The sequence below is a fragment of the Camellia sinensis genome, chromosome 10 (genome assembly GCF_055761805.1).
Source record: "Camellia sinensis isolate YWXY chromosome 10, ASM5576180v1, whole genome shotgun sequence".
Lineage (NCBI taxonomy): Eukaryota > Viridiplantae > Streptophyta > Magnoliopsida > Ericales > Theaceae > Camellia > Camellia sinensis.
The window spans coordinates 71,638,026-71,698,973 of NC_138970.1; the positions used below are offsets into that span (position 1 = coordinate 71,638,026).

General features: G+C 33.9%; 3 protein-coding genes across 7 annotated transcripts; 2 read left to right on the plus strand and 1 right to left on the minus strand.

The window, feature by feature from the left end:
* Positions 1–23,140: 23,140 nt before the first annotated feature.
* Positions 23,141–30,426, plus strand: LOC114269227 (serine/threonine-protein kinase PCRK1). Of its 3 annotated transcripts, none has more exons than XM_028210510.2 (5): positions 23,141–23,549; positions 24,182–24,554; positions 27,123–27,383; positions 27,660–27,782; positions 29,258–30,426. In XM_028210510.2, the coding sequence occupies exons 2-5, from the start codon at positions 24,210–24,212 to the stop codon at positions 29,786–29,788; spliced, it is 1,260 nt and encodes a 419-aa protein (XP_028066311.1). In that variant the 5' UTR covers positions 23,141–23,549; positions 24,182–24,209; the 3' UTR covers positions 29,789–30,426. The 3 variants fall into 3 exon arrangements, with proteins under 3 accessions (XP_028066311.1, XP_082747736.1, XP_028066310.1); XM_082891610.1 differs by having other exon boundaries at positions 23,164–23,407; XM_028210509.2 differs by lacking the exon at positions 23,141–23,549 and adding an exon at positions 23,760–23,982.
* Positions 30,427–34,351: 3,925 nt separating this feature from the next.
* On the plus strand, positions 34,352–54,891 carry LOC114269226 (OVARIAN TUMOR DOMAIN-containing deubiquitinating enzyme 12). Of its 3 annotated transcripts, none has more exons than XM_028210507.2 (11): positions 34,352–34,565; positions 37,420–38,048; positions 38,136–38,314; positions 40,350–40,423; positions 42,861–42,915; positions 48,007–48,081; positions 48,194–48,267; positions 48,364–48,412; positions 52,882–52,966; positions 54,206–54,262; positions 54,434–54,891. In XM_028210507.2, the coding sequence occupies exons 2-11, from the start codon at positions 37,727–37,729 to the stop codon at positions 54,496–54,498; spliced, it is 1,035 nt and encodes a 344-aa protein (XP_028066308.2). In that variant the 5' UTR covers positions 34,352–34,565; positions 37,420–37,726; the 3' UTR covers positions 54,499–54,891. The 3 variants fall into 3 exon arrangements, 2 of the variants coding, with proteins under 2 accessions (XP_028066308.2, XP_028066307.2); XM_028210506.2 differs by having other exon boundaries at positions 34,379–34,565; positions 37,433–38,048; XR_014342181.1 differs by having other exon boundaries at positions 34,446–34,565; positions 37,433–38,048; positions 48,364–48,568.
* A 3,338-nt stretch (positions 54,892–58,229) lies between these two features.
* On the minus strand, positions 58,230–59,216 carry LOC114269274 (transcription factor TCP11). Its single transcript, XM_028210561.2, has one exon. It carries the CDS (start codon positions 59,079–59,081, stop codon positions 58,461–58,463), a length of 621 nt encoding a protein of 206 aa, XP_028066362.2. The 5' UTR covers positions 59,082–59,216; the 3' UTR covers positions 58,230–58,460.
* Between the last annotated feature and the right edge of the window lie 1,732 nt (positions 59,217–60,948).

Here is a 60,948-nt window from a genome sequence, read left to right on the forward strand (position 1 = left end):
AACTTGAGCCCACTTCAGGTCTCCTCTCAGAATGATTGCCCTCCATTCTGTAATAGTTAGGTGGTCTGAACTCATGTAGAGGTCTCTTGCCCTTAGAGTGCATTCTAGTGATTGTTGGTCTTGCCAAGAATGGCTACTGTCTAGGACCAGTTGGATATGGCCTTTTGTTGTAGGCACTGGTTGGTTTAGGGCGCCTCTGCACATCCTTGCAATACCGCTTCCCATCAATCGGGAGCCCTTTCAACCATTTGTAGCTTAACCTACATCTGGGACACATTCTTTGCATGACAGTTGCCTCTAAAGAGTCATCATCCAATGCCTCCTTATAAGAGTTTTCCCTTTGGTCTACAAAGCTCTACCCATTCGCTGGTGAGCTCCTAGCATCTTTCTTGACAACAGTATGACTAGCAACATGCATCTACATATTAACCTCTTTCAATTCCTTCAGGGATAAGTTCTGGAAGTTTAGAACAATAACATTGGCTGTAACTTCTCCAATTTCTAGGAATGGATTAGTGTCAATCCCCATAGCTTTCTCTGCTTTAGCTGGGAATTTTAGACTCCCTTTTCGAATCTATTCTTGGATCTTGTCCCCAAAAATAATACAGTTTTAGTTGAGTGAGACCAAGAATTGTGCTATTTACAATATATTTTTCCTTCAAGTTCTTCTGGAGAAGGAATTTTGACTCCTTTTGGTAACTTTAGGAAATTGGCTGCAAGTAAATGATCAAAAATATCATCTGCCTTTGTTAAATCGAAAGAGTATTTCCTATGAAGGTCTTTCTTTTTAAACTGTCAATCTATTGTAGTATTTTTATGAATTAACGCCTCACAGATCACAGGCTATTTTCCTATGATCTCTGCTGCATCAATCTCATAATTAGGATCTCTATAATACGTCTTGTATGATGCATTACTTTGATCTTGTCCTTCCTCAAGTAATGATTCATACCTAGACACCTTATAGGTTAATTCCACTAAGTCTCGAAACTCAGTTGAGTCAAACTTCTTTCGAAGTCTAAACTCTAAACCATTTTGAGCCAATCTCACAAATTCAGGCTCTGGCAGAATGATCCTACATTTGTTTTGTGCTCTTTTGAATCTGGCAATAAATTGAACAGCCTTCTCATTAGGCCTTTGACTCAACCTTGCCAAATTTGCCATAGAAACTTCTGGTTCCGTTTGAAAGAATTGGGCATGAAATGCCTCCTCCATTTATTGCCAAGTTTGGATAGAGCCAAGTGTAAGGTTAATATACCATACAAAAGCTGCCTCAGTTAGAGAATTTGGAAAAAGTCTTAACTTCATGTAATCACTATTGGTAAATTCACCACACTAGACAACGAACCTAGCAATATGTTCTACCATTGACTGGTTTTCATTCCTATAAAAAAGAGCAAAGTATGGTATTCTAAACACTCTTAGGTATTTATGTACCCTATTTACCCATTCTGGATATGGTTTCCTATACACAGGAGTTTGAACCCCCCGAGTCATAGGTCCACATATTTCTCTAACAATATCAGCAATTTGGTCCCTAGGAACCATATTTTGTGCTTGTTGAACCACCACTGGAGGAACAAACACAGGATTTGGTGGACAACCTTGTGCCTGAGGTCCTTTTGGTCCATAGGGAGGTATATTTTGGACTGGCTGTCCCTGTGGTGCTGGCTGTTGTTGAGGGTATGTTTGACCTCTCTAAGCCTGTCCTGCGAAAGGTGCTGGAACAGGTGTTATGTCTCTTCCAGTCGCAGGAAACCCTTCCATCTCCCCGGGTACAAATTTGAACAAAGGATTAGTGAACCCTCTTGTGCCAAATATGGCTTCGAACATGGGATTTGGAAACATCCTTATGCCATTACCAATTTGTATGGTTTCACTGTTAAGTAATGAGGTATTTTGATTTGTCATAGATCTCGAAAGAGGCTCATACCAAGACTGAGGTGATAGTCTTTCATAATTTTGATTACTAGTTTGACCATTAGTACGTCCATTACTTTCCATAGGTTGTTTATCTCTAGCCAATCTTTGCTGAGGGACATTTGAAATTTCCTCTATATGCCTTGTGTTAGTTGGTTGATGGGTATTCATTCGATCCATGAAGGATATTGCCCATCTTTCTATTGTGTTCATTAACTGTTGTCCCATGGCTTCTACTAGGCCTCCCCATAGATTCTTTGGCCGAGTAGATGGAACAGTGGAGGATCCAACTCCATGGCCTCATCTAATATTTTGAACATGTGGTACTTGCTCCAAAGTGCTAGTTTGTTCGACCATAGGTTCTGATAAGACAGGTACTTCCACAGGATGTGTTATCATATTATCCTCTGAATTAGGTATTTGTACCTCTCCTTCTACACCTTCTTCCAAGCGTTCATTTTCCCCTTGTCTCCTACTTCTAGCCATTTCAATTTGTCTCACTGGGCATGCCAAAAAATATATGTTGGTTTTTTTGGCTTTCGAAGGCTAATATTGTAATTTTAAGCATGCCAGTAAGAATTAATCAGTCCTTACAGAAGATTAATTGCCAACCAATTATCAGACGATTGTGTTCCAGTTCTTTCAGCCTCAATGAAGAGGACTTTTACTGATGGCTTGTTTAGGAGAATTTAGTAAACAATAATTAAATGAAGAACAATTGTAGCATTTTATTAAGTAAAAATGAAAAACTTACAATGATCTAATCCAGTCTCATAGAGGTTTACAGCAACAAGCTACTTGAAACTACTCTTATGAATAAAGTGCAATACAAGAATTTGAAGTACAGAAATATAAAGAACAAGATATGTAAAAACTGGAAGGAAAATAAAGTAGATAAAATTGATTTATGGATCTGAGTCTAGGTCCTTCTTTCTGGGGCCTTGTCTGCTATTTATACTTCTCAATGATAACTGTCGAAACCTTCCTTCATGATCGCTGATCATGCTCTCTCACAGTTAGCTCCACTATACCATATTTGTAGTTAGGCTTCTGTCATGACCCAAACTCGCCCCTATGGGTTAAGGACATAACCAGCTAGTAATCAAGGGATTACCTACGGCCTCAAACCATTCCAGACATAACTCAACAGAGTAAAGAGGCCAAACAGAAGCAATTTCAAACTTTTGTCTGTAGAGCTGTGCATATATGGCACGTTGTAACAATCCATACATATACATGTTAATAACTCACATCAGAATATGTATTAACACAAAGTTCTATACATACAGGATCATTCAAGTCTAGGTCAGCCAATCAAAACTATATACAAACGTATCCAAAGTCCTTGCCAACGTGACAAAATAAAACAAGAGAGCAAAAAGGCGAAGACGAGTCTCGTGCGTGAGACGTAAGGGCTGACTCTGCAAAACCTTGGTTGTTCCACACAAACTTCACTGAGGCTGGGTTTAGACCTTCCTTGGCTCACCTACAGACACATGAATGAGCATAAGCGAAAGCCCAGTGAATAATATCAAATAAAGAAGTTACACAAGCGGTATTTAGAACAACGTGCTTCAAACGGCCTTGGGCCCAATTTGTATTTCTATCTAGCATATATATAAATATAGGTCAAGTGACTACGGTTCCAAGCACATCATACGGCCTTGGGCCCAATTCATTCGTGTCATACGGCCTCTAGCCCATTCATTCATATCATTCATGTCAAATTGGCCTTCGGCCTATTCATTCTTTCGTTCATGTCAAACTGGCCTTTGGCCCAATCATTCTATCTTTCATGTTAGACTGGCCTCTGGCCCATTCATTCTTTCATTCATGTCAAACTGGCCTCTGGCCCATTCATTCTATCTTTCATGTCAGACTGGCCTCTGGCCCATTCATTTTTTCATTCGTGTCAAACTGGCCTCTGGCCCATTCATTCTATCTTTCATGTCAGACTGGCCTCTGGCCCATTCATTTTTTCATTCATGTCAAACTGGCCTCTGGCCCATTCATTCTATCTTTTATGTCAGACTACCATCTGGCCCATTTATTTTTTCATTCATGTCAAACTGGCCTCTGGCCCATTCATTTGGCATAGCAAACATTTGTCCACCATTCAAATTAATGAACTTATAAGACTTACATAGGAGTAAGCAGTTGAACAAATAACATACTTCAGATATTTTTATGAAGATATTACTCACAGTGATCGGCTGGATGATTTACCCTGGAGTTCGACCCTACACATTTCATAACACAATGGGTCACAAACAATTCAATCCGTTCTTAATTCACATATTCCTCTTTAGGCTTCATTCTTATCCTTTTAACTCATTTACAATGCTTAATGCATGCCTAAGAGTACTTAGAAGTGAAAGGGAACGAAAAAAAAAACACAGAACGCATTTACAAAATTTTAGAAACAGCGGTCCCCGCTAGGTCTGCAAAAGTACAGGTTGCCGCGTTTCTACGCTCGAGCGCGAATTCGGACGCTCGAGCTGAAAGTCATTCTACATAGCTCCCCGCTCGAGCGTGAACTTCCCCGCTCGAGCGGCGCCTTCCCCGCTCGAGCGGACATCCCAAATTCTGGAAAATTCAGAATTGTTCTTGAGCTTCAAATTTGCATTCAAATCAACACATCTTGCATATTATGGCTCAAAATTCACATATACATGTACTAACATGATCCAACACCAAATTCATTACATTATGAAACTCAATTTCATGAATCAATCACATGCATGTCCCAATTTACACCAAACTTATTTCCAACATAACAATTTCATGCATTTAAAATCCATACTCTTATGAATTGTACATGCATGTGGAATACAACTTCTATTCTCAACTTAGATAATGAAGAGACGGTCAAAAATATGAGCTTCAACTAAAATCTCACATGGATTATACATTTTGTGCTCAAACATGCAAATTCAAAGCAATTTCTCACATGCATGTGCATATAGACTTCCAATTCAACAAAACCAACTCAATTTCATCATAATCAATTCAATTCATGTTCTTGATCATTATTCAACCTTGAATTCACAAAATCACAAGCTCAAACCCATGAATTTACTTACCTAGAAGCACAATCTTTCCAATTTATGGTAAATTCTTGAGTGTGCCTTCAAGATCACCAAGTTCCCTAACCAAATCTCTACCTTGAGCCTTCCCTCTCACTAAATTCGGCTCCCCCCTCTCTCTAGAGCATAATTTCAGATGTTGGGCTCAAAAGAAACAAAATGAGAGTGTATAATAGCCCCTTTAAAAGCTCCCTCTCAAATACATTTCTTTAATATTAAATAATTGGGCACCATTTTATTAATTTAATCTATTTAATTTGACCCGAATCAATTTTCAATTAAATTTCACCGTAGGCTCTAAAAATTACGTCAATCACGATGGCGTAGTCAATTTTAATTTCTGTGGCCAATAAAGACTTCAATTTAAATTCTAAAGCAGATAATCAAACAGATATTCCTACGCTGAACAGATAGAAATTCAAAACCACACATTTTTACATAAATGGCACACAAAATCATATCAAACACATAATCACATTCATAATAAGGACTAATTAGCATAATACAGAATAGGGTTATCACAGCTTCCTTCCGTTAGGCCACATCACCTTATATCCCTCGTGACTATTGTTGGCGATTTATATTACTTCCCTAAATTGCCCTTCTCATGCCACGTGTAGAATCATCATTGGCTTGTACAATTTATACAACCAGCACGTTCAAATGTGTGTATGTACTAAATATTGTCATTCAAAGCATGCATACATCACATTTGTTGCGGGCTATCTATTTGGCTATGTGTTTTGTAATCAACACGATTAACGAATTTGATTTACTCACCGTTCGCTTTATACAACCAGCACGTTCAAATGTGTGTATGTACTAAATATTGTCATTCAAAGCATGCATACATCACATTTGTTGCGGGCTATCTATTTGGCTATGTGTTTTGTAATCAACACGATTAACGAATTTGATTTACTCACCGTTCGCGCCACTTGCTCCAGGTAGTGCTCAAAGACAAAGCCCCCAATGAATGCCCGACGCCAAAACACATAAATCGGATTTGTTACATCTACGCCAACAAAATTGACGTGGGGGTTGTTAATATGCATATATATCTTTGTATTCGCAACATTTGGGGTAGATGTTTATATTGTTTAAACTTACACAATGTTGAAAAGATTATGTAATTCCCATTTTCGGTTTGATCTAAGTTTCACATTGATTGATAGTAATTGACACATAAAACCCAATAAGGTAAGCGCCCAACACAATCTGAAATCATTCCAATTTCAAATCCTCCAAAAAATACGTTGTAAATCTTACATTTTCAGCACAAAGAGAAACAATAGAAATCCACACTATTACCAAAGGGTGTAACCGTAACATCACATGTTAATAAATATGTCAAAACAATCTTGCCAAAATGACTGGGACTAAGTGAATAACCATTCCTTCATATGGGAAGTACAAAAATTATATGAAAATAAATTAAATTTTTATATATTCGCTAGTATTTAGTAATTTTTTAAAAGATTTTTTTCATAAATTGTATATGTTCTAAGTGAATCTAAAAATTGAAAAATATTGATTAAAATATTTAAAAAATTCATTACAAACAAAGTACATTTAGATTAGGTCATTGTAAAAAACAAAAAAATTGACTAGAATACCCACACCAAAAAAAAAAAAAAAAGAAGAAAAAGTTCACTAAAAATAACAAAATACAAAAAACAAAAAATTAAAAAATGAAAACTCAAAACCAAACAAATTTTAAATTTTCAAATTTCTATAATTTTAAAATATACAATCAAACAAAAATTTTAAATTTTTAACTCTTTTAAAAAAGATATCTTTCAAAATTAATTTTAAAAACTAAATGGAGGGTCTAAAATTGTGTATAAGTTTGACTTTTACATATTGAGGGGTGTTTGGGAATGATGGTTTGAGATTATAATAGTTAATAAATATTTTTAAAAAAAGTTAAAATGGTTGATAAGATAAAATATCACATCTTATATATTAATTAATTATTTTTTCTCACACAATCATTTATTTAACTACAAAAATAAATAAAGCACAAATTATCTCAAATAGAACTTTTTTTTCATTGGCTAAAATGAATAAAGTTATATGTACCAATTGGTATACGAATTAGTTAACATTTATTAAATAATAGAATAAATATATTATTTATATATTGAATAATGTAAAAATACATATAAAAAATAGAGCAAAATATGTTATTTATATATTTAAATAATATAAATGTAAATAATAGTGAAATTTATTTACATGTAAATAACAACTAATTATAGATAATACATTTATATAATAGTAGTGGAAGATATTATTATTTTGGTAAGATATTGATTTTTTTTAGTATGTTTATATATATATATATATATATAATTAAAGTTTCAATTGTAATTTTAATCTCATACACAAGTATGAATTTATAATTTTTTTTGGCTCGTTAAGGCTCCTAAAAAATTTCGAATTCAAATCAAGGCTAAGCCAACTCGACTTAAACTCAGTTCATCAAATTTGGAACGGACTCAAACTCAAATTCACATTCGTTAAAATCTTAATAAATAAATTCAAACATAATAAAATTAAGCTCCACTTACTTGTTCACATCTCTATCCGTATGTATAATTTATTGCCATCAGACCAAAAGAAAGTGATATTCATACTGTATCCTGAATTTTTAAATGATTCGTACAAGGTTACCCGAATAGTTATAATATATGAAAACATCAATTGGGGATTGTTTGGGAAGAGTCTTAAAAAAAATTAAAAAGTTAAAAGAAAATAAATTGCACTTTATCTTCCTTAAATTTCAATGTTTTCCGATTTTGGTTTTTAATATTTGAATTTTTTTCAATTTATTCTTAAAACAAATTACTGTTCAATTTTGAAAATGCCACTTTGACATCCATGTGGTGCCATGTGGACAATGATGTGGTATAAAAGTGGGTAAATTAAACTTTACCCCTTAAATTTTATAATTTTCTCACTTTAATTCTTAAAATATTTTTTCTTCACATGTTGGCCTTTAATGATTCTAATTTTTCTCAATTTACTCATAAAATAAAGTACCATCCAATTTTGGATGAAAAAATGACACTTTAGTAACCATGTTGCATAAAAATAAATTACATTAAAATTTAGTAGTTTTTCAGAACTTTTTTTTAATTAGAATCAAGTTTGACAAAAATAAATTCTAAAAATATATATTTTTGTGTTTTCAAAAAATATTTCCCTCTAAAAAGAAAACAAAATCATATGAAAATAATTTATGTTTTATATTTATTTATTTTCATTTTTTTTCACCAAAATAATTTTTAAATTGTTTTCAAAAAACAAATTATAAAAATTGAATCAAATAACTATAGTCATTATACAATGTGAGACATGAAAGACAAAGAGAGGCAATGAGAGTATAAGAGTAGTGGTAGAAGTTTGAGGGTAAATTTAAAGAGGAAAAAGAGATGGGGTGGAATTTGGGTTTAAATTTTGAATTTTGAGTTTTGAGTTTTAAAATTAATTAGATAGTGTACGAGGAGCAAATATTCGGTGATGCCCGTACTCCTTTCGTCCAAACTCGTTGTCTGTCCGATCGACCTGCGAATACAACGGCGGTGAGCTACCCGGCAGTGTGTGGCTGGAAAACCACTCCGACGGCCAAGTTAGCACACACTCAAGGATATAGAGAGAGAGAAGAGAGAGTTTAATGTTTAGGTTGTTCTCACCAAATGATGTTCCATCCCCCACATGGGGAGCGTAATCAAGCTTATATACTTTCTGCGCTTATATCTGCTCCCATTAGTCTCTTGACACGTGGAGCTGCTTTCCCATCTGTCAACTCAAATCCCGCAATCACCACTTAACCAAACTGCCAGATAACATTAACGGGATCTCGGCAGATCAGCAGAATCACCTCGATCTTCCACGTCCGTGCTGCGCAACGTGCCCGAGTGCTCCACTCGCTGAGCTCCATAACAGTCGAGCTCGGTAGCATTCCAACATAACCGAGTTTAAGATAAGCCGAGCCGGTGAACAGAAGACTTTACCACCGAGCTAACCATGCTCCCCCAAAACCTATGTAGCAGATGCTCATCTCGGCCTAGCAAGTTCAAATCCGAGTGAGCTAGATCAATCACATGGCCGCGGACCTCAGGCCTGGGCCTCGACCGAGCAAGATCACCTCCAAGGAAGTCCCAGTTAGCTCGGCCTAAACAGGGTTGGGCCTCGACCGAGCAAATCCCACTCCAAATCAGGCCCAAGTGATCTCAGCCAAAACATGCTCGGCCCTAACCTGTTCGGCCTCTTCCACGGTTCAAAACCAGATTATAAATCTCCCTCTCAGATAGGAATTGGTTTTTTGAGTAAATTAGGGAGAAAAAAAAAATTACAGGCATTAGGAGTCAAAGTAAAAATATATATATTAATAAAATTAAGCACTAAAGTGAAAAATTGTGAAACTTAAGGGCCAAAGTGTAATTTATCGAGTTTGCCAAGTGGCTACCCATGTGACATTTTCTATCCAAAATTGGATAGAAGTTAATTTTGAGAATAAATAAAAAAAAAACTACAAACATTATTATAAGCTTAAGTGCAAAAAAAAAACCAAAAAAAAAAAAACCAAAAACCAAAAACACTAAGGATCAAAGTGAGAAAGTCATAAAACTTACGGTAAGTAAAGTGTAATTTATTTTAAGACTCAAAAAATAACAAAAAAAATCTAAAAGGTAAATAAGAAATAAAATTTAGAAATAATAATTATGGGCAAAGTTTCTAAAAATTTTGAACTTTGTTTGGTTTGTCATTTGAGAGGAAAATTTTTGAAAAAAAAATTTAAAAAATTTGTTTGGTGAAAATTTTTTAAAAAAAAGAATTTAAAATCACTTTTCTCTCTACTATACATCAATTAATCACTTTTTCTCTAATACTCATCTATTCAACTATAAGAAATAAAAAAAATTAAATCATCTCGAATTCCAAAACTCTAAAATCATTTTCAAAACATATAACTAAACAAATTTTAAATTTTGTAAACCCTTTTTATAAAATTATTTTTTAAAACAAAAATATTTTAAAGCCCTAATAAAGGAGTTTTAAGAGCTCCAATTAGAGTGGACCAAATCCATATTTTTTTGATGCCAAATCCAAGCATTGTTTCTTGTGTTGTGACTTTCCCACATTGTGACTTTTTCTCTCCAAGCATTGTTTCCATGCCAAGTCCATGAAAATAACTTCTCCATACACATGATTTCATGTTTTTTCTTACCCGTTAAAAAAAATCATTCTCAAACGTCACTAAAAAATTAAGGTGGAATTACTTAATAGTGGAGTATAAAAAAAATTACAAAAACATATAAGGTGCAAATGAAATGAGTTTGTAATGGAGTGTATGCGAAAAGTTGTGAGGATATAAGTCTCATTTGCACCAGGGGTGAAAATTTGCGACACGGCACGATAACATGATTCGAACTATATACGAAATTGGCGGGTTAGGATTGATCATTTCCTAACACAAATACGTATATGACTTGATCCGACAACACAAATATTAAACATGCCAAGTTAGTGTCAAATTTATATAACACGAAATTGATACAAATAACCTGTATAATAAAGAATTAGTTATACATTTTCATATATTTTTTAATTTTTTATATAATTATATCAAATTTATTAAAAAGTATGTAAAATACGATTTTAAGTTTAATATAGGTTTTGTTTTTGCTTTTAATTAAACTTAATGTATTTTTTTTTAATTATATTTGAGTTAATCTAGTAAAAAATATAATAATAAAATACAATTTTTATAAATTAAGAAAATAAAATTAATTTAAAATTAAATATTTTTATAAATAATTTCATTTAATAGAAATTAATTTTATTGAATTTAACATGTAAAAGAAATTTTAATTTTTTTTTCCCATACTTTTGATATACCTAAGCCTCCGTTTGGTAAGTGGGTTGGCTTTTTAGCTTTTTAGATTTTTTAGCCTGGGCTAAAAACCTTAGTTTGAGAAAGGCTTTTTGACTTTTTGACTTTTTTGATTTTTTTTTATGAGAAAAGAGTGTAATGATTATGAGTTGGATGTGATATTTTATTTGTTGTGGCTAAAATAGCCTATTTTATCTTTTATGGCTGAAATAGCCACAAAAACCCTTGCCAAACGGAGACTTTTTCATTGGTAACATTCTTGGCAAAATTTTATGGTAAGTAGACATGTTTTCGTGGTCCTTGCATTCAGACCTAACTAGCCCGGCAATTTGTGAAGAAAATTATGCAAAAGAAAATAACGTGTGCTAACAACTGGGTTCGAGGAGGATCCACAAACATTTTTAAACCAGTCATCACGGCAACGGCAATGTTGAGTCACTTTGATTGCTCCCTAACCTAACCTTGTATAATTTGTAGTGTTTCCACGTATCTCGATTTGAATTATCAATTTTGAAGTGGTATTTTTTACAATAAAATGTGACATTCAAATTCCGTTTGTTTTAACATAAATATTTGTCAAAAATATTTTACTTATTTTTCATTAGGAAAATGTTTGGTGGCTCGAATTTTGTGGCTCGAATGTGTCAAAACGACGTCGTTTTGAGTGTTTCGAGCCATTCGAACCACGATTTTTCGGGCCACCAATCAGTGTTGTATTTAAAAATTTTGTAAGTTAATTTTTATAAAGTTAACTCTCATTCGCTACATTTTCAACACATTTAGCCTTCAAATAAATATCTTGTTGAATCAAAATTTCTCTTTTAAGCAATATAACGTTTTTGTTTCAAGTGTCAATCAAACGCTGAAAAACAAAACCAAAAGCATTTTTTCTATGTAAAATCAATTTACAAGAATTTTTTTTTTTTTTTTTTGTAAAATATTTTACGTCAAAACAAACGGAACCTCAATTGTACACCACCTGAATCTTTAAAAGTGATGTGTCAATTAGCATTGTATTAGCAATGCCAAATTCGATATACCAAAAAGATGTCAAATGTTTTTGTTTTCATTATTTTAATAATAAGGACCAATAAAATAATTAAAAAATATTAAAGTAAAAGTAATAAAATAATAAATTTAGCATATCGGGTAAAGTGTGTATTTTTTCTTTACATTTGTTAAATTTGTGTTAATTTAACGCCTAAGCCGTCAAAAAAATTTGATATACACAATTTTGAAGGCTTAGGTGGAGATGTTCTAAGGTCTCGTATCTAGGCTCAATTTGTTCTGACGTCAAATGTTTTTATCAAAAATATTTTACTCATTTTTTGCTGTTTGGTTGAACAAAAAGTAAGTAAAACATTTTTTAAGAAAAATATTTTTGCATCATTTTCTCAACTTATCTTTAAAAAATTTGGAAGTCTAATTTTACAAAGCTGTCTCTCAATATATTTTCAACACATTTAGCTTTTAAATAAGTATCTGTTAGCTCACTAAAAAGTCATAAATAACATTTTATTGATTCAAAATTTCCCTTTTAGGCAAGAAATTATTTTTGTTTCAAGTGTTAATCAAACGTCAAAAAACAAAAACAAAAATGTATTTTTTTGTATAAAATATTTTACATCGAAACAAACGGAACCCTAATTAAAAAGTTTTTTGTTTTGTGTTTTTTATTTTTAGTGATTATTTTTAAAATTTATGTTATTTTTTATTTTCCGGTGTAGGTTAAAAAAAATCTAAAATGTAATTTTTTTAAAAAAAATTCAATAAAAATTTATTATTTTTATTTTTATTTTTAATTTTTAATTCGTCTAGTCTACTATTCTAAAAGTCTAAAATGTTTTAAAATTTAAAAAAAAAAATTCACTAAAAGCGAAAATAAAAATGCAATAAAAAGAGGGTCCAGCTTGTCCCAAGTTGAGATTAAGACTGGACTCGTCCAGTTCGGCCCATGGGGCCCATTTTTTGGGCCCATTTTGATAATTCGAACCGTTCAATGTGTAGAACCTGTCGAGTATTATATGCCTATAAAAAATCATATTGATCGAATATCAATAGTTATGTGATCAAATCAATTTTGTATAAAAAAAAATGGACGGTGAAAAAATTAACGGTTGATAAAAAACTATTTTGTTCACATAGCTATCGATATCCGATCAACGTGATTTTTTACAGGCATATAGTACTCGACGAGTTCTACACATTGAACGGTTCGAATTATCAAAACAGGACCCGTAGTGGACCTCCACGAACTCAACAGCACGGTCCAGTCCGATCTTGGACTGGACCAAAGCCACTGCCTAAAAGAAAGTACTGAGAAAGCCTCAAACTATCCCAAAGCAAAGCATTGGTGGTCCATGAATTTTGTAGCTCTGCTCCACAAGATTTAAAAGCATTGAGGATTCTTAAAAGCCATACCTTGTAAATTGGTTCTTCAGCAGCATGCAGGTGCTTGGTTGCTTCCCTGTACGAGAAAGACAAGTACGAGGAGAATCAGTCAATGAGGAGCCCCATTCCATGTTCACATTTTAAAAAATGCAATTCTCTCTCTCTCTCTCTCTCTCTCTCTCTCTCTCTCTCTCTCATTCATTTTTGTTTTCAACTTGAAGCCTCTATTGGGAATGTTGATTCTGTCTTCCTTGGAAGTCCATGTTAGGGGTTTGGGATTCTGTCTCCATAAAAAGTTAAAATCAACTTTTAACTTATTTTGAATCATATTATCTTTTACATGAAAAAGTTAAAAAAATTAATTTTTAACTACTTTTTAAAACAACTCAAAACATAAGTTTTGACTAATGAATTGAAAAGTGATTTATAATTAAAAAAATTATATAAAAAATTTTAAAAGAATAATGTGACAGTAATATTTTGAAATTAAAAATCACTTTAATGAGTATCTTTATTTGAAGTGAACAAACACAAACTGTCATGTTATTCTATATAGATTTTTTGTACTTTTTTTTTTGTGTGTGTGTATTATCACTCTAATGAATTTTACAATTTTATGTGAAATCAATGTACTTCTTATTTTTGAGATTCATAATTTTAGATTAATTAGATTATGTGTTTTGTTCACACATTTTTGGGAGTGTGTTGTGAACAAATTCATTTTTTCATGTTAGTTGTGTACCTAACCAATAATAAGGACTACATGCTTGCTTTCATAATTTGAAAATTAAGAAAATGATGGAAAAAATTTAAAACATTATTGGTTAGTTATATTTGTTAGGTTTGAAAAGTAAGAGAAATGATGGTCTAACAAAATGATAAACAAAATATTTAGCTCGAGTATTATAATAACAATAACTAGAAGGGATAATTATTCAATAATCACGGAATATGAATATGTGATATTTTATAGTATGATAATTGGTGGAGAAAGTGCGTAGGTGGGGTATTGTGTTGGATGATTAGAGAACATGAGGAAACATATTAAATGATAATTGATTAGTGAGTATAGATACGTGATACTCCATAAATATTTAATAATTTCTCAAGTAGAAGACACAATATAAACACAATTTAAATTAAAATGAAGAACACAGGAGTGTCTAGAAATCACATTTTTATTGTCATGATGAAGTTGTTTGTTTTTTTATTCACCCAAAAAAGTTGTTTGTTTTCTCCTTGGAAGGCGTTAATGAAATAAATTAATTTAAAGATAAAACATAACTTAGAATTGTTTTTGAGTATAAGTTATAAGTTGATTTTTTTATTTATTACAAAAATATATATATATATATATATATAATAAAGAGATAAAAGTAAACTTATTTATAATGTTACTAACTGAACCCTTACTCATTGCGCATCTCCTAGATAACCACTAAAAAAAAATTAAATCAAGTCAACAACTAAAATTATTTAAGCTTCGTATGGTTTTATATTTTTAGCTGAAAAAGCACAAAAAGAAAAAATTGATTACATAAATCTATAAAATAAAATGTCATATCAAAATTATAATCATTACACTTTTTGTCTCATAAAAGTCCAAAAAAAAAAAATAACCAAACCGAATGAAGCTAAAAACACCAGGCTAAAAAAGTCACAACACAAAAAAACCAGCTAAAAAAGCTAATGTCAAACGAAGACTTAAAATATAAGTCATATATATAAATATCTTTCTCAAATCATGAAATATATCAAAGGGCAAATTATACAAACGGTCCTTCTAGTTTACACATTGTGTCATTTTGATCCCTATAATTTCAGTTTTCTCGATTTTGACCATGAATTTTAATCTCTATTTTGGTCCAATTGAAAACGAAAGTTAAGAAATTGGACGGAAAATTTGCACGTGAATGACATGTGATTAGTTTCCAAGGACAAAACAGACATTTTGCTTTCCTTTTTAGCGTCTTCCTTGCTTGTGATTGAACAGAGCCACCAACCACCGTCATCCACCGTTCCACTGCCTTCCGTTGCCGTCACCGCCATAGCCAAACAACAATCCCAACATCAACAAATCATCATAACTTAAAAACTTACAAAACAAAATCCAATTTTCAACCTTAGATAAAAAATCACAACATAAAATCAACCTACAAACCCTAGCCACATTCCCAAATTTGAAACCCCATATGTACAAATCTCTATAACAAACAAAGGAAAAGGAACAAAAACAGAGAAAGATGGGGAGAATAGGAGCGAGAGGAAAAAATGGGTTACTATCATTGATTGCTCCGTCGCCGTCGCCATTGGTTGCGTCGTTGATTGGGCATTTTCTGACCATCAACAACAATGGTGTTGTCCACAACAAAATCATTCAATGTTACATTCAATTTGCCATCGACATGTGAATTCGAAGCTGAAGTTGAAGCTGAATCTAAAGAGTCCAATTTGAGGACAAACAATAGGGATGCGTGAGACAACAAGCTTCAAAGTCCTTTACCACCGAAGAAGAGTGGTTTTGATTGTGATTGTAACTATTCCCCGACGAAGTAGCCATGGATTCAAATTCAAGCTTCTTCAAATTGTAAGCCCTCGCACCTTCTTTGGCGGTGTCGTAAGTGCCCAACCAAACCCTCTTTCCAGTGATAGGGTCTCAAATATTAGCAACCTATTTGCCACATTTTCACTACTGAACCCCTTTGTATTTCGATCCAGATGGCCTTCGCCGATTAGGGTTTAATATTTTGGTTAAAACTCTATTCTTTTTGGGGGTTTTCTCTCCATCATGTTACCCTACCTCTCTCACAATCGCGACGCCATCGCCTCACTCCTTTCATTACAAACTCGCGACAACAACTGCCTTGCCATCACCCTGCGCTGCCTTGCCATCCCTTATAGGCCCTCAACGAAACTTCCCTCTCTCTCTCTCTCTTTCCCTCTCCCAACTCTTTGACGACACCTCCTCTCTCTCTCTCTCTCTCTCTCTCTCTCTCTCTGCTATGTACAAGGAGTAAATTAACTCACTTTGAGTTAGATGGATAAATCATTGAGTTAATTGAGAGTAAGAACAAATCGACTATTTTGCCCTTAAAAACTCTGCACATGTTGTCCACGTTGGCCTTTCTATCCAAATGCTTAACAGAAGTTATCTATTGGGCCAAATTGATACAAAGTATAAAATTTAGGGTCAAAATTGAGCAAATTGAAATTAGAGGGACTAAAATGATACAACGTGTAAAATATAGGGACCATTTGCATAATTTGCCCTATATCAAATCACTTTTTGGTCTTTCTAATTTTTTAAAAAATCCTAAGTATATACAAGATGACAAAGATGGAAAACAAAGTGGGAAGAAGACAAAATGCAATAATATATTCAAATTAGAAGGGATGTCAAGTGTATAGTAAAATTGAAATATCAAGTTTATAAGCTTAAAGATTGCAACATTGATAGCATATTGAAGAATAAAAAAAGGGTTGAATTCTTTTTATAATAAAGGTACCGAAATGATAGGTTTAATCATTTATACTGATTGTATTCAAACTTATAAAATGCTTAGCTCAATAAAATAATGCAACAGACAATGAATGTATTAATTATAATTTATTTTTATTCAAATGTGAATGCTCAAAACTTCTTTTAATATATATATATATATATATATATTACAATGCTCCTCATCAAAGCTTAATTTTCAACTTTGGACAAAATTCATGTTTTACGAAACATTATTAAAGAGTTATATTCGATCTGTTTGGTGTCAAGTTTTTAAAAATAATTTTTTAGTTTTCAATTTGTGTCGAGTGTTGAAATCTGACCTCATAATCAATTGAATCTCGTCATTGAGATTCAAGAAATAAAGCCGAAGAGCATGCGACAGAAATAGAGAAACCCAACACTTGCATATAAGAAGACAACAAATGCTGGTGGCTCGTCCACCCAGAGACATTATGACGATCAAGTCAGTCAGCTTATCCCTCAAAGATAACAACTCAATCATAGTACTCACAAAGTAAAACATCAGTGGTGCTACATGTACCAATTAGTATACTAATTAGTGTATCAACATATACTTAGACATTATCACCTCAAAACTATGGACCCACCAATTATACAAATTACAAAGATCTTAAATCTCTAAAATCATGTGCATACAAATTTATTAGTAAAACATACCTCAGGCCCACGGTGTGCTTTTCTTTTATAATGAACAGTGCTCACCATTCCCTAAAAGTCTTACGGACTCTATCTCTTAGATATCGCTTATTCAATACTCCTCTTATTTAAATTAGAATAAACTGAGTCCGTTCTTACTCAAACAAGTAGTTGGATATCATCTAGGACTCTTGTTCCTTGTTCGAATATCTCAGATTCTGGTATGACTGCGTCACATCTCAACAATCCAAGACTACCCACGTGGCATCTCGGCTATCCACCTGGGCCACGTGGACAATCAAAAAATATATCCCCACAATTCGCATTTTTTTTTATATTTTTAGTAATTTTTTTTATTATTTTGATTAATTTGTTTTAGATGCATCTAATCTAAATGTACATAAGAAGTAAAATATTTATGAATAAATATTAAGAAAATTCAATAAATACAAAACAAATATATAAAAATGTATTGAATTTTTTATATTTTTTGTATTTAGTAAATTTTTAAAAAATACAAAATTTACACTTTTTAAGTATATGTAGATTAAGTGGATTTAAAAAGTTTTTTAAAAAAATTAATTCAAATATTAAAAAACTCACTAAAATAAAAATAAAAAATGGGATTTTTTTTTAGAGTCCCTGATATTAAGACTTTATAGTATAAAGGACATTTAATATTTTAATAATGTCTAAGGTCCCTCAAATTGATCTAGAGAAAATTCGACTTCACAGAGAAAATCTTACCAGAATTTTTCTGGACTTACTTCAACCCAGAGAAATTCTCTCAGTTTAGAGAAACTCACTTCAACCCCAGAGAAATTCACAAAAATCCAAAGAAAATTCCCTATTAACTCAGAGAAATTCACAAAAATCCATAGAAAATTCCCTTCTAAACCAGAGAAATTCACAAAAATTCAGAGAAAATTCTCTTCCAACCCAAAGAAATTCACAAAAACTCAAAGAAAAATCCTTTCCAACCTAGAGAAATTCACAAAAATTCACAAAAATCGAGAGAAATTTCCCTTCTCTCTAGAGAAATACCCACCATTTCCAAAACTCTGAAGCAACAAAGCCTGGTTGAGACCACCCAATCCATCTATATCTATATGATCATCAACATCAGATATTGGGAATTCGTTCAAAACCAAAGATGGCAGGGCACTTGAATCTCCCATCATCAACAGCTAACCCTAGGCAGTGGCGCTTCCTAGATCTAGTCTCCGCCACCTTCTTCGCCGCCATACTTCTCTTTTTCCTCCTCGTCTTCTCCCCCATCGGTGATTTTCTCATTGCGTCGGGGACTCAGGCTCTTTTCCACTCTTCTTTCGATCCCAAATAGCACCTTGAAGTCCTAGCTGCCGGAGAGAGAGAACTGGCCATCGGAAGCGAGAATGACGTCTCTGATGAAGTGAGAGTGGCTAGTGAGGCGGTGGCGAGGGAGGCCGTAGACTCTGTCTTCCTTGGTGAGGTGCCAGCCTATGAGGGAATGAAGTGAGGTTTGGATTTAAAGAGAGAGAGAGAAATGAGTTGGATTTGAGAGAGTTAAATTTCTCTGTGATATATGGGAAGGGACCTTAAACATCATAAAAAAATATTGTGGATCTCTTCCATTACCAAAAATGGAAGAGAGACCTTAGACTAATTTTTCCTAAAAATATATATACAAATTAAAAACTCTAAAACCATTATTGTTTTTAATTTTATGTGTATATGTGTTTTGCGTGGATTAAAACTAAATAAATAAATATGTATATTAATGTAATGTATTGTCATATTAATTATTTAATTACTTCACTTAAGTGAGGTAATCAGTCTTCTTAGTTTTTAAGTAGGAGTGCTAGAGACCTCGACAAATCGAGACTTGAATGCCTCGAATTGTTTTTTTTTTTTTTTTTTTTGGTGTGTGGAAGGGTGGTTATGTGTAGTGATGCGCTAAAAAATTAGACATCCCGCACCAACTTAATCTCTGTGTTTTAATAAGGTGAGTGAGTTTGGTTGGGTTTGTTGGGTGATAAAATTAATTGGTCAATTAGGTAGCTGGTTAAAATTTGTTAATTCCATATAATTTTGTACGAGTCTCTACTATAGTTTTGTACACAATACCAAAGCCATTTCAATTTCCTCCAAGTCTTCCTGATTTGAAATAAAAATATAGTAAGAACTCATACAAAACTATATAAAATTAACAAATTTTAATCAACAACCTAATTAATCAGTCAATTTTATCACCCAACTAATCCAACCTAACTCACTCATCTTATTAAACCACATAGGTTGAGTTGATGCGAGATGTCAATTTTTTTGGTACACCTCTACACATAATCACTCTTCAAAAAAAAAAAAAAAAACAACCAAACCAACCCAACCTAACAAATAAACAAAAAAAATGATAACCAAACCAACACAGTCCAACAAATAAAATAAAAAAATAATAATAATAATTTGAGGCATTCGAACCTCAATTTGTCGAGGCCCCAAGCATTAGGCACCTTTAAAATATTAGACTATTTCAACACATTTAATCCTTTTTATACCCAAGAAGAAAGAAACGGATTTTTTTTGGTCTCACAGTGTTTTTTGTCTCGTGTTTTGTTTTTTTTAAAAAAATGCCACGATTTTTACATTATTTTTATTTTTATGTGAAATTTTTTTTTGTTATTTTTAAATAAGTGGTTGTTTAAAAAAAATATCAAAAATAGTTTTCAAAAATAATTCATCAAATAATTTTTTAAAATTAAAAATAATAAGTGAAAACACAACGAATAAAAAGAACCATGTTGATGATATAAAAGTATTTCCTGGTTCCTTGTTTTTCTTCTCATATTTTATTTAGAAAAAATATTATTTTTCTTTCATACATTAAAATGCTATACATAAATAGTGTTATCATATTTTATTATATTAGATATAAAAATGATAAGTTTTACTTGTAGTTAATTGTAAATTTTGTTGGGCGAAATAGTACATAGTGGGTATGATTTTGGTGATAGAATGAGGCTGGAGAATGTATCTTAAATTTTTTGCTGTTTCTGACTTAGTGGTGGCCAATACTATGTATAAGAAGAGAGAAGAATATTTGATAACCTTTAAGAGTAGGTCAATTAGGAGCCAAATAGATTATTTTCTAGTAAGAAAATGGGACCATTTAAAATGCAACGACTGTAAGATGATTCCTTGATAAAGCTTAACGTTCTAACATAAGATTTTAGTACTAGATTTATGCTTTAAAGGGCAATACCAACCTTGAAAAGATAGTAGGCATCACATACGTAAAAAGGGATAAACTGGGCACATTTAAGAATATAATTGATAAAGAAGGTACTTGGGACATGGAGATAATGATAACACTATGTGGAATTCGATAGCCAATTGTATGAGGAGAATCTCAAAGGAAGTTCTTAGAGAGTCGAAAAGAAAATGATCCAACTTTAGAAAAACTTGGTGTTAGAGGGAGGAGGTCCAAGCGGTAATAAAGACTAAAAAAGAAAGCTTTAAAAAGAGGCAGAATAATAGAACTGAGAAAAATCTTAAGCGCTACAGATTGGCAAATAAGAAGGTCAAAAAAGTAGTAAGAGAGACTAAGTTGAAAGCCTATGATGACTTATATACTAGACTTGATAATAAGAAGAGAGAGAAGAGAATAAGATAACAGAGAGGAAAATAAGAGATTTTAATCAAGTTAAGTACATTAAGGGTGAGGACTCTAAAGTATTGGTGAATGATGAAAAGATTAAGGAGAGGTGAAAGAACTATTTTGAGAAGTTGTTAAATAAAGAATATGAAAATAGGTCAAGAAGGGGACTGTTTGGTTGACTAGGTTATTTAGTAAGATTTTGTTGATTAGGAAAATGCCAAAGAAGTGGAGGAAGAGTATTTTAGTGTCAATATATAAGAATAAATAAGATATTCAGAATTGCAACAATTATAGAGGAATTAAGTTAATGTGTCACACAATAAAAGTGTAGGAGAGAGTAATGGAACGTTGATTGCAAGATATAATAGACGTGTTAGAGAATTAATTTGAATTTATGCTTGGTACGTCAACAATGGAAGCAATCTATTTTTTAAGCAGAGTAATAAAAAAGTATAGAGGAAAGAAAGAAGACATTCATATGATTTTTATCGATCTTAAAAAAGCATCTAAAATGACAATTTTAGCCTTATAACAAAATAATACTTGGTTGGTTTTACTTTTCTCATAATCTCTCTACTTTCGAAAAGTTTGAAAATAGAAGTTATGAAAGAAATATGTTTTTCCCTATTTGTTCTTATTTCTCTCCACTCTCTCCTATCCAAATAAGTAATTAAAATCCATTTATCTCTATTGCATTTATTTTTTCTCCAAATCACGCAAACCAAACAAGTGTTAATGAATTCATATCACCAATAACAAATACTTTGGTATATTATTTCTACAACAAATCAATTTATAAAATAAAAAAAAAATGGATAAATTATACTAATTTCTCTTAAAGTTTTTAAAAAATATAATAAATCTCACATATTTGATATACTTATATTTAATTTCTTTAAGATTTTAATTCATATAATATTCAGTCCATTTTTATCATAAATTCATTACTGTATGAATGAAAATATAATGTTGTCATCTCTTTTACATTAAAATACATATTTTACCTGTATTTATAATATTTGTATTAATTTTAATCTCTTTAACTTTATATTAAAATTATAAAATTTATTATTATTTTTTTAGCATGAAGAAAGTCGGTGTAATTTATCAACAAAAAAAAAAAAACAAAGTTTATATACTGTAATATTTTTTCTTACAATTTAAGGCCTTATTTGTCATAACTTAAAAAAGTTAAAAAGCCAAAAAATTACTATCTTATTTAAATCACATCATCTTATTTAAGTCACATTACATTTTTATCACATCACTTCAAGGCCCCGTTTGTTTTGGGGTATGAGAGAGGGATTGAGATTAGGATAGTTATGGGCCCCATTTAATGTGTTGTTTGTTTACAGAGTTGAGGATGAGAATGCTAAGCTGAAGGGTTTAGGATAGGCCTTGAAGATGGGATTCAGATGGGCCTCCAGGACTTAGTATTATAAAAAGAATAATGCTTGGGACCCCCTTTTGGGGGTCACCCCTCACCCCCTTGCCACGTGGCGGGTGGTGATTGGAGGAGCAGGAAAAAAAAGAAAAAAAAAAAAATGTAACCAATGAGAGAGAGAGGGGGTCAAAGGGGTGGAAGGAAAAGGGGGATGAATCATTGTTGTTATAAAAATAATCCGGCGGACTAGAAATTTTTTATTTTTATTTATTTTTTATTTTATTTTTTATATGTCGGGCATTTTTTTTTGAATATTAATGTTTAATTTTTTATATTTTTTGTTAAGTAAAAATCACTATTTTATTTATTTATTTTTTTCTAAAAATTTTTTGTTTTATTTTTATTTTTTAAATTTTTTTTACATGTTAGGTATTTTTTTTAAAACATTAATATTTATGTTTTTGTATTTTTTTATATTTATTTTATATAAAAATAATTTAACAATCCCTACAGTAACAACTATCATCAAAATAAATACAATTTTACTTAATCTCCTCACTATCAATTCCCTCCATTTTACCTCTAAAAATAAACAAAATCCAAACTCAATCCATATTTTATAAAAAATAAAAAAATATACTTATTTACCTCCTCTGAAATCATTCGTAAAATTTTCCTCAACAAAATTCTGCTGGCTGGGCAACCATGACCCAGTACTCTCTCTCTCTCTCTCTCTCTCTCCAGAAGACTTTTCGCCCCTTCTCATTTCTTGACTGCCAACACCTGCCCCCGAATTTCTGTTGTCTTAATCATCTACATACACTAGATTTAGTTGTATCAATATATATATTTACATTTTTCTCTGCGGGCTCTTTAAATTTGGTTGGTAAATTGGCCTCCAGCTGCCGTGAACAGACGTCTCTTTAAGGTCATGTAGTTCTTGCCTCCCCCTCTTGCTTGTTGTTGTCTTTTTGCTTACTGGGTTTCTTCTTGTAATCCTCAAGAATTGGGGATTTGTGTTTTGGGGTCACTGACACACCAATTTCTGCTGTCAGATCGAGAAACTTGAGGTGGGTTTTGTCAAATTTGGAGTTTTTATAAATGGGTTTGACACGAGATGTGTGTGTGTGTATATATATATTATATAAATCTAGAGTTGGATTTGTCTGTGCTTTTGATTATAAAGGTGATGTGGAGCTTAGCAAGTTGTTTGTGAATTCTTGATGTGATGAGTGAAAATGGGGTTTCTAGTGTTTGAAGTAGTCTTCAAAGTTGGATTTTGTTCTGCAATTAAGACTTTGCATATTTGTTTGTTGAAAGATCATACTTTACTTCGTGCTTCTCTCATTAGAATTGTTTTATGGAAAATGTCAGGCTTATGTAATTTTTATACAGACTTCATAATAAGAATGATGTGACAATGGAATTTGGGGAAGAAATTATGAGGACAATGGTGACTGTTTTCATTGTAAATGAAGGGATCACAAGATGCCGCATCATTCTGTATGAAAATATATTGTACATAAATTTTGTTTGTATATCATTACTTTGTTTTGATCATATTAAGGATTCTCAATTTTATTTGGACATTAAAAATTTTCCTAGTGTATGGATCTTCGTAATTTTCCATAACATCGTATGTCTTGCTATTTGCATGGATTTAATGATATGAGGCTCTTATTTTCTACATCTGGATTTGTAGTAAGGGGTTATGTAATTTATTGGCGGCTATGAAGTGTTTCATGTTCTACACTGGAGAAAAGAAGGAAGAACCCAAGACCACAAAGTCCAGTGATGTGAGGAGATCTGGGTCTGAATTCAATTCTCAGAATGTATCAGACTCCAGCGCAGAGTCCATTGGGAGGAGCCCATTACCAAGTTTGTCTCAGAGGCCTAGCAATCTCAGAGTATTCACGTTTTCTGAGCTTAAGACAGCCACAAATAATTTTAATCGCACCTTAAAAATTGGAGAGGGTGGCTTTGGATGCGTGTATAAGGGTGTCATCAAGAGTTCTGAAGATCCACAAAAAACACTTGATGTCGCTGTGAAACAATTAGGGAGAAGAGGAACGCAGGCAAGGTTTTTATGCTTCTTTTTTGCTAGCTTAGCTATTATACAATTGGAGATCTTTCTTGCTTTTGTGACAATTTGATGCCGGATGGCTGACAAAAACGTAAAACCAAAAGAAAATAAATGTAAAACAAAAGAAAGGCCATGCCAAAAGAGAAAGAAAAAAAAAACCCTAAAAATTCTTTGATCTCAATATCAAAGCTCACTCAATTCTATTTCATATTATGCATAAACCTAATACATAGTGGCCTATTTATAGGCATCCAAGAAAACCCTAATTTAAAAGTTGCCAAAAATAAAACAATAGAATTTTTAAATCCTACGTAAAATTCTAATATTGATATAATTTCTAAAAGAGGGTTGCTATTTGCCCCTTACTTTTCTTCTTTGGACTCCTATCTCCTTCATTTTTTCTTTATTACAATTTTACCCTAACATAGAACTTCATCTTTACCCCATCCCTAACCCTAACCCTAACCCAGCCCCTACAGTGGTGGGAGTCATGAGTTTGAGGGGCAGCGGGGCTGGGGGACAGTGGGACGGGGTTGCAGTTGGGAGGGGGGTTGGATGGTCGGAGAGGGGGGATGTCGAAGATGGCACTACGGTAGCTGGAGGAGAAGGTAGTGGCTAGGGTTAGGGTTTAGAGAATGAAGGTAATATTGGGAATAAGATGGGGGTCCAAAGAAAAGAAAATTCAAAATTTAGAGGTCGGGGTCCAAAGAAATTTGGTGGGTCAAATAGCAACACTCTTCCTAAAAATCTAAATTTCCAAAGGTCTTCAATTCTTTCCTCAACCAAAACCTTTTTGGTCATCATCACAATTCCTTTCAAGAGAATATAGAACAAGAATAATCGATGAAGCATAGATACGAAATTAGGATACAAATACAATTTGATACAAATAAATATTGATATAGAAAATTCTAAAAAAAGTAAGATACAGATATGTTAAGGTTACAACAATATACGTGTATATAACTATATATCATGTATGTATTTGTATATTACAAAAAATTAATTTTGTTAGAATATATTTGTAACAAACTATTTGTCTTTAATTATATATAAAATATTTTCAATTTCAAATTTATATTGTAGTCATATGAAAAAGTATTAAGGTTATGTTATGTGGACACATATTTGGACCAAATTTAACATGTTTTAACTTTAGTATTTCCCCTTTTTCTTCTTTGAGGAGTAAGCAAAATATGAAAGTCATTCCTTATTTTATTTTAATAGTAATTATTATACTCTAATGGTACACTAAAAATATCACATCTTTATTTTAAGATAGGTTGCACTTTTAGATAGAAAGTATCCAATACTATGCAAAATAAAAGAAAATTATTTTCTAATTTTGGATACATTTAGGAAGTTTCAGATATTCAAGGAGTCTCGGTATCTAATATGGATATGATACGGGATATATCTCCCATATAGAACTGCCTATGCTTCATAGGAAATAATCAGTGGTATTAATTAGCATAGGGGATAATTGTTATTAGATAGGTTTAGGTGTGGGTGTTGGTTGCGTGTATGTGTAGGAGTTGGTTTTTTGAACATCCCGAATTTTAGGATTCAACAGTTTTACATTCCAAATCTCCAGCGTGACCTTAGAGGATTTAGTATCACTCCAACCAAGGAAACATGGAGAAGAAGATACATAATTACAAATTCTGCCTTGTATTTCCAAATTTCATTGTCATAAAGAAATACTTTGTCATGTTATTCTCCTTTATGAATCCCTATTATATATCAAATTGCTTAATAATGTTGTCGGTATGTGAATGTGTGTGCTTTTGGGAACTGTGCAATTAAAGAGCGTGTAATATTGTGTCTTGCATAAATTATAAAGTGTATCAATACTAATGGTAAATATGGCATCCTAATGGTTCAGTGTTGAATTTAATGCTTGACCAAGCAAGGCATTTTCAGATTCAACTTGAAATTATTTGGTAAGGAAAGAAAAAGGAGAGTAACAAAAATCATAGCAACATAAATGAAAGAGGAGAGAGAGGATAGAGGGATATGATGCTATTAGTGCTACCTTCAACTTTGCAGTAATAGTTGTGACTTGTGATGTGAGGTAAATCAAAAAAATTCTCCTAGTCAAACTTCTCATCAATTGACAGACTCATCTTAGGTAATCCTCAAAAATTATTCCAGCAAAGGTTGACAGCTACTTACATGGTAGTCAAATCAAACCTGTAGTGAATAATACATAAATGTAGTAACTGCCTAACCGTATGTTTCCAAGCATAATTAAAACAAGTAGTAAAATGTTAACAACTAAATTAAGTTAGATTCCTTGCAAAGGCTCAGAAATTGATAAAAAATGGGTTTAACTTAAACCTTAATGCTACTTCTGACATGTCGTGTACAATGCCACAGAGCATTCTATGTCACCGCAATTCTCTTAACTTTTCCCCTTCTCCTATGCTCTTATATTATCCACATATTTCTCTTGCAACCCTGTATGAGTTTGTTATGTTAGATAAGTTACTCCTTAACAGTTCAGGAGATGGGAAGTCTTGTTTTTTAAAATTGATTGTTTCCACTGTTTGTCTGGCAGGGGCACAAGGAATGGGTGACAGAAGTGAACGTTCTTGGGGTGGTTGAGCATCCAAACCTTGTCAAACTAGTGGGCTACTGTGCTGAAGATGATGAAAGAGGAATCCAACGGCTTCTGGTTTATGAATATATGCCTAACAGAAGCGTCGATGACCATTTATCAACTAGGATGGAGACACCTCTTCCCTGGTCCATGAGACTCAAAGTAGCCCAAGATGCTGCTCGTGGCTTAGCATATCTACATGAAGGAATGGAATTTCAGGTTTGTTTCCTTTTTTTTTTTTTTTTTGGGTGCTTGAATTTGATTAAATGATCACCTTTTACATTTTTTCTTTCTTGGATGTGAGTTACATTTTAAAAAGCTCAAGTGCTTTATAAAGTTTGACATCCTATCTTTTTCTCTAGCTAGAAGTAACTGTATGCATTATTGAGTTCATACTGATATTTTAGAACTGTAATGCATTATACATTATGTCATGACTCATGAGTGTACCATCTTATATCAAACTGATATTTTTTTATTACTTTTGTGTGTTAGATCATCTTCCGAGATTTTAAATCTTCAAACATTCTCCTAGATGAGCAATGGAATGCAAAGCTGTCAGACTTTGGCTTGGCTAGATTTGGGCCTCCAGATGGACGAACCCATGTCTCAACTGCGGTATGCTTAAGCAAAATGATGTTATTATAATATCTGATCCACTCCACTTATCAGAACTTTGTCCTAACTACTTGTGATGTCTTCAATTTGAAGTGCAAACTATTTTGAGTTTCTTTAGTAAAATCAAATCATTAGAAATGGGACTACAAACCACATCTCCATGTGTTTTACCAAGTTGGCTGAATAAAATTTCAGCTTGATTAATTCTGTTATCAAAACAGACTCTTTTTTTTCTTTTTTCCGTATCTTTTATTCGATATTACCAAACTGTGCCCTGTGTCCCACTGATGTGGGGTTGCCTGCATGATCCTTTTTCCTCCGTTCTGCTCTGTCAAGGGCAATATGCTCAATATAAATTCATATATTTTTTTTTATTACCGCATCCCATATAAGTTTAGGTCTTCCTCTCCCCTTAACATTTCCATTTATAGTGATCATATCATTATTCCTTACTGTTGCATCTATAGGATTCACTTGATAGGCTATATTACTTGATGGAGAACTTTTGTTGGAGGCTTTTTAATCATTGATGTCAAATTTCCACATTTTCTTGTGCTTTTTCAATTATGCTTTGATGAGCTTCTGCCAAAATCGCTACATACTTGGGCATTTGGACTACCATGGATTTGGTATCAATTATTCACTTCACTCTGATTTACTATTAATTTTGGTGTTGCTGCAAGATGAATCATCTGCTCTTCTTAACTCCTGTTTAAACTATGGGCCAGTGTTACCAGTAAATGCCAAACTCTAGCAATTTACATTTTGAAACGTACATTCCGAAACATAGTACACTTTCGTTCCAAAAAGGTGCATTTAGCAATTCCATTTTTTTTTTCTATGTTCTTCATTGAAAGTTATCTTTAATAGGAAAAAAGTCAAATACAATGAACTAAAATCTAGATAGAGTGGAGTTTTGGATTGACAAAATGTAAAACAATGGGTCATAATGCTCATAAAACTATGTTGTTGAAGAATTAATTTGAAGAAAAATACACTATAATATATTGGATGTTACAATAAGAAGTCTATCTCTATTGTACCACATTTTAGAACATGTGGCGTACCACGTTTGCATTCCAGTTCCTCATACCAGAATGATCCACGTTCTAGGTAGCATAGCTATGGGCAATAGGGATTTCATGAATTGAATTCTCTCAATCTGTTTACAATGTCTTGTGAGGGAGGCTTCATTTACAATGTAGATCCATTATAGTATATGAATTTTATCTACTAAACGCTATGGATTACCCAAAAAGGCTGATTCATTTTTTAAGGGATGTCCAAACATAATGGTAGAATTCATTTAATGAAGACATTTTTATAGACAATATGATAAATCGTAAGAGTAAGATTTCATGTCTTACATTTTTGTGCTGAAAAAATGTTTCATGCATTCATTTCACTTTCTGTTTTAGTGTTAAATTTTTTCCCTCTTATAGTCATTTAGTAGTTCAATTTGAGAAAATTTTCAGGTTGTGGGAACCTTGGGATATGCTGCTCCTGAATACATTCAGACTGGACGTCTTACATTCAAAAATGACATATGGAGTTACGGGGTCTTCATTTTTGAACTTCTCACGGGTAGACGCCCATTGGACCGAAACAAGCCTAAGAATGAGCAGAAACTCTTGGAATGGGTAAGGCCATACGTATCAGACACAAAGAAGTTTAAGCAGATATTGGACCCTAGGCTTGAATGGAATGGCTCCCTCAAGTCAGCCCAAAATCTAGCTATTGTTGCCAACCGGTGCTTGATCAGAAATGCAAAGTCACGCCCGAAGATGAGTGAGGTGTTGGAGATGGTGAACCAGATCGTCGAAGCTTCACAAGAAATACGTACTTCTCGACAACCTGTAAGAAGCTCGATGCTAAGGGAAACCTCTGGGGACAAAGTGAAAGGTAAGGGAAGGATCATGGATATGACGACAAAAAAGCCTAGGTATGCAGAAAAGCTTAGGTACACAGACGCCAGCAACAGAAAAGTGCACAAAGCACTCACATGAGATGGGCTCACACAATGCAGATCCCGCACCCCTTTGACTGTTCTATGCATTTTTTTGTGATTGGTTTTTGTAGAAGTATTGTGTGAAATGGGGGAAAGTGGTTGGCTTCTATGATTGGTAGTTGGATAAGCTTGTGTGGGTTATGAAGGTAACAATTCCGATGAATTTGTATATAGTTCATAATGCGAAGTGTACAATATTGCTCGTGTATTGCAACTGCCACTACTATTGCTTCAGTAGGCACCAAAACAAAAGGTGATATGAGGATTGTAAGGTTGAGAATTCTAGTATTTAGACGGTTGTTCTAGGGAATTTTGACAGTAAAGCTTGCAAGGCACTGTTGATTGCACCACTGTTGATTTGAAAATGGCAGGTGGGTTTTCATGGCATGCGGAGAAGCCTCTTGAGATGCCATAGTAGAAATTCTGAATGATATATCGTACATTTATTCGAAATCATTATGTATTGTTCTTGTGCTGTGTTCTTTTAGTTGGGTTAAGTGTTATGCTTTTGGATAGATGTTCTAGCCTTCTAGGATGGAAGCAGAAGTTCAAGGTAGTCAATCAATATACTGTTGCTGAATTTGTATTTTGAAAATATTAATTTAATTTAAATGATAGATTTGTCTATCTACTAAAGTTATTTTGTGTTTTTGTTGTCTCTGAAAATACCAAAATTTGTTTGGAAAGGAATATAATATATATATATATATATATTTGTTTGGAGATGGTTGTGTTTCCAAACTTCTCATCATTATTGTTTTTGAAAAATTCTAAAAATACAAACAAAAACACTGAAAACGAAATCATTGAAGGCTCTATCAATGTTTTTTGTTGCAACCCCAAAGCCAAATAAAAGGGTAAATCATGCCTCAAGCTTAAAGAAACCCAAACTCATGAAAAAGCAATGGAAATATTTTTTCGTTTGGATAAATGTACACTTTTTACACACAAAATTTTTATAAGAATGGCGTGGCAATATTATTTTTGTAAATAAATTTATTTTAGTATTTTGTTTTGAAGTGAAAATTTTGCATTGAGTCTTATCTCAAACTTAAGCAACTTAGTTTTCATAACTTGCTTTTAAATTGTGCTAGATACATTTTTCGTATTTTTTTTTTCTTACAATCAACAGAAAGGAAAAAAGGAAAGTTACATTATGCAACAGGTAATAATTGAATCATGATTAGTTTTTATAACTAATGACAATTCTAGTGGCAAGAAAGGGTGGGAAAACAATGGTAGTAATTCGGAGAAAAAAGAGAAAAAATAGGTAGTATGGAATCGCGAGGGGCGGGGGAAGTTGGGGTGATCATAACGGCTAAAGTGTCTGTTGCAGTGGTAAAATGATAAGGACACAGAATGTTAGGATGGTAGCAATAGTTAGAGTGACTATTGCAATAGCAAGAAAGGCTGGTGATAACAGTAGAATAAGTTGCAGACAGTAAAGAAAGACAACTAAAAAGAATGAGAGGTGTACGACTACGAAATAATCTTCGTTCGTATAATCCTGTTGATCAAGCTTGCGTTCTTTCAAATGTCATCGTAACACCTGAAATCACAAATGTGAGCTGGTCTGCGGGTGTGTGCCGGAAGCCCCTCCGATGCCTAAATCAGCAAGTAGACTAGGAAAACAAAGCTTTGTGAATTTGAGGATAATAATTGCAATACTTAAGATTAGGGTTTGATTTGAAATTTTGTAAGTTTCGCGTGGCACAATCCTAGTAGGATTCTAACTTTCATTTGTAGTGTTCACCTAGGAATTACACTCTTAAAGAATAATGCTTATCTTTTAACACCCTCCTCACGGCAATCCAAGTGAAATGACACAACTCTTTGCACGGCCTCCCGCTGAGCAACCGAGCTGTTTGACTCTATCCGTTGTTGTCTTAGCCACGCAACACGCGACACCATGTACAATCTGCTCGCTGCGCTACCTTGCTGATGTTGTACGACTTTTTCCAAAGCTCCGCCAAAGCTCCATTCTCAGCTTCGTTTGACTGCCTTCCATATAACTCGGTCAAAGAATTGACCGCCCCTATGAAGTAACTTGGTCCGAGAATATACGATCATCTACTAGTCCAGTCAAATATCTTTGACTGACGTAGCTTTTGTTCGGCCCAGAACCAGGCTATCTCCAAGACATAGCTTGACCCAAACCACAAAGCCGCTTCCACATAGCTCAGCCCAATTTAGCTATACAAATTAGCCTCTCAAGAGGTAACACAGTGTATTGAACATTTGATATGAATATTTAAAACAAAACTCACCTTTAAAATTAAACTTGTAAAAGAAAGAGTATATATATGTATAAGGTCAAACCTAGATTTCATGAGTTTGAATTTTCTTCTCATTCTAGACTATGAGGTTGTTTGGCATGTGTTACTTTAGCACATTTTTTTTTATAATTTTTTTATTTTATTTGTGTATCATCTCTCTATCACATTGTATATCTTTTCGTAAAAAATTTAAAAAATATACTTATATAGGTTGAAAAATTAAGGAAATTGATTCTCTCCAGTCCACATAATGGATTGGCCCGTGATGTTCGAGCCCATGTGGGCCACCACGGGTCTTGTTTCGATAATCTGAACCGTTCAATGTATAGAGTTCGTTGAGTATTTCATTTTTGCAAAAAATAACATTAATCAAATATCAATAGCTACTTGATCAGATCAGATTTCTGTCAATAATTTATTTTGAAAATCACATTTATTGTTGACAAAAATATGATTTGATCAAGTGGTTATCAATATCCAATTAACGTAATTTTTTGTAGAGATGAAATGCTTGACGAGTTTTATACATTGAATGATTCGAATCATCGAAACAGAACCCCTGATGAGTCTCCCCGAGCCCAACAACAAGCTCCAGTTTGATCCCAAAAAGGAAATAAGGCTGCCGCTTTAACAGAAATTTGGCCATAAACCCCTTTTTAGCTTTCCTTTCTTGTTAAAAGGACAAGAAAAATTTAGTACTTTCAAAACTCTCTCATAATTATAAAGTCTTATATGAAGAACAAAATTTGTTATTTGAATATTTTATTTGACCATTATACCCTTTCTTTCTTCTCTTTCTCTTACAACTCTCTCTCTCTCTCTCTCTCTCTCATCACCAACTCAATGGTTGTTCATTGTATTCACCATCTTTATCGTCTATCAGCGTCACTCATGCTCATCGTTAGCTGGTAATCACCATTTTTACCATCAAACCACCATCATCTTAGATTTGATACCTATGAACTTATATTTGAGATCAATAGCTTTAGATTTGAGATTAAAAAAAAAAAAAAAAAAACTTAGATTTGATAGAAAAATGAGAAATTGAGATAGTGCAATAAAAAATCAAGAGTTTTTTGTTTGTTTGTTTGCTTATAGATCTAAAAGTAAAATTTGACTTTAATTCGTTCATTTAGTATGTACTCCGTTTTTGTAAAAATAAAATTTTACTCTAGTTAACATGCTAATCTATTTAACGACAGTGAAATTTTACTTTAAATCATAGTAAATTTACTTTGATTTAGAGTAAAATTTTATATTTTTTTTATTACAGAATAAAATTTTACTCTAAAACAAGCTACGATGATAGCTTTACAGGAGAGTGTTGTATCTTGAACCAGAGTAAATTTTTACTGTTGGAAAAATAAAGTTTCATGAGAAGAAAAAAAGAGAGATAGAGTTCGAAAACAGAGCATTAAGAGGATGAGGAGAAAAAGAAGAGAGAGAGAGAGAGAGCATAAATGGTGAGTGACACACATACACACATAAAGAGAGAGCACAAACCATCAGAACCAGAGAGAGAGAGAGAGAATGAAGGATCTCAAATTTGAGATTTGCGAACCATTACAAATCGTCATTTTCCGACAACAACAAATGTGAATGATCTCAGATCTGAAGTTGTGAATATGACTAGTGATGGTGGTGATCAAGAAAGTAAAGAAAGAGTTCTATGGTGAGCGGCGGTGGCACCGATGAAGAGCGGTGATATCACCGATGAAGAGCAACAGTGATAAGAGTGAGACAAAGAGAAGAGAGATTAAGATAAGAGAGAGTGATTGCAATATATATATATATATATATATATATATATATGTATGAGAGTATTATAGTAAAAGAAATAAGTTTTAAGATACTAGGGGATTTTGAAAGAATCTATTGGCTCCGTTTGGTAGAGCTGTGGGAAAGTGATTATAACTTATAGCCTAACAGCTTATAATTTATAACTGTGAACATAAACTGATTTTTGACTTATAAATTAAGCTTCTCCTCTCCCACTCAAAGAATAAGTTGATTTTTGACTTACAAAAAGTTATAAACTGTATTGTTAAGCTGAACCAAACATATCAAAATAGCTTAAATTAAGGTAAAAACTGAAATAAGCTGAAAATAAGGTCTACCAAACAGGGCCATTATCTTTTTGAAGGACAAGTTAGACACTGAGAGACCTATCACCAAATCCTCAAAATTAAAAACTAAACTGAGATTATTTTTATAAATTATAATCTATTTGAAATTTTCGTAATTTTTTTTAACAATATAATTAGCTGTTCTACGCAGACGATAATAAGGACCGTTTCAAGTAAATACCGCTTAAACAAACCATAGCTTTAAAGGAATCCACCATCCGACACAGCATTCCCAACCTTTTTCTACGCCTTTCTTCACTTACAACTTGTTCGATGTTTAACACTGGGATACTATATATAAACCCTTCCAACTCACCATTACCCATCTCTCTCTCTCTCTAGTTTTTTGAATGTCACTGGCAATCAATTGAAGGTGAGTTGCTTCAGAACTATATGTTTGTCTGCTTTGATCCGTCTTGTTGCAATACGAATTGATTTAAACTAACGAATATTTCAACTTCCATTCAAAATTTTCGAATTTGAGATTTCTTAATACTGAAGTTTCGAATAATTCTCTCTCTCTCTCTCTCTCTATATATATATATATACATATATTACGGTTGCTTGTTTGATTTCAGTTTGAGAATTGCTCGAGCTTTGAACGCATTTTTATTTTTATTTTTGTTTTTGTTTTTGTTTTTGTTTTTAGAAATTAATGGAATTGTGACATGAAGTTTCAAAATTTTAGTTGAAATTGGTGGGAAAAAAAGAAAAGAAAAGAAAAGGAGATGAAGTACTTCAGCATTTTAGAATTTGAAAAACTGTTGAATGTATTCGCAATCTAAAGACTTGTTTGTTGAGGTTACTGTACAAATACGAGAGTTTGCTTTTGAGTGGATGTTATATGCAATTTAGATGGTTAAGAGAATTAGGTAGATTAGGTTACTGAGTTCGAAATTCTTAAATGGGTGCAAATGAACAATGCTGAAAATCATCAATCACTGATGTGTTTCTGGATTTAGGTTAAATATTTGAACTTTTAGTGAAGAACAAAATCGCATTGGTTTAAGGCATCTGGATCATGGGTTTTTTTTTTTAATTTTTAATTTTTTTTTTTTTTTATGGAATACTGGATTTGTCAGATGTGATTGTTTTGAGGACTATACGTAATTTGATTGTAGGATTGTCATTTCAGTTAATTATGGACAATTAATACTGTAGTCGAAATGGTTTGTGGTGTAGAACCAGAAGACAAAGAATGGCACGACCCACTCAAGGGTTTTGTCAGAAAAAATATAGTCTGTTAATAAATTATTATTCATTCAAATGTGATCGTTTTTGTATCACAATCTCCATATATATGGGATTTGTCTGATAATCTTACCCTCATGCTTGAATACATAGGTGTTCTCTCTCCCATAATTATGAACAACTTCATCATACACCCAAGTGCAACCTAACAACACATGGGCAACATCCATAGGTAGGATGTCACACTGGATACGGTCGGAGTAATCACCCATTTGGATTAGGACTTGACACCTCTCTTTGATTGGCAAGGAAGTCTTATCTACCCAAGGAACCCTAAATGGCTGAGTATGTGGCACAAACTTTAACTTAGTGACAACGGATTTGGAAACCCAGTGCAACCTAACAACGCATGGGCAACATCCATAGGTAGGACGTCGCACTAGATACGGTTGAAGTAATCGCCCATTTGGATTAGGACTTGACACCTCTCTTTGATTGGCAAGGAAGTCTTATCTACCCAAGGAACCCTAAATGGCTGAGTATGTGGCACAAACTTTAACTTAGTGACAACGGATTTGGAAACCACATTTATGGTACTCCCACCATCAATTACGATTTCACACACTTTGTCCCTGCATTTCACAAACGTATGAAAAATGCTGGTGTGTTTCCACTCATCAATCCCTCATAGGAGTGGTTAAAATGGTGTAGAACCAGAAGATGAAGAACGACACAACCCACTTTAGGATTTTCTTAGAGTAAAAAAAAACATAAGATCAAGAACGGCACAATCCACTTTAGGACTTTCTTAGAAGAAAAAAAATTCTTTTTAAATCAATTAATATTCATTCAAAGGTGATTGTTTCTGTATCACAATCTCCATATATATATGTATGACTAGCATAGCACAACTAATAAGGAAATTAATGAAAAAATGAGAAATATTTAAAATGGAAACAAATTCTAAAACAAAGTCTCCTAAAAATTCTAGGTTTCCAATTGACGTTGCTTCCTGCGCCTGAAATATGTCTTCATTCGTTTCCTTTCTTAATCCCCATCAGTTTGTCAAAGATCTCGTGAGAAAACAATCTTTCCTTCACTTTTGTGTTAGCAATTATCTAAGTTTGACTCGGTATCTCAGGGAGTTCTTTTAAACAAGTGGGCAAAGAGTTTCTCTTTTTAAAGTGTCGGTCTCTCAAAATAAGGTGGAGACTGGAGAGCTTTCCCATGTTTCCCATGACAGAAAAAATTAGAAATTGTAAGTAAATAAATTTACAAGGTTAATTCAATGTCAAATATGAAAAAATAAATAAAAAAATATTTTTCCCATATGGGGTGTTGTTTGGGTTTAGACACTTTCTATTGAAATTTTCTACTGGTTATATTATTAAATGTATTTTTTCCTGTACTATAGTAGTTTGCCTTGGAGTTTTATTGTTATGCTAAATTCATACATTTTGATGCCATCGTAGACATAAGTCCATGATTCCAACATTATAAGGAGTATAAATTTTGGATATCTGTTTCAGAAAAAAAAGGTAATTTCCAGAATTAAGTTTAAAAGGGAATACAGCTTTGCTTAATTTGTTATGATTAAAATTTATTCTGGATTGTTAAAAGAGGATACTATAGGTGACACAGTCAAAGTTATTTGTCAGGCATGCAAAGGAAGTTGTGTGTTTCATTCCTTTTTTTTTTTTTTTTTAACTTTTTTATGTAAATCATTATAGTGGCCGAAGCTTCTGATGTGGCAATAATAAATTTCAGAAAGATTCTAAACCATATATGAATGTTCAAAACGCTGAGATTAATATTGCTTTATTGTATTTCCTATCCTCTTCTTACTTACTCTTTGGCATCTTCATCTGCACAACTTATATCTTATGCTGGGTTTTAAATATCAGTTTATAAGTATTGGATTTTGGACTTCCAATACCGATATTCACTAATATATGACTGTATCACTGATATCGATATGTATCATGATACCGTTATTTAAAACCATGATCTTATGTTATTGCTAATTTCTGAACCAGTTTCTGATTTCAGGAAGCACACATACACGCTTGGAGGAACCTATATGTTTTGTCCTATTTGAAAATCAACAATCTTACAAGTTTGGAATCTACGAGTAAATATTTGGTCTGCATGTTGTAATTGGCAGCATTTTTTCTGAATTGCGACAAAGTGTAGTGATATTGATTACAGGCTTACAGTCGACTTCAGTTACATATATTCCATAATTGAGACCTGTATTGACAGAAAGTAACCAGAAAAGGACAGTTGCAGTGTTCTGGGGAAGCAGACAACTTTCTAATTGGAAAGATTGCTCGGGAAGTAAATATGTCTGAGCCAGATTCTGATGTTGTTCGCTGGGGTCTTCATTTTCTTGATGTTGATCAAATATTTAATTCTAATTATGATGGTGACAACAGTCGAGGTGATGGGAGCATCTGTCATGACCAGTACACCAGAGATAATAATTATGATACAGAGTGTAGCAATGTCGAGAACGATGAGATTATTGCACATGCTCTTCAAGAAGAATTATCCCAACTATCAATAGAGGAGGTATCTGAATCTTCACATGCAGGGGAGGAGCACTTGCAAGCATCTACCATTGCTCCCGATTGGCTTAGTCCATCGTCGAGGAACCATTATTCTGGTATTGGGAGACAGCTGCTGCTTGGTTGATGTTTGATTGTCTTGGCATGTTGTGACCTCTTCCAATGACTTCTTTAACAATTTGCAGGCTATGAGGGTGGCCAGGCAGAGGCAGAGGCAGAGGATATGGGACCCTCAAGTTCATGTTCTAGCCCTGGAGGCAAATCATATGATGGGGAGGAGTATTCCTATAATCTGGAGATAGCAGATGACTCTGCCCTGGATGGAGAAGTAGGCAAGAGGTTGCACGAAATTATTCCTGTTCCTGTAAGTGGAGCTTATATACAGTACCATGATGTTTTCTGCAGGTTCTTCCTCAGTAATATAATGTGTACCAAATTATATTGGGGGTGTTTGGTGGGGGTTTTTTTGAGTCAACTTATGGTTTCTGACTTTTAAAAAGTTATTTTGGACTGTTTGGTTAAACTTATTTTAAACAGTTTTTGATTCTAACAACTTATTTTAAGTCAAAAAAACTGATTTTGAGAAACTGCTCACCTCTTACTTCTGATTAGTAGCTTCTGCTGTGGACATGTTAATTCACGGATACACTCTTAGATTTTTTTTTATTTTTTATTTTTCCAAAAATAGAAAAAGCCCAAATGGACTATAAAATATTATTATTATTTTTTATGAGAAATGTAGACAAATAGTGAATAATAAAAAATAAAAGTTAATTGAAAAAGTTACTTCACAGCTTATTTAACAAACACTACTCAGCAACTTAAATCTATAATCCAACAAGTATACTAAATAGATTAACAACTTCTGATTAAAGTCATAAATTATAATCTGTTAAGCTATAATCTATAATCTGTTTTAACAGTTACACCAAACAGGACCATTGATGTCCATTGTTGAATTTTTTTTTTTTTTGCAGCACTATCATGATACTTCTCTTTCACCACTTACCCTTTTTAATGACTAAACAAATTGTGATGCTTCACTGCTAAGTGATGTGCAAAATATCATATATATGTATATACACTGTGGGTCTAAGGGGTTTGGTGCATACCCCTGTGGTTTGCTCCTCAAGCTTCAGTTCTGTAGTCACACTAATCCACTTACATTATTGAGCACTGATTTCGTCTTTGGAATGGAAGGCTGTGATTTGATATTTTTGTTGAGCTGACACTTTAAGAATTTCATTTTTTCTAAAGTTAATACAAGAAAAGATCGTGGTTTTGTCACTCAAATTTTATCCTTTTTTCTCTGCAAGCAACCCTTCAGCCAATTGGAAGCTTGGATATGTTAATTTCACACTGATCTAGAAATTCAAGTTCTTTATATTGTGCCAAGATTGCATAGAGAATCAAGTTCATTATAATGTATAAAATTCTGCATCTTACATCTCTGATCGATTTTATCCCTTGTATGGGTTGTACTAGTTTTCATTTCTATAGTGATTAGTATATGCAATATTGTTTAATTACTGGTCTAATGCAATCCATGTGCAAAAGGAAAATAATCTGATACTGAGAATCAGAAGCTAGGTCAATCTGTTAGTTGTGCTTAAACATCTACATACCAATCTGCAGGATAAATAGAGTAGAAAGCTGCAAAACAGACTCACACCTACTTTTCTTTCTTTCTTTCTTTATTATTATTATTATTATTTCATTTATTATGCTTAGTTAAAAAAAAGGCTAAAAGTTATTATCATATTCTTGGCTGTAGGCTTTTTTCGCAATTTCTCTAAAAACTGCTGATTACAAGCCATAACAACTATTTCAATATCACCCTGGACCTCTAATTATTTTAATCTGAAGGCTCTTGTTTTGTTGAGGGAAAGAAGGTGAAACTGATCATCTAATACTCGAGTGGTTGCATGATTTGCTTATGAATTCACACTGCTTGTAATGCAAAATACCATGACCAAAATATCTTTGTTTGGAACCCAAAGAACCAACTTACGAGTAAAAATCACAAGTTGGAAGTTAATAGTAGGATTTGACTTCAAGCCGTTTATTATAAGCATTAAGCATATGAAGGCCCCCAAAGCCTAGCATGTGGATAGGGAAAATTAAGAGACCTCTCTGCTCCCTCCGAAGTGTCCTCTTGAATGTTTTTAAGTTCTTGCATAACAACTCCTCAATATGCTTTGCATCTTTATTGTGTTGCATAATATGTAAATGAACAATTGTCTACTTTCATTGTCGTTTATTTCACTTGTATCCCCATTTGTTCCCATCTTTAAAATTGGCAATGTGGATGGTTTTATGATTCATGGGTTTAAACTTGGATCTAATCATTAAATTTTCTTAGAATTCTGATATTTAAACTATATGTGGGTATTATGCAGCATGTTCCTAGAATTAATGGTGAAATACCTACAATTGATGAAGCAACTTCTGATCATCAAAGGCTGCTAGATAGGTATTTTCTTATTTTTCTTCTTATGTTGGAGAAATTATGATTTTTTTTTTTTTTTTTTGGGTAGCTTTGGATTGATTAATGCATCTTAAATCTGGGGCTTGTCCATTGGTGTGACTCAGTGGATGCTAGAGTGACCATGGCTTTCCCCCATGTCCTAAGAAATCTCCTTTGTACTTGGCGACCAAGAAATAATCACCTAACATATTAGCATTATCAGTCTCCCTCTGTCCCCTCTTTTTTTGTTCATGCACACATTTTGTTATGGACCTTTTTAGGGCTGCAAATTTTCAAAGCCTAGGTAGGAATCAGATAGTGCACGTTCAGTCCTGCAGAATCTGGGGAAGCTCTAGCTCAGCTTGAGTTGGAACCTAGCCAAAGAATGTTGTTCAACCTCATAACTCATCTTGCTCGTGATCGCAGTGGCTTGGTTTAATCATTTATTGTTTTGGGACATATTCTTATATGCTTACCTGATTTTATTTTCTGCTGTTCATTATTCTGTTGAATGTATTATTTAGACTTGAAATAAATTTGTTTACGTGTTCGGATCCATTCTTCTAATTTCAAAATTGTTGCATACGCTATGTGGGGCTTTCAAAATGTTGTAGCTGATTGTTCCATATAAAAGCTAAATGTTTAAAAAGAATAAAGATACTGGCCCATCCATCAAAACCGCAATAATTTTTTATCAGTTCATGAAAATGATACTAATGATATACATCAACTCAAACTCTTCTGTAATGTTTTGGAATTTGTTGGCGATACCAATATTTCAGCCCTTTGGAAATCTGACTCTTTAATGCCCTATTCGCTCCTAGTCCTGCTTATGTTCCTTGTTTTGTTATGTATGATCATTCTTTCATACCTGCTCTATGTCTGCAAACGAGGAGGATAGAGGATTGACCCTTTCATTATTAATTAATTTGTTGGTTTTTGAAATTCCTATATTAGTGTATATTTATGGGGGTACTATGCTTCCTTTACTTTATTGTTGTTGGGATGTTCTTGTGAAGCGAAGTGCCACATCACCCAAGTACTAAAATAATGTCAAGCATATAAGTGTGAGAGTTAGCTTTTGGGGTTGAGTTCTACCTAAGACCATGTAACGTGGTAGCAGAGCCAAAGTACTTAGGGATGGCTAGGGTGCGAGTCCCTGGCCTGCATGCCGCAGGTGCTTCCGAGTGAGCACATTGGGTGTGAGGGTGGGTGTGAAGCGAAGTCCTACCCAATAAAGTCTAACCACTTTCCCATTTTTCTTTAGTTTTGGATATGAATTTTTTTTTTTTTTTGATAAATAAAATTTATTGCGAAAGCATCAAGAAGATGTAAAAGAATACAAGACAAAGAAACCCGAAAAACATGGGACCTAACCAACTAAATCATCTACAAAATCCAAGAAAGCAAATAAATTGGGATCTATATTTCCCGCCACCCAGCTATACAAAACACCAAAAAATTGAGACTCTAACTGAGGCACTAATTGAGCACACCCTTAAAAAGTCTGTTGATTCCGCTCCAACCAAAGCAACCACATCAAACACAAAGGGGTTAACGCCGAAGCTCTCCGCTGCCTCTTCCCAACTCGACCACCCTCCCAACAACAATGAACCTCCATGACCCGGTTTGGCTAAGCCCACACCGCTCCAAACACAGAAAAAATAAGCGCCCACAAACGAGAAGCAAGACAATGAATAAGCAAATAATCCACTGTCTCTGCATCCGCACAATACATGCAACACCAATTAACCAGAATAGTATGCCGATGGATGAAGTTATTAATAGTCAAAATCTTGCCAAAAGCCGCCATCTACACAAAGAAAGCCACATTCGATAGAACACCACCAATGTTGTAATGTGTCCCACATCGCCTGAAGTTGCCTTATTTGTGCTAGTTATAAGGTTTTAGTTTCGCTCTCCTTAATACCTGGATTTTAAGGAGAAGTGTGGGCTGGATTTTTCAATTTGGTATGAAAGTTTGGTTGAGCCTGTGATTGGTGTGCCGTTTGTCCGGCTAGTATATGTTGTGGTCCAGGAGGGTGTGTTAGAATGTGTCTTACATCACCTGGAGTTGCCCTATCTGTGCTAATTATAAAGTTTCAGTTTTCCTCTCCTTAATACCTGGGTTTTAAGGAGAAGTGTGGGCTGAGCTTTTCAAACCACCACACAAAATCTAATAAAACGTTGAAACTGAAAAAACTCCTCTCTCATGCAATACTGTTGGATATGTATTTGTTGAGGATATAAATAGTAAAGTTACGTCTCTTTCTAATAGCTTAAACTTTTAAATGAGGTTGTGATCTACAATTTAACAGTATTGCATGTTAGCTATAGTTGATTTTGGGTTTTTGGATATTGGGGCTTTTCCTTGCTTTGCTATGCCCTCTTTATCAGGTATGTACTACTTGCAGTAAACTTGAATCCGGATATTATTTTGCAGATTGCAATTATATGACTTGGTTGAGCATAAGATTAAAGGAGATGGCAATTGTCAGGTTAGTTGTTTTGTTTTCTTCCCTTTTGAATAGTAAGTTGAATATTTTTGTTTAATCCCCGTCTGAACTATTCTTAGAAATAATTACTTTTGCCTGTGTGTGGTGGGGAAGTCATAGTAGCATTTGTTGCATTTGACCTAGTGCCTAAAAATGTGGGCCTCAATTCTAATAAAAACTCTTATTTTGTTTCTAAAGAAGTTTACCTTATTCGACTCCATTTTAGTTATTATGAATACATGTTTAAAAATCTACCAGATTCAACCCGTTAGTTATCAGAAATGTATGTTTAATACAAGGCAGGGGGGCTAAACCACATCCATCCTATTGTTTATATGTTAGGATCAATGGGTGTTGATGTAGTAAATGTATGTGATGCTCGCAAAGTACGGTTTGTCCTTAAGGTTGGTTCATGTGAAATGCTCCCAAGGAACAACAATAGATGCTGAAACTGTGGTGGTATTAGATGCTATGAGGCACATCATTCTCATTTATCAATCAAAGTTCCGTAGCTTTGACACATGATTACTAAACCTTTTTAGTTTTGGTTTTAAACCTTTTAAACTGGCATTTCATTTTAGATGTACAGTTTATTTTTTATTTTTTATTTCCCGAAGGCTATTTTCTTGAACCAAAAAGGAAAAAAATGAGGTTATTTTTAGCATTGAAGAGTTTATTTATGTAAATGGAGAGGGTTTGGAGCCACGATATGAATTTCTTCAAATTTGTCCGAATTGTTGGAGAGATCAAATTTGCTACTTTAGTTATGGTTAAATGACTTATTTTTGCGTATGACACCCAACTACTTGAATATATAGTCTTCATGAAAAATTCATTGGATCTTGCTAATACATTCAGAAAAAAACTCTTTGTGCATTTTTTTTTAACATAGAAGAATGTAGTTTTGTGTTTTGTTCCACAGTCCACTCTATAGAGTGTGACTTGACCTCTCTTGCAGAAAAATTGTTGTGAAATGTTTAATTACCACCATTTAAGTTTTGCAATTATGGCCACACCAAGAACTAATACTTCGCTTTCTATGGATTTTATTTGGCCTTTGTTCCCTTCACATCGGTTTAAATGAACATTTCTACATGAATAGTAGTTTACACATTGTACCTAGTCCTACAGTTGTGGTTAGGGATGGCAAGGGGACAGCATGGGAGTGGGCCCTGCCTTCCTGAGCTCGCCCCAATAAGGGAAACCCCTTGCCCCAGCTCTACCATGGGAATGATCTCGCATCCTTTGTTCCCAAGCCACCCCGCTTCACCTTGTCTTTGAGTGAAATAAATCACGAAAACCCTAGAACGATTGTCAATCATGAATACACTCTGACATGTAAGAGACATTTTGATAAGAAACTATGATTACCTACCTAAACTGGACAAGGGGCCACTGCCACACCATTCAGATTTCTTCTCTAGCAATAATCTGAACTTGAAGACAATAACCACAATTTTAGGGTTTCTTCTTTGGCAACATCTGTCAAGGCAATGCTGGCCATGGATTATCGTTTGCCATGGGCAAGAGAGACTAGAGGAGACGGCAAGAGGAGCAACAAAATGGTTTCTATAGAAACCATATTGTTTATGTACAAGTGTATCTGAGGAAATGTGAAATATAATAAGGGTACTTGTGTATTTTAGACGTGATCGGGGCATAGCATATTCATGTCTCTGGTCTGAGCCTGCTCAGTTTATGACTTACTATCCCCAAACAAGCCCTTACTCCAACTAGGATCACGTCAATCACCCCATACCCGTCCCATTAGGAATAGACTGGGTTGCCCGGATTCTCAGGTAATCAGGGTAAATTGCCATCCTTAATTATGGTTATTTATTTCTTATCTAGGTCATATGCAGTGGTGCATGCGTCATGCATGTGTATCTATTTGTTGTCTGTAGCTAAAGATCTACATGTACATATGCTGTGTAGAGATTTAATGTATAAAGAGAAATGATTGTATTATTGATTGATATTTGTAATTGATTGATTTATGTTGTATATATTCTGTCTATTACAAATGGTTCCTTATATAGATGTAGGTGTAGTGGGTATATAGATGTAGGTGTAGTGGGTTAGGTTTAGTGGAGTAGGTGAGGGGGTAGTGGTGTAGTGGGTTAGGTTTAATGGAGTAGGTGAGGTGGTAGTGGTGGTAGGTTTATTGATAAATTTTAACAGCCCCCCGCAAACTCAAGGAGGATAGAAACTAACCAACTTGAGTTTGAAGAGAGGAACAAAACAAGAAAATACATAAAAATAAAAAAAGAATAGGAGACACTGTATGGTCGTGTCAAACCATTGGTGAAGACACTGAATGGTGGTGTCATAACGTTGTAGAGGACACTGTATGGCGGTGTCAGACCGATGTAGAAGACAGTTTATGGGGTCATGTCGGACCGTTGTAGAAACTAACCGGAATCAATGTCGGGACAGTTTACAGAGTCTTGTCGGACCCATGAAGGAGCTAACCGGAATCAATGTCGGGACAGTTTACAGAATCTTGTCGGACCCATAAAAAATACACTGTATGATGGTGTATATAGGCTGCCCAAATATATATATATATGGATATATATAGTGAGCCCTCAAAAGTCGCGCCCTCAAAAGGCGCGCCCACTTCATCAAAAGGCGTGCCTGACAGAAAGCGTCGAGCCATCAAAAGGTGAGCCGGAGACGCGGCGAGGCACGTGAGCGACAGAGTGGCGTGTCGGCCTCGGCTATTTAACCAAGGTTGAGGCGGAGGCTGTGCAAACCAGTCTGAAACCGCCGAAAATCCTTTGAAAAAACTCTTCCGTTTCTGAGAAAGAGATTCTGGAACACTCTGTTGCCATTCTGTAACCAACCTTTCTCTGAAACACTCAGCAACCCATAACATGGCCTCGTCTTCCCGTTCAGCTACCCAGAATATGGCCTCTTCGTCCCGTGGTCTGCTCACTCTCTTTCCCGACCTCAACGAGTCAACAAGAGAGATAACTGGTGCGGTGGCACTGGAACCTCAACCAAGCGCCCCGGAGTTTGCTCCGTTGAACTTTCCTATGCGGTCTGTGGAGCAAAGAATGGCAGTGCAGTCGGATGTGGAGGCCAATCAGTATACATTGAAGTCATGTGTGGAAACCATGACTGTGGTTACAAATTTGTCGAACCGGCTGCAGAGTAGAACAAATGAGGTGCAGCAGCTAAACGCCCAACTGGCTCTGCTCCAACGCATGTATAAGGATGCGCGAGCAGAGATAAGTGTGCTAAAGGCAGAAAACAAGGAGCTGAAGCGGAAGGCCACCGTGATGTTCCGATTTGGAGGTCCACCATATGCTGTAGTGGAGGAGCAGGGTGGAGTGATCGTGCCCAGTGGAGTGGAAAACACGGAGGCAACACCGGCAAGGGCCGCCCAGGACGGAGGCAAGAAGAAAAGACCGGCGGCTGAGTAGAGAAGAAAAATCCCACTGTGGGTGTGGTAGTTTTGTTTTTGTTTGTGTGGGTATTTTTTTTTTTTTTTTTGGATGTAAAAGTGTGATCGGGGTTGATCCCCTGATATGAATAAAATGACAAGGTTGTGGAATGTTGTTGGTGTTATTTTGTGGTATTGTTTTGTTTAATAAGAAAAATAAAATAAAAGAAAATAATGGATAAAGAAAATAGAGAAAAATATTTGTGGATGGAATAAATTAAGAGAAAGGAGAGATATGATGAAAGTGGGTTTGAAAGTGGGAAAAGATGAGAGAGAGGGAGGTCCAAGAAGCTTGTGCTTTTGACAGTTACACATTACCCAAGCTGTATGTGAAGATGCATGTTACTGTCTTACACTTCTGCAGGCTTGGTATTCTTTGTGGGGCACTTGCAACACGTGACATTGAAAATTGTATTCGAAAATGATGACATCTCCAACATGAAACGTCTTGGAAGCAGCCCAGGCCTTGTAATCAATATTCCCAATGATGGTTCAACCAGCGGAGTCCCCAACCTTGTACACTGCTGCCATTGAAACCTTCAAGCCAGCAAACATGGCTACCAACAACAGAGCCACAGCTCTACACCCCACACCCAAATCCATGGCTAAGAGAGAGAGAGCAAATCGGGAAAAAAACAGCAGTGACGAGCAGAAAAGCAGCGCCAGAAACGCCAACGACGACGACGAGTAAGAGTACAACCACGGATATATGAGAGGCGAGGTGAACGGCGATAGAGGCTAGACGATGATGCGGGTGCCGCCGCCGACATAGCGGAGGAGGGGTGTAAGAAAATGTTGGAGCCTGTGCTTTATGCTAAGGAGAGATGAGAAGGTGAATGTTGAAGAAGTCAAGGTATGTGTAGAAAATAAGCGGAATAGGTTGAGGTCCGGCGGGCGGCCAAGGCGAGGTTGCCGCCCGCCGGTGAAGCGAGAAATACCAAGGTCTTAAACTTGCTCTGATACCATGTAGAGATTTAATGTATAAAGAGAAATGATTGTATTATTGATTGATATTTGTAATTGATTGATTTATGTTGTATATATTCTGTCTATTACAAATGGTTCCTTATATAGATGTAGGTGTAGTGGGTATATAGATGTAGGGGTAGTGGGTTAGGTTTAGTGGAGTAGGTGAGGGGGTAGTGGTGTAGTGGGTTAGGTTTAATGGAGTAGGTGAGGTGGTAGTGGTGGTAGGTTTATTGATAAATTTTAACATGCTGATCAAATTCTTGTATTGTGCATTTTAGCTTACTAATTATGTGCTTTTCTCCATTGAATTTTTTACTTTCAGATGTTCTGCTTTTACGTACAACTTTCTTATTTTGTTTCCTGTCCACATGAACTCCATTAGGGTTCCTCCATATAAAACAATTGAAGGGCATAACTGTATAAGTTGACTTTTGTTTCCAAGGCAATCCACTGCAGTTTTGTCTGTTATGTTGTTACAAAGTTAACTGTATATGTTGTTATACTTTTTTCCTTAATTGTGAAATAACCCTCCTCCCAAAAAAATGGAAAAATTAATTTTCATAGTTTCCATGCAGTTTTATCCCTACTGATATGTGTGTGTAAGGAATTATCATGTATTATCAGATTGTCCTATTTTACCAGCAGCTGTGTTTCTCACTCCTTTTTTCCTTCTCTAGTTTCGTGCTTTATCAGATCAATTCTATCGCACCTCAAAGCTGCACAGATATGTGAGAAAACAAGTAGTTAATCAGGTGGTTATCCTAGATATTAATATTTTTTTGCTGAAATTTTATTATTGTTGAGCTTGAATGGAAATTATCGGTTTCCTAATTTTCCTTCTTAATAATGCTTGGATATTACCAGCTTAAGTCTCATCGCGAGATGTATGAGGGATATGTTCCCATGGAATATGGTGACTATTTGAAGAAGATGTCCAAGTATTATTCAAAATCCTTTGTAGTATTTTTTGTTCTTAGTTTTCATATCATTACACTTAATTGTTGTTTATGCCCTTGGTATTTTGATTAAACTAGGAGTGGTGAATGGGGAGATCACGTGACATTGCAGGCAGCTGCGGATTCGGTATGAATTATGGATCACCAGCAAAACAATTTTTTTCCTTTCATTCCTGTTTAGTTGAATTTCGTTCCGGTTTTGGTTTATTATTGTTGGCTTGAATGTAGGCCATTGCAAGATATATGGTAAATTTGAAAGTTGCGAGTTGATGTGCTTCCCTTGGTAACAAATGAATTTTATAGATTTTTAAATAGCATATTTACTTTGTTGCGTATTGGTTAGTTGGGAATTTATGCATGGGCAACTGTGTGGTCCATATATTAGAAAAGATGCTGGGTACTTATGGGCGCTTAGTGTCAACCTTTCTATGCTTTTATGCTTTTCCTTTGTCCATCTTCTTGTGCTACCCTCATTACCGTCAATGCAGTCCATACTAATAAATTTTGTGATTTAAAAGAAGTAAAATTGATGCTGGACGAGTAGGGACAGTAGCAACAGTGTTCTTTTGAGGCTGATTTTAATTGGGTTTTATGGCCGAAATTGCAATAATCATATAGGGGTTTAAAGGGTTTGTTTAGGGTAATAAAGGGGTAAGAGTTTGAGTATGAAAAGATGAGATTGTGGCACTGTTTTAAGGGGCTGTCATGAAGCTGTGAACAGTGATTCGTGAACAGTGTTTTGGGCTGTTAAAAGTGCAGTAAATAAAAAAGGGAAAGAAAGAGAAGAATATAGGTTTATGAATCACTCCTAGAATCCCTTGGGGATTGCACATAGGGTTTGATTGCATCACACAATCCATAAGAAGTTTCAAAAGTTCTGAAAATTTTCTAAAATACCAACTCTATTAAATTACAAGCATTACATGACTTTATATAGAATTTTATAATTTCATAAACCAACTAGAACAAAAAAAAGAAACTACTAAAACTACTTTGAGTTCCAAAACCAATTTAAGGCTAAATAAGAAATATAAATAAAGATCAATTAAATAACTTAATCCACAAGACAACCCATGGGCAACCCCTACAACCCATGTCAGCAAATATGAAAATTATCAAAATACCCCAACCTAAAATCTTAGAAAACATAAATATAATCATAAAATAAGACTCTAATAATATTAGAAACATAATTATATAAGATTTCGATTTCTATAAGTTTTTCTATGAAATCATGCCAATGTCCAAATATCATTGTTTCTTTGAATATAGCCTTTCTTGAGCTTCTTTACTCTGCATAAAAAATTCACTTATTTATTGAAGAACATTATTATACTACTCTTTATGTGGAAAATAATGATTTTCTATTCCCAAGAACAAATTTTCTTTCAAGGTTTCTCTCACCTCCTTCAAACTCACACCTGGATTTTAAAGTAATCTTTTGATAAAGTTTTTTTTATAGTCTTTGCATGAGAAGTATTGTATATATTTTTTTTCACAAGAAACAAATTTTTTTTTTTAAGCGCTCTCTCTCTTTCTCACCTCCTTCAAATTCACACCCCTATTACTAAAAGAATTATGATGTTTAAGTTTTTTGGTAGTCTTTATGAGGGAAGTAATAAATTTTATTTTCTCAAGAAACAATATTTCTCTCTCCCTCTCTTAGGCAGTATCCAAGTCTTGGAGGTAAGGTTTTGAAAAGTGGTTGCGGTTGTGGTCGCAGTCGCCATAACGGTGGCGGTGGCGCGGTTGTGGTTGTGGGTTGTAAAGGCCGTAGCGCAATGGTTATAGTAACCGAAACCGTGAATTTTTTTATGGGGTACTTACGTGTAGGTCCTAATAAGTAGGCTTATTATCTAATAGGTCCAATGAAAAAAATTTGTCATAAAAAAAGTCACGAATTGTAAATTTTAGCGACAATTTATAACAATCATGACAAAAAAAAGTCACTAATTGTTAATTTTTAACGACGTATGTAAAAAATTGTCACAAAAAAATTATTTTTAACGACAATTTTACCAAGACTTATTTTCAATAGGATTTGATGGGAATTAAATCCAACTATTAGGACTTATTGGTAGTTTACCATTTTTTTATTTTTCGCACAATTTGAAAAAAACTTACTGATGCGCATATTTTTTTTCCATGATCATATTTATTGGGTTTAAAATAAATATTGATCAATTTTTGTAAATTTTTAAGTATGATCCAATATATTTCATATTTTTAAATCACTATGAACTGAGTTTTTTATATTTTATTTTAATAATTAATGATTTTATATTATACAAAAAATAATCACAACCTATTATATATAAGATAAACAATGACAAAAGTAAGAGAATAAATAAGAGCCTAAATATATATATACATATTTTAGCCAAGCCAAATAGAAAATGACCGCACTTATTATTATTATTATTTTCAAACAATATATAGATAGACACGCACAAACAAAATGGTTGAGTGATAGCAACTAAATAGAATAGCATAGGTCTTACAGCTTCAACAAATCAATAACATGTTCTTCATCTTTCCTCTTCTCTCTCTCTCTATCTCTTGCTCCTCCATCTTCTCTCTTTATCTTCCCTCTTCTCTCTATCCCTATTCCTCCATTTTCAGCTTTTTTTTTGTGTTTTTTTTTTTAAAGAAGCAATTCGGAACGGTTACATAACGGTATGTAACAAACTGTCACGACACCGTTATGACCGCTATAGCAACCGCTACGGCCGACACACCTGTGAATCTCAATCACACTGCAAAAGCGGCCGTAACGGGTTGCGGTAACCACCACAACTACCACAACCCGTTACGTAACGGTTGCGGCCGCTTTTTAAAACCTTGCTTGGAGGTTTTAGGTCAAATCTTTCTGTTATGTGTTGGCAATCAACTAAGATTCTTCTTTTCATTGAAAAGAACTCGAACTACTTAAGTACCATCTAAGGTTGTGTGCATATATAGGAAGATCCTTAATTGATAATATGGTTGTAGAGGGCACATCATCGCCACTAGATTTTTTGTTTGTGAAAAGGGGTGGTAGCAAGGCAGAATCGACCGCAAATATTTTTAGAATAATTCCTTGAAGCATGCTAGAAAATCGGGGTCAATATGTGTTTTTGTTTTTCTTTCTTTTTTTCCCTTGATAAGTGATATTTCCATATAGAAGTTTGGAACATCAATAGCTCTAGTTTTCCGTGGCTAATTTTTTTCTTTCTATATAATTAGCTCTCTTATGGAAGTTTGGTAGATTAAAAACTCTATTTTTGCCTAACTAAGCATCTCTAAGGGACTCTTTAAACAAGGCTTGTTATCATCATATTTTAGTCATTCCAATGGGCTAGCTATTATAATAGTTATTTTAACAAAATTCTTCAAGGCTAGCTACATTTGAAGACGTTTGTGAGGCTCTTTAAATAGTTTGCATGTGTAGATAGGTAAAATACAGAGTAGTGTTAGAGTACATAAATAAAAAATGAATTAGGCAAAATAAAGAACATGCCTTTTTTTTTAATATATTTTAGCTAGTAAAAAATGAAGAATGTGGTTGGAGTTGCTCTAATATGATTGGCAAGATATCTTTGCTATAATGGTTGCAATCCTAGAAACTGAATTTCTCCATCTAAGTTTAGAATTTTTTGAATTCTTTTTAGTAGACATTTTGGGTCTTTAAGCTTCGATTTGGGTTTAGTTAAAAAGAAAAAGAAAACTGTGCCTAAAATTTTTAAGTTCTCAAGAAGATGAATGATGCAAAGGTATGAACCATATCCCTAGAAAGACTAATCAACCACAGACATCAGTATGTTTCTATTACTTTTATGGTCTTTCTTCATCAGCGTCTTTAGTTACTTATCTATGGTTTGTTCGTAGTAATATTTATTTATTTTTTGTACAATGAGCTTGTGATTTTTTTTGTTCACAGTTGCTTTTTATTGTTTGTAATCATCATTTATTAAAAGTTTTAGAGTGGGTAAGAGAGTATGGTGAGTCGCCGTATGCATCGTAGAGTGGCTGTTGCTTTTTAGCCATATTTGGAGTTGTTTGGGACTCCGTAGGGCAGTGGTGGAGCTCCTTCATAGTTGGCCGGGGACTAGAGTTGGCAAGAGGAGAATGAAGAGGTGCAATGCTGCTCCTCTTTGCTTAATGTGGCCCATTTCTGGATTGAGAAATTACCTGTCCATGAAGAAGTGGAAGAGATTATTCACAAGTCAAAAGCTGTTTTTTGAGCATTATAGGTTTCGATGGAGTTTGATTTGGGATATTCTTTTGGGTTTTGTGGAAATTTATATCCCTATGATGTTGAGGTCTATGTTTACGTTTCTTCGTGGATTCAGTTTGAATATATTGGCAGCATCCCTGTTGGTGCCTTTTGAACATGTGTGCTTGTGTTTGTGTGAATAAGTGTGTGTAATGTATATGGTTACATTTTTTTTGGAATATCAGAATAATGGGAAATGGGGAAAGTAATTGCAAATGGAGTGATTAGTCTTTTTGGGCAGGCAAGCTACTAAGCTTAGGTTTAACTGTAAGAGAATAACTAACTGGCTTGTTAAAATGTTCATTCATCCGGAACTAATATATTTTATTGTTGTGTTGCAGTATGGTGTAAAAATTTTTGTCGTCACTTCATTTAAAGATACCTGTTCCATTGAGATTCTTCCAAAGGTCCAAAATTCCAACCGAGGTAACTTTCAGCGATTTCAAGTTTATGTGAACATTGATAATGGCTTTTGTCTTTTTGTAATACTAAAAATAGCGCTCGTAGTTCTTTCCAAATAAAACCAATCTTTCATTTTCCAAGTTTCTGTGAGAGTTAATGATGAGTCGGTGTTTCCATTGTGGAAATACTAAAAATAATCCTGTCGGTTTTTTCCATAGTCTAATTGATTATACCCTAGTTCCGGTGAGCATTAATAGCAGCTTGATTTCTCTGTTCTGTAGTTGTAAAAATAATACTGGGAGCTTTTTGCAAATATTAACTAATTATATCCTCACTTGCTGATAGCTCTGCTGCGATTTTTACAGTTTCATTTAGATTTACTATTTCTCAATTTAATGTAAAATATATAGTTGAACAAAATTTCTCTGTTTGGTACCCAGTTTCTATGTTTCGTCAACATTATCTGTTCAGTATATGGCTATAATCATACTTGCATTGATTGTCTATTAAAGTATGACTGATATGTATCAATGTTCTAAGCTCAAAGGTTTTATTACTTTAAAAGGTTATAGTGATGAACTTATGTCAATTCCATTTAAAAGACACATTAGGGGGGAAAAAAAAACTCATAAGTTTCCCTTCATGAAGCACAAAAAATAAACAATGACTAAATCAAAACAAAAATTCAAGAAAACTTAAATATAAACCCCATGGAATGAAGGACTTAAGTGTGCTAGTCAGGATGTATGATATGCTTCGTTGGCATTATATCATGCAAGAAAAATAGGAAAGACGGACTATATCCCATGTAGAATTAAATAGATTATAAACCTAGGTAGATATCAGAACTAAATGTAGCTAAATGGTCTATAATAGTAAAGATGTTCTAATCTCTGCTAAACTCTATTTGAATCTTCTCCCTTGCAACACTTTCCAAGTCTTGTTCAATTCCTGTTCATAATAATAATACTATCTTAGCTTGATTTACCATAACCACACTCAAGAACTTCGTGATAAATTTAATCTTCATTTCAAGTGTCTTGATCTGCCTTTGCATGTGTTATGTGGAAATGTAACATTGTTAATTGTATTCCAACCCTACCTGTTTATCTTTAGTCATGCCAATATTTATTGCATATATAAGGTCAAAATCATGAATTTAATGAGCCTTCTCGTAGGAATTGCTTAGGGTAAACCACAATTGTTTGTAATATTTTTTTTTAATCCATAGGATTTATAGAAATGATTTTGTTGCATTTGCAGTCATTTTCTTGAGCTTTTGGGCGGAGGTGCACTACAACTCTATCTATCCTCAAGGAGGTGACTTCCCTTACTTTTCTTAAAGAGAACGAGTATAAATTTTGATTATAATTTCAAGTTTCCAATTTCAACCAATCACTACTTGAGTTTCGATGGATTTAGTTATTTGCACCTGGGTGTTTGCGGGTTTAGCATGGTGTTTATGCTTCATTGTTTTTTGTTTTAAACTAGGATTACTGCCATCCGATTCTAAGAGGAAGAAAAGGTGGTGGCGGCCTTTCGGACATAGGCATTAGAAGCTTTCTGGCTTGTGCTAACCATGCATACTACTGCACTCATCCTTGGCTGGTCAGTCTCCTGGTGATAGACTATGCATTTTTTTTATATGTATTTATTTTAGTCCACAACTTACTAATGTAAATGATCCACAAATTATACATATTCTTTTATATTTTTATTTTTCATTGTTTTGAAGGTATAGTACCTGTTTATGCATGTAGTTAAAAAAATTTCCCCCTTCAATTTTTTTTTTTTTTTTTGAAAATTTGCCCTTTACTTCATGCTTACGACATTGTGAAACTTTTTAATTTAGGATTTGGAAAAGAATTTTGATATACTTGAAAATAATGTAATGTACTAGAATAAAGATCAAAAAATTTCATGGAAGTTCTTTGCATGGTTTGTGGAAATTGACTATTATTTGAGTGATTGGTGTTTGACAGGATTTTTCTAATGATAGAAGTCCTTTTCATTTATTATTATTATTAGTTTATATATAGTGAGGTTAAATGGAAGGAATTTTAGAAGTAATGCACTGAGAAGTCCATTTCCACGAAGTTGCCCGAGTGGCTTTGTTTGGGAATAAACTTTTTAAATAATTTTTTAACTTTTTTATGAGGCGAAAAAAAATTAATATTTGATAATGACATTTTTAGTTGTACAGAAAAACAAGAAAGGCTGATGTTATCTTTTGACTTTTTGCATGAAATTTTCATAAAAAGTTATTGTGAGGGTATGTTTTTATACTGATAGAAGCTAATTTTTCTAGATGCAAGCCAAATATGTTAGTTTTTTAGCTTTTTGTTTTGATATATATATATATATATATACAACCCCGGTTGGTAGCTTGAAATTCGTGGGTCGAATTTGGCTCGACACCAAAACGACGTCGTTTTGGTGTCTGTTTTTTTTTTTTTTTTTTTTTTTTTTTTTCCTGTGTTTAATCAGAAACGAAGAAGAGGGGAGAAGAAGAAGGGAAGGGAGGAGGAGGGAGGAAGGAGGAGGAGGAGGACTAGAGGGGGCCCAATTATTAGGGCTGATGGCGGAGGCGGGGGCGGAGGCGACGAGCTGCGAAGCTGCGACGAGGACGGCGGGCGGAGGCGACGAGCTCCTCGCGGCGGAGGCACAGGAGGGCTGCGACGAGGATGGTGAGGCGACGAGGCGACGGCGTCGGCAGAACCAGCACCCGCCGTCTCCCTCTCTTCTCCTCCTCTCTTCGAATTCGACCCAAATTCAACCCACGAATTTCGAGCATCCACCCATTTTTCATATATATATATATATGTTAAGTTTCTTTCGAGACGAGGCCTTATTTGGGTTAAGTGAAAAAATTAATATTTTCCAAACTATCTCTGTTTAATGTATAAGCCACTATGGGAGGCCTTATTTAGGGTAAGTGAAAAAATTTTAATGTACAAGCCACTCTGGGAGCTTGGAGAATTTTATCACCCTCCAATGCATTGTTTTCTTCGACCTATGTACATTAACAATATATTTTTTTGTTTAATATATATTTATATAGATGTATCATTTTTATTTTTTTATTTTCTTCTACGTTACCATACATTTGTTGAATAATATAAAAAATAAAATACATTTATATGTTTTGAATGCTTATATACACAAATAGTGACTATGTGAATATTGATGGATGATATTATATGTCGGAGGTTATTTGACAATTCAAAAATATTGTTGCTAAAACAATATTTCTATGGTGAAAGTATTTATTAATTTTTTAAATGTAATTTTAAAGGACTTTCAAGGAAATCATTTACCAATATGCCTCTTCTATTTCTAGGAAGTATAGAATGGTAGTGAATATTTTTTTTTCATGGAATGGTGTGTTGTTATTTGGTAAATACAGCGAAAAGGAAATATGAAAAATGAAATAATTTTCAATGCTTGGTGATTGATATATTGATGCTTGTATGCAAAATAACGAACAACCGGCATGCTGTTTTCCGACAGGCAGTGGTGGCTCATTGAAACGAAACCGTAAACCTTAGCAAAACCACCTACTGGTAAAAACATGTCTGCATAGGTTTGAGGAAGAAACCAAGAGCAAACCTTGAAATACATCTATTGCAACAAAATAATATTGACACTAAATAATGGTAACAAAAACAAATATTCATGGTGATTTAATTGTTGTCTAGTACAAGGGGTAGATAGTATTTAAAACAACGTTAACATGCAAACACCACAACAAAAATTCGGGAGAAAAATTACAAGCTATTTACATGACTCGAATATGATTTACATAAATAAAACTTTATGAAAATAATTCACAAATAAAATTTGTAATGGTATACAAATTTCTAAATTTTATAAACTTGTCTTACTCTTGTATCATGCAATGAAAAAAATTTAAAATTTAAAAGAGAATCACTTTGATAATATGATAGAGTTGTCACACAAGTATGAAATTGTTAGTTTGTATAATATTTTTTTTCAATAGAATGCATACACAAAGCCATCAACTGATTTATGGCATTCAATTTTTGAAAGGAAAATGTTAATGATCATCATCGCTAATTTTATTATGTCTAAAAGATATGTATAAATACTATACAAAAGTGTATAAAAATATTTTTTAAAAATACAATAATTTCTCTACTTTATCAATAAACCATAAGGCTGTAGAGAACCCTTTACACTAGTAAGTTGTGAACTAAGATAAATACATATAAAAAAATGCATAGTCTAGCACAAGCCAGAAAGCTTCTAATGCCTATTTCCAAAAGGCCGCCACATTTTCTTCCTCTTAGAATCGCACGGCAGTAGTTCTCATTGAGGGGTAGTTTGTATTTTATTGGGGTGAGTGTGGGTCGGTTGCAGTTATAGAATTTTTAATCCGTTATCCATCTATTAGATTGGTGGATTAAAAAAAATCAATTCGCATCCGTCTGTCAATTCGGCGGCTGTAGATTGAGAGAATTAGTGGATTGATGCGAATTGATTTGACTGTTTTTTAGAGTTATCATTTTTAGAGTTAGATTTAAAAATAAAAAATATAAATAAATAATACATCTATTTTTTTTAATTCAAAAAATATATTTAAGTTGAAAACTCTTTTTCAATAGAATATTTAAATTCTTTTTTAATTAAAAAAATAAACAGAATATCTAAACAAATTGAAAACACAAAGTCTTACAAATTACTAAGGGTGCTCGCAGTTTGGCGGTTCTATTGCAGCTAAATGAACCTCAAATCCGCCATCCGTCCAAAACTAGGTAGATTGGAAAAAATCAATCTGTAACCGTGCACTCGTAATCACGCATCCGTCCAAAATACAACAGATTCTCGATCGATTTGAATGGATTAATATATCCACTACTCACCCCTAATATTTTAACTCCAAATAAAAATATCATAAAAAGTAACTTATGTTAGAATTTTTTATAAAAATATTATTTGTATATTACTATCAAGAAAATAAGGAGTGATTGGAATGAAAAATTACTTCATTGTCTTCCGACAAATTCATGTGATATTCTCTAATATTTTATGTCTAATTTATGAGAAATATTTAAATAATGTGAAACGCATTCATTTCACAATGATTGGACTAGCAAATAAAGTCTTCTACCTTTCCCATCATTTTTACTCAATTAATCCTGTAACTATTTTAGTCCTGTATTAAAGACCATGCTTAGAAAAACATAAATGCCTTCATTTATGTTGCACCTAGAAAAAGTAAAAAATATATAAAATTGTGACATCTAGATTACCACCATTACACATATTTGCTACTAATAATAAATACTAAATACTATGCAATTAGGGCTACATGTATTTCAATTTCTGATCATTTACATTTTCCTCATGCCCTCTCACCCTTCCTTATTATACATACAGACCTTCAAAAAAAAAAAAAAAAAAAAAAAAAAAAAAATTAAACTGTAGAAGACTCGACTTTAATTATTATTATTAGATCAGACATTCCAAAATTTTCAAACCAAACAGCACACAATCCCTAAACCCCAAAGATCTCTTCATTGTGTCTCTCCTCCGCCTCATCACTCTCCGGCTGCATCAACAACGCCGTAAATGGCATATTCCTGTAAAACTCATCCCCTGTAAACTCCATCCCCATCGCCGGCGACGCTGCTCTGCACAAATCCACTCTGCAACTCGGCGGCGCCACCAACATTCCAGGCATTATGATGTGTCTGCTGCCACTCATCGCCGCCGTCAGCGGCGTCCCCGGCGCCGGCACTCTCGAATAACTAGGAGAGAGCGAAGCGAAGACCGACCGTTGGGAGGAGGGGATGGTACTGGTTGGGGTGGAGAAAGGCTCCGCCGGAGTGGTGCCAGTGCCGGTGGCGGCAATGATAGAGGGCTCGGCCTGGCGGAGGAGCCACTCGATCGTCTCACCGTCGGATCGGTGGCCGAGTTCGCGAGTCAACTGGAAGATCCGGGCGGCACAGAGCGCCGGCATCCGGATCCGCCGCCCCCGGCCGTTCACCTTCGTATGACGGTCCTTCAGCGACGATGAACCACCGCCTTTTCGAGTCGGCACCAATTCGGCGGCGGCGGCGGTGGTTGAGATGCGGTTTTGTGAAGAGAAGTTGCGGTGGAGCATCTCTGAACTCATGGTTTCGAAGAGAGAGAGAGAGAGAGAAGGTGAAAGAAATGAAGAGAGAGAATTTAGGGTTCGTAAAAGTTTGAGCTAGAGAGAGAGAGAGAGAGAAAGAGAGGAGTAGGTGTGTTTTACACAGGTGGTTTTGGGGATTCTCTTGACCCCACAAGTGAAAGAGACTCCTCTTTTTATAGTAGAGCCTGTAGAGGTGGATTTGTCTTTGATTGTCAGAGTTGTGGTGGGGTGGGTTTGTCTTATGACTACATCTGGACTTCGGGTCCACGTGTCAACTTGGGTCCACAATAAGTATTTTTTATTTACTTTTTGGGTTTGTTTTTAAATAAAATAAAAAAATAAATTATACTAACCTCCCTCCAAGTTTGTAATAATCATGAGAACATGATCTATGTTAGGAGTGTTCACCAAACCGTGAAACTTGACCCACTCGACCGAACCGTCTGACTTGATAAACATACTTAGGGGTGTGCGCGGTTTAGGTCGGTGCGGTTTGAGAGAAAAATAGAAATCATATAGCAGGTGACAGATTGATAAAAGTGTCACTAGAATTTATCATTTTCCTTATCAAAAACCGGCAGTTCGGTTGGCAAATAATAACGAATTTACCTTGGCGGTTCGGGTGGATTGGCAGTTTATAAAAAATATAATTCAAATTACAAAACTTAAATCAAAGAGTAAAAAAAAGACGAGAGATACCGTGATGTTAAGTATCCTGCGAAGCTTTCTTTTGATGCAGCAAGTGTAGCAACAACATGATAATATCAATGACTATGCCATCAGTTCATTACAAGCATCTGTGGAAGTTACAATGATCAAATACAATACATAAAATTAATATCATTCAGGATTTACAATATATTGAAATGTTTACTGTTAAAAAGTATTTAGATTGAAAAGTGAGCTGATGCAAGTTTGTAACATGGCCAGAAAAAAAAAATATTGAAAAGTGAATTGGAATCCAAATTTATTTTAGATTACTGACATTTTGAATTCCCCTCGAGCAGTAATGTCATACTATATTCTAAGGTATAGAATAACAAGCAAACTTAAGTAAAAAAGAATTTTTAGAATCTTATAAAACATGATTTAATAGCGGTGTGGGTCGGTGTGGTTTGGAAGAAAAATAGAAACCGGCGGATTGATAAAAGTGTCACTAGAATTTGCCATTTTTCTTACCAAAAACCGGCGATTCGATTGGCAAATAATAACGAATTTGCCTTGACGGTGCGGCTCGGTGCGGTTTTGGTAGTTTTGGCGGTATTATGAACACCCCTAAACATACCGATTGTTTCAAATCACACTATGGTCGGTTGCAGTTTGTTAAAATTTGCTTGGTTCCCATTTTTTAAAAATAGTTTTCAGAAAATTCTACACCTATTTTTCGTATTTTTTTGTTTTTATTGAATTTTTTAAATATTTTATGCAATTTTTTTACTTTTTAGACACACCTAACATAAATACACCTAAAAAGTAAAAAAATTGTAAAAAAAATCTTTTAAAAATTCACTAAATACCAAAAATATAAAAAAAAATACAAGAATTTAGTACATTTTTTGTATTTTTATGTATTTCTTAATTTTTTAAAATATTTTTTCACAATTTTTTTACTTTTTAGACATATCTAAGTAAGGTGCATCTAAAAAAGTAAAAAAAATATTTAAAATTTTAAAAATATTCACTAAAAACAAAAAAATACAAAAATAAAAAAACTCAATTTTTAAAAAATTTAATCCAAAAAATTCAAACCAAATACAGTGAATATTTTCGGGTATTGATTCAATTAGGAGATTTAGATATTTGGGTATATATTATAAATATAATATCTTTTCTCATGCCACATTTTTATCGGTCTTGGAAACACATT

What these genes read in the sequence shown, in the direction of transcription:
- LOC114269227 (XM_028210509.2), top strand. Translation starts at nt 23,900, where the DNA reads ATGGAATTTGGGGAAGAAATTATGAGGACAATGGTGACTGTTTTCATT. An exon ending in TAGGGAGAAGAGGAACGCAG is followed by an intron (nt 24,555 to 27,122) that starts GCAAGGTTTTTA and finishes TTTGTCTGGCAG; the next exon opens with GGGCACAAGGAATGGGTGAC. An exon ending in ATGAAGGAATGGAATTTCAG is followed by an intron (nt 27,384 to 27,659) that starts GTTTGTTTCCTT and finishes TTTGTGTGTTAG; the next exon opens with ATCATCTTCCGAGATTTTAA.
- LOC114269226 (XM_028210507.2), top strand. Translation starts at nt 37,727, where the DNA reads ATGTCTGAGCCAGATTCTGATGTTGTTCGCTGGGGTCTTCATTTTCTT. An exon ending in CATCAAAGGCTGCTAGATAG is followed by an intron (nt 40,424 to 42,860) that starts GTATTTTCTTAT and finishes ATTATTTTGCAG; the next exon opens with ATTGCAATTATATGACTTGG. An exon ending in TATTTGAAGAAGATGTCCAA is followed by an intron (nt 48,268 to 48,363) that starts GTATTATTCAAA and finishes TGATTAAACTAG; the next exon opens with GAGTGGTGAATGGGGAGATC.
- LOC114269274 (XM_028210561.2), bottom strand. Translation starts at nt 59,081, where the DNA reads ATGAGTTCAGAGATGCTCCACCGCAACTTCTCTTCACAAAACCGCATC.